The 72089-nt window shown below is 40.3% G+C and overlaps 1 protein-coding gene across 1 annotated transcript; it reads right to left on the bottom strand.

Moving 5' to 3' along the window:
• Positions 1-39633: 39633 nt before the first annotated feature.
• Positions 39634-60392, bottom strand: Olfm4 (olfactomedin 4). The gene is made up of 5 exons (XM_047553597.1): positions 60122-60392; positions 55331-55483; positions 49477-49689; positions 48319-48478; positions 39634-41857 (listed from the first exon to the last, which is right to left on the bottom strand). The coding sequence occupies exons 1-5, from the start codon at positions 60326-60328 to the stop codon at positions 41040-41042; spliced, it is 1551 nt and encodes a 516-aa protein (XP_047409553.1). The 5' UTR covers positions 60329-60392; the 3' UTR covers positions 39634-41039.
• Between the last annotated feature and the right edge of the window lie 11697 nt (positions 60393-72089).

Raw genomic sequence — 72089 nt, 5'->3', positions numbered from 1 at the left:
TGTCTTAACACCATGTGTTTTATGGGATATTTTTCCCCCACTGGTTTTGATGTCACGTCAGTAACAAACCAAGTTCCATGTCTAAGTCAGTTTCTGGGGTCGCCATGCTATTCTACTGATTTATTTATAAATTCCTCTCCCAACTTCATGTTGTTTTCAATATGATAGCATTGTAGTAAATATCTGGAAAGGGGATGCCCCCTGTTGTTCTTCCTTTTCAAAATTATCTTAGCCTACAATGCATCACATTTTATCCATATGAGTTTTGAAATCACATTGCAAGTTATCAAAAACATTCTATAGGAATTTCAACAGGGATTGAGATTGTATTACATTTATAGATAAATTAGAGAGTAATTTTCTTCTTTAACGTCTAATCTTCCCATCCATGGGCATGATATAGCTCTCATTTATTCACTTCTTCTGTAATTATCAGTAATATTTTATGTGCTCCACAAAGATCTTGCATATTTTATCATGTTTTTTCCTCAGGTCTGGGTTTTATTAATTTTATAAATAGCAGTTTTGTATGTTATTTTTACTTTATTATAAAATAAAAAATATTACTTATAAATAAAATGAATTAGTTTTTAAATATAAGATACATATTTTTGATATATAACTATATTAGTTTTCCCACATAACTCTCAGTTTTTGCTTTAATTTGGGTCTCTGTCGTTAGGTTCCTGTTTTCTGTGGACTGTTCCTTTTATTTGTATAACATTTTTCTCTGTGTTTCTCCAAGTTTATTCATCTTACATTCTGTCTGACATTATTATTGTTATGTTAGCTTCCTTGTTGCTTAGTTATTGCCTGGTGTATCTTTGTTTCTTCATTTAATTTTAGTCTTTCCACACTCCTTTATTTTAGACACATTTCTTCCAAGTTACATATTCACACATTAGTGAATAGGTGAATTCCAGAGGGATGGGGGAGTTGTTTGATTTGGCTTTTTTTGTTTTTGTTTTGTTTTGTTTTGTTTCTAACCTTTAAGATCCTGCCTTTTGTTTTGGTTGGCTTTTTGCAGTCCTGGGGATTAAACCCAGGACCTCCTGCATGCTAGGCAAGCAGCTCTGCAATTGAGTCACATCCCCTGTCAAGATCCTACCTTTTAATAAGTGAGCTTGTTCTCTTGGGGTTTTTTTTTTTTTTTTTTTTTTTTTTAATTACTAACTACTTGTGGTAGCAATTAGAACATTGTCAGCTTCAGGTAATAAACTCTCCCCACTGGTCATGACTTTAACAGTAAGGACATTCATATTCTTTCCTAACTACCCGTCCAGAAGGAGGGCAGGTTCCTGGTGCAATATGATCAAAGACCCAGCGATGTCACCAAGGAGCCAAGGGTGCCCACTTCTCTCCTTTGCCTCCCTTGGTTTCATCCAAGGCTAATCCTCCAGGACTTCAGGAAGCTTCCCAGGGTCAGGAGGAGCTACATGCTTCTAACTGGATGCAGAAAAAACTCATCCCCAACCAGAGAGGATAAATCATTCCCTTCAGTTGGAGGCCAATTTAGAACAGGAATATCCCTTATCTTCACACGGCCCAGAATTATCAGGACTGTGACATTGTGCTTGACCTGCACCCATCATCTCTGTTGATATGCAAAGTCTACTTCCGTGTCTCCATTAGTTAACCATATGTTCTTTAGATTTATTTTTCTTCATCCATTTAAAGTTATATAGTCTAATCTAGTTCCTTTGATATTAAAACTCTATTTTTCATATGTGTATGTGTGCGTGGAGGTGTGTGTGGGTATGTGTGTATGATTTGAGATTTAGAAATCTATAATGAGCCAACCTATCATTTAGAAGTGAGAATATTTTATACTTCTTGAATATGAATCATATGTTTATTTTACCTATTCACAAAATAATATTGAAGAGTGAAGGTAAGATAAAGACATTTTAGGTCTGTTAGAATTTAGAAAGTTTAGAGAGAGAAAACTTCAAATTTTCTCTCAAAGCCCTAAGTTAATACATAGATCTGTCTTCCTTGCAAAGCAAATCATGTCTGTGACTTCCATATACTTGACCTCCCTTCAGGATTCCCTCATCCAGCTCTCCTGATATTGTGCTCTTACATTTTTTTTTGTATGATAGTTTGTTTCCATTTGTTTTAAGCTCATATTATGCACGATTTCTTATTATTTTTCTTGGATTTTATGTAAATTTAGACTTCCCACAAGAATTTAGGTGTTCCCTTCACTTTTCCATTTCACTTCTTCCTTTTGAATAGTTTTTAATTCAAACCAAAGTCCAACTTTTAGTAATCTTTTTACTGAGTGGAATCCATTAATGTCACTGGAGATAGAATACTTTCTAGTCCTAGGAGGCCTAAAATGTCTTACCATCTCTCTTCTATTTAATTTTTGAATAGTTAAAATAAGCACATGATTCATATCAAGAAGTACAAAATATCCTCATTCCTAAATGATAGATTGGCTCATTATAGACTTCTAGAGTCCCAGTTTTTTGTCCTCATGACTTAGAAAATATATTTCATTATCTATGACAGTTATGCTGTGGAGAAGTAAGCTGCCACTCTTATTATTTTGAGATTACAATTAATCTTATCCCTCCCCCTCCATTGGCATTTAGGATTTTTCATTATACTTGATATTCTGTGTTTTCTCTATTAAGTATTTAGGTGTGGATTTCATCTATGTATTTCTGCATTTATATATTTTTTTTACCCCTTAGCTTCCCAGTTGGCTAATTTTATGTCACTCTGCATCTGTATGAGCCTGACTTAGGTATAGTCTCAAGTTCTTGCTCCACACAGATAGCATAAACCAGCCCCACACAAGATGCAGCCCTGGAGTCCTGCCCTAGCCTGAGATGACTGTTTCCACCACTTGTCTGAGGCAAGAGCTGGCTTCAAGCTACAACTCCTATCCTGCGAGCAGTGATTTTTTTTTTTTTTCCTTTGAAAGGACGGGAGGGAATTTCTAGCCCAAAGCCTCACACAAAGCATCCATTTTTATTCCCACCCCCACCACAACCCAGGGCTTATGGACTTACAGTGTCCCTAGAGTGATGTGAAAACAGATACTAATGCCTCTGTTGGCTCCACCCCCCTGAAAAGGATGAGTTTTGTCTCCTACCCACTAGCTTGGGCTTTGGTTTTATTTTTATTTTTTGTTTTTTGTTTTTATTTTTTTTAATGTTTTACCCATCATTCCTATGAATTTAGTTTGAAGAGCATATTTTAGTGTGTTGTTCAATTCACTCTCTTATCCTGGAAATTCCTTAGTGTTTAAGGTCACCACTGTTGGAAGCCTGAGAATCAAGCTGGCTCTTGCCCTGTCATCCAGGAAATAACTTACAAATTTCTACTTATTCTGTTCCTAAAGATCCTTCAACTTGACACTCTTTTCCCTCAGTTGCCTTTACTACTGTCAAAGTCAAAACGTTAGTTTAGGCTGCTGGCCTTCCTTCCAGAAATCTCTCTTTCTAATAATAAATCTTGGAAGCTCTGTGGTATATTTCAACAAGGAAAGCAGCATTGCTAATGCCTTAGCACACAGTATTTACATCGTCTCCTTCCTAGCTTGACATCCTGTTCTTCCAACTACTTTCCTACCTTTTTCTTGCTGGTAATCACTCTTTCACCCTTTCTGATCTAACATGACAGTACTTCTGTTGGTGCTTTTCTCTCAAAGTGTGAGTTTCTGTCCTCTGCTCAGCCCCCAGGAGTAGAGAACAGGGATTTCTCAGTGCCTGCCCCTACTCACCTACCTGCCCAGGGACTAGCTCAGTGCTTGCTCAGGGTGGACCAGGCACCAGGTGGGGAATGGATGCACACATGAGCTTGCAGCAGTGAAGAAACCCCACCTGAGTACAGGGATGGCTGAGCAGCAGCAATGGCAGAGAGTCAACTTGAAAAGTACTCCGTTTTACTGTCATGTGCCATGGGGTTTAACTCGGTTCCTTTACTTTCTACTTCAGGAGAGCAAAAATGGAAAAAAAAAAAAAAAAGAGTTAAGAGCGCCAGAGCATTTACCTAAGGATGGAGTGAATAAGGAACAGCTTCACTCGGGAGTGGTGCTGAGCACAGGGTTAGTGATTGATTGCAGGTGAGGGAGCCAGAGCTGGAGCAGAAGTCCTGGGGTTGGGGTCCAGAATGGAGATGATGTAAGTTAAGAGGTTCATTCAAAGACAAAAATTCTAAATCATTCTTTCACAATAAACAGGTGGGTGTTGATACAGGGAAGAAAAGCCTTTCATGGCAAAATGTTTTGGAAACACTAGATTAAATAAAGATAGAGATCATTGTAAATAGCAAGGTTTCTTAGAGACTTGAATTTGGTGAAGTGATTTATGGATCTTCAGAAGCAGGAAGCAGGACCAATTTTAACCAAATGTATTTGACATGGTGTATTAGTTAGCTAGGGCTGCTGTAACAAAGTATCCCAAACACAAGGGCTTAAACAACAGAATATTATTGTCCCATAGTTCTAAAGTTAGAAATCTAAAATCAAGGTGTCAGCAGGTTTGGTTCCATTTGTGTGTTTTTGTTTGTTTGTTTGTTTTCTTTTCTTTTCTTTTTTTCTTGTAGTGCTGGGGACTAAACATGGTGCCTCACATATTCTAGGCAACATTCTACCGGTGAGCTATACTCCAACCCTTTTTATTTTGAGATGGGCTCTCAATGATTTGCCCAGGCTATCCTTGAACTCACAATCCTTGTGCCTCAGCCTCCAAAGTAGCTGGGATTACAAGTGTGCAGCACTATACCTGGTTGGTTTGGTTTTTTTCTGAGGACTGTGAAGGAGAATCTATTCCATGGCTCACCACCAGCTTCTGGTGGTTTGCTGGCAATCTCTGACATTCCGTGGCTTAGAGATCTGCCTGATCTCTGACTTCACATTAATGAGTAATCTCCCTAGTAGATGTCTATCTCCTCCATATGGCTGTTTTCTATAAGAGGACCAGTCTTGTGGATCAGGGGCCCATCCTACTCTAGTAATTGACTAATTACCTTTGCAACAAACCTACTTTCAAATGAAACCTTGTCCTGAGGATACTGGGGGTTAGGACTTCAACATATGAATTTGGGAGAGGAATTAATTTTTCCTGTAACACAAAATAACCATTTGACGTGGAATGTGTAGATCTGTTGTACCACTGAACCCAGTTTTTGTGTAAGATCTGCCCAGAATAAATCATATAGCATGAGGTTCAGCCAACAGAGGGCTAAGGTAGGGACCTCCATCACTGAATGCCTAAAATGCACCAAAAATCCAAGAAAGGTGATACACGGATGGCAATTTTACAGATGAGAAAACAGACTGTGGTCATGGAAGAGACTTGCTCAAAGTGACCATGCTGTGATTCAAACCAAGGTCTGTCTCACTATGAAATCACCTCTCTCTCTCTCTCTCCACTCCAACTTATTGCTTCCCAAAAGAATATGAACCTCATTAAAATGAAATCTTTGCTGTGGAAATAATGGGGTTATTTTTCCACCCCTCACTAATGCCTAATCCATACTGAAAAGTGGATGAGATTTGAAACTAAGCAAAGGCAATGAGGCTTCCTTCTCATCGTTGAAATAAATCTGTTTAATACATATGAAGCACTCCTGGTTAAATGTTTACCTTTTGAACCCTATACTGAAGGAAATGGTTTCCTGAAGCTTTGGCTAATCTTTCAGCAAACTGTCAAACTAAAAACTTGGGTGCTTCTTGATGAGGATTTTAACTGCACTATTGATTATAGTGCAGCTAGAAACCATTTCCAGTCTTATCTTCATATGATTTAATTGACATTGAGAGGTATTTTAATTGAAACGTTAGACTTCCTCAGTAGAACTACCCTTTGTTTCTAGCAAGGCAATCTAGCTTTTATGCTTTTAATCGCCATCTGTTGTTCAATAAATGTCAAATCGTTCCTAATGGTCTCTCTAAGCATAGGGTTGGTTTTTTTTAATTTGCTTTTGTACTCAGTGTTCGTTATGGGCAAATGAGTCCTTGCCGTAAAAGAGTGCCATTTCTCATGGTGCTTCAGTCCCGTTAGAAGGAAAAAGTGATTAGAAATAAAGAGACAAGAGAAATGCTGCTGCTTCTTCTTCTCCTTTTTTTTTTTATTTTAATTCTTCTCAGCAGTAGAGAGATTTAGAAAGTCTATAAAATGTTTCCTCTCAGTCGTGCTGGTAATTTTAGTCCCATTCAAAGCATAAAAGGAACAGAGACCTCCAAATATCTTAAAGTCACTTAAATTGTCTGAAATGGTAGAGGCTAATATGTACAAGAAAGTAAGTGGGGTGGGGAAATCCATGAGACACAGTCAAGTTCAAAATACTTCTAGGGGCTCTTGACTTCACAAGTCAGCAGTGGTAGTTTGTTGCTGTTGTTGTTGTTGAAAACTGTATGATACAGGGATAAAGAAGAAGCAATGCAAGAACTCCATTACCCAGGATCTCCAGTGAATTCCGAACTGACCAGACTCTCCAGAGGTGAAGGAAGAAGATGGCCACACAATTCAAAGGAGGCCTGTTAGTGGGAAGGAGGGAGAGATGCAGAAAAGATTATAAGAGACACAAGAGGTTTTTGCTCTCCTTGTTAGCTTCCCAATACTGAACAACCTCCATGAAAGGTCATCTTCCAAGGTTAAGTAACCAAGCAGCATCTGCTCCGTAGAGCCCTGGAGAGTCCTATAGGTAAGGATTATGCGGCCACTGGGAATGGGGAGGGGGGCGTGCATTGAGACTGGTGTGCATCAGGTCACAATCAGCTTTCTAGCCAAGAAATATGCTTGATTGCCTGGATCAGGGTTTAAAATATTATCCATGAGCTAGAAGTATATTCTAAAAGGTAATTAGAATTGGTTGAAATACAGGGCTATAAATGGGGGACTGGCGCGATTTTACAAGAAACAGATCATAACTCAACATTCTAATGACTTTTTCTTTGGAGAAGGTCAGCAAAGCTATTAACAAGGGAAGTGGGCATGCCGAGTTCTCCATCCCAGACTGTGACTGAACTTTGAACAAAGTACCTCCGTCAGGATTCTGACTGTAATTATCTGGGCCGGCTGCCTTTTCCCAAGAACAAATGCTGAGAGGGTCTGAATGGGCAGTTGGGCCTCTGAATGCCCTTCTGCTCTCCCTAGCTCTCTTCCCCCAAAGGGACAAGAATAAAAATGCTGACAAGTTCATTTTATGGGCACTGTAGAAAAGAATACAGCAAATGATTACAAAAATTAAAATCCCCCAGACCCAGGTAGAATTCCCTACAACAAAAGAGAGAGAGAGAGAGAGAAAGGTTTAATGGCGGTCCATCTATCAACTTGACCCCAAACCTGAGAAAAGGGTAACCATACTAACATGGGCCATAATAAAGGGGACCCCATCCCCAGTGGTCCAACTTAAAATCCTAAGACTGGATAATTTTAAATTACACTCACTTCCCCATGGCTGCCTAGTATCATTGGTATTCACAGCTACTATATTGCTCCTTAGGATTCAAGTAAGGCCAGAGAATGAATTTATTTTTGTTTTCCCATGCCCTGTTCTTCAAACACAAAATAATGTCTTAGAACCACAAAAATACTTGTTAAATTTTAAAAATCTACAAACTCAGAAGTTTTCAGAGGGGCCTCAGAGCAGGCTTAAGATCCTTCCAAATTTTACTCTCCCTCAATTGACCGTGCAATTTGGGGTCTGGAAGGGGCAGAATATCCTTTTGGACTCCTCTCAGCCTTTTTCAGAGATCCAGAATCTGTCCTACTATTTGGTTTCTCTGGGGTCCACTATAGACTCTGGGTGAAATTGACCTTAGGCCCCTTCTGCTGCAAGCCCAGGGCCAAAATAACTACCAGAGTCAGTATCTACAAAACCATATGTATACCTACAGCCCACCACCCCCTGGGTAGATGTCCTCACAAAACTAAATAATTCAGTTCCAGACTCTGGAATCAAAATGCTGTCAAAAATCAAAATTGTGAGGTACAGAAAGGAATGATAGCTCCAAGTCATCATACGTTTCTTCACAGTATCATCATTCCCTCAACTACAATTTTTCCTAAGATGCCTGTATTGGTTTGTCTTAGAACTGCCCTATATGAGATTTGATATGTCCTATGATTTTATAAGCCTGATATTTTCTTTGACTTCAACACTAGATCCTGTTACATTTATGTTGGACTTCACCCTTGTCACTCCCAGCATTTAAAAACATTGGAGGATTAAATGGATAGTGTCCTTTAACCTAGCTCCCAGCCTTACACTCCAGGTTATGGGGCCCAACCCTGTCCCGATTCAGTTCTCCTGATGACCACTTATTTTCTGACCCCCTGACTCTGGACACCATGGGGTCACACTCGGGATGGTTCTGTGTAACCAAGGTAACAATAAGTTGCCTTAATTACTCTTTGAAGATGTTTATAGGGAAAGGACACCAAAATAGCTTTTCCAAGCCTCCTGCTGTTAAGAAATCTAAAGGTTAAGGCCTCCAGTAAACTGTGACTAGAAAAAAATCAACGGAATAACTGCATAATCACCCGCTATATTTAGCAGGCTAGATTTCCAGAGTAACCTGGCATTTCTGCCCTGCAGCCTTCTTCAACACCTCAGGAAGTCTCCTGGCCAGAACATGTGATGCTTTGCCAGCCCAGCACCTGGAGCACAGCTAAGGGCCCAAAATATCTCAGCATCTCGCATAATGAAAGGGAGTCAGACTCCAAAAGAAAAAGAAAGAAAACGACTTACTATAAAATGGCTGGATGAGGTAGTGCTGGCTCATAAAGCAAAACTGTTGTATAAAATTCCAGCCAGTCTTCTTGTTCCCTTGGGTTTATGTAAGATACAGCCCTATTTCTTCCACTGCTCAAACCCCAGTAGCAAGTGGTCTGGAATAATAGGGGGTCATGTCTTCCACAGGCTGTGGGCTCCTCTTTCTGTGGTTTTATTGCCCTCTATGACACCCCTTTCACTCTCTCCAATGCTACTCTGTCCTTCTTCCCCTCAAAGCAAAGGCCATTTACAGGTTCGGGTGCCTTGGAATTCACTTGAGGGAAGAGACAAAAAGACTATTTAAATAGTAATAATACTAACTGAATATTTATCATGTGCCAGGAGCTGTGCTAGATATACCATATTTATTAATTTATTTAGATCTCACAACCATCCAATGAGATAATTTGCTATTTATTTAATTCCCATTTTACAGGTGAAAAGTTGAGGTGCAGAGAGGCTGGGAAAATAACTCAGGGTCACACAGTTAGCTAATAAGCATCTGGGCTTTGAACGCAGGCAACCTGACTCCAAAATTCATGCTTCCAGCTTCTAACCTATTCTACCTTTCAAAACCTCATTTACCCTTACCAAGCCTCCTTTAGAGAAGACTGGAGCAGAATGAAATGTTAAAGCTGCCCCCTTCAATTGCCTCAAGAGTCTGCCTGCACTTAAGCTGTGTCTGTTGCACGCCCAGTATGTCCCAGGCATCCACAAGAGAAGAATGAGACAGAGCAGGGGCAAGTTGGTCTTTGAGTGCTAAAGGGAGACTGTGAGAACTTCTCACTGAGGCTTTAAAACCACTTTCTCTGCTTCCAGGATTTCCCTGTGGGCAAGGGGGCAGTGCCAGGGACCCCCTGACTTCCACCAGAGCAGCTCCACTTTCAGCTGCCTCACACACTGGGTTTCTGTGTGGAATTTTGATTGAATATAGAGATTCACGGCTCCAAACGGTTTGGCAACCACAGAGGATAGAGCAATCCCCAGGTGTCAGGTTCCTTAATTGCCAAGCCATTCTCATGGCTGATTTACACAGTCCTGTATTCACTGGAGAGAAATGCAGGCAGGTGTAGACCCAGGGTGCATTCTAGAGTTGTCTGGCTGCCCATTACCATGCCTGTGACTGTCAGCTGTCTTCACCAAAGCAGAGAGAGAGCTCCTAAGGGAACTAGACCCATTAGGAAGGACTGTAACTTTATCTTCAGCCCAAAGAGAGAAACCAAAAAAATGTTTATGGGTAAATGAAAATAAGATGAATCTGTGAGATCCTTCCAGCAAGCACGAAGTATTTGGATATCCATTTCTTCCCTTGTCTTCAAAATTCCATACTTTAGTTGCAGTGTTTCCTGATGGTCTTTGTGCTGTTTCTCGCTTGCCTGTCCAAGCTCTGTGAAATGTTTCAGAAGATCCACAGACACATGCTTGTGGGTGTGTGATTTAAGCCAGGCCAGTGGAATTGTCCACTCTAGGTCTGTCTCAGCAGGATTTCTATGAAGCAGAGAACCAAAGTCCTGGCCCCTAACATAAGTCATATTCAGAACATCCTCAGATTTATAGGCTTAGGGAAGACAAAGGAGCACCGTGATCAAGGGGAGAAAGCTGGAACCAGACTGGAATGGGGTTGGGCCTGCAGACCTCTCTGTCTGAGGTTTATCACCTGTAAAATGGGAATAGTAATGGTGCCTGTTGGTGGGGTGGGTGTTCTAAGCTTGAAATGCTGATGCGTGGCAAGAGTTCCCTGAGCACAATCTATATATAGCCATAGAAGTGCCTACCAGCCCCCTCCGGCCCTGCTATCTCAGCCCAGTCCTAATTCCACTTCCGCTCCACTAAGAACTCCTGGCTGCTGTCTCTGCAGAGTGCAGATGCCCACAGTTAAACCGGAAGATTAGCAGGCATCCTTGTTGGAGACAATCAGAAGTTACAAGGTTCCCCAGGGAACCTAGCACTTCATTAGGCTTTCTTCCTGGCATAACTTAAAATTGAAAAGGCTGCCCCAAGCATCTAGTGATCAGAACAAATTTTCTTCATTCATTCATCACGTATTTATTGAGCACATTTTAAAAATAATAGCCAACGCTGCATAAACACTCCCTGTATAAATGCTGTGCTAAGTACTTTCCCCTCATTCACAACAACACATGCTTCATGTTTTGCACATGAGGCTCAGAGAAGGTAAGGCAACGTGCCTCTGGTGGTACAATATATGGCAGAGCTAAATTTCCACCAGCACCGTAGCTCTGCTTTTAACTACTCTTTCATTTCCCAGTGCCAAAGAAGTTAGCCCCCAACCCCACAGGGTTGGGCAGGCACCTGGTGGTTTCCTGCTCCACTTCCCCTAACCCCTCCCTGCTTATCTTTGAAGAGGGAGACTGCAAATTGTACCTCCTTTCTCACTGACTCATGGAAAAATCCCCAGGCTTCCGTCTACACACTGAAACCAGAGGGAACAATGCTGGAGTAAGCATTGCTATTTAGCTGCACAAAATCCAAGCTTCAGTTTAAACTTTGCACACAAACGTCTCTAATCTCTCTGCCACCACATTCAGACAGAAGGTATAAAGTGGGGCCTCCCTCTTTTCAAGGTATACAGATGTAATTGTGATAAAAATTATCTTGGGCGTGCCTGTCTTAGACATTTTTTTTTTTTAATTCTGGTAGCATTTTGAGCTGCTTTAAGCAGAGACCTTTTTGTTTCTTTAAGAAAAATGAAATCTTTTGTTTGTTATAATTAGGAGTGAGTATTTTATAAACTGAACAATAACACTAAGCCCAAAATACAGAAAGTGTAATTACAGAGTATTCAATAGGTCTCTCAAAATACTCAGTGACATGGAGTGAAATCTGCACCCCCTCAGCCTCCTCCCCCACCACACACACGCAGAGAACATAAGGAATCCTTGTTTAGAGAGTTAGCTACACAATTCCCATTCAAACTCAGTGAAAGTCACAGCTAACACTCAACGCAGTGCTTTGAAATTTTTATTAATAAACACATTCATAGGGCAAATCTTGTGGTTAAAAGCATTTTTGAGCACACAGGTCCAGACAGGAGGTCCAGAGGGGTCTGCTGAAGCCATTGTCATTCAGGCTCTTAGTCTCCTGCAAGCTCAGCAGTTCTGCTGGTGCTGTGGACACCATGGCTCACAGCAACCCCTCTCAGCAGGGAAACTGCTCCCTTAGGTGGCTCAAAGAGCACAAGAGCATCTTACTCCATCCAGTCTCCCTAGTGGCCCTTCTACACTACAGGGAAGTTCTGCATTCTTGCCCTGCAGAACAATAGCTGCTCAAGTTCAACCTCTGGGTGCCCACCACTCTCAGGAGGCTCCATCAGGGCCACCAACTTGTGTTCTCTGCCAAGGACCCCCATGGCAAAAAAAAAAAGGAGCATGCACACTGCAGGCAGAACTCATGTGGGGGGCCCTCTCCATTGGAGACTTAGAGTCTATTCCTGGGCCTCTCTGAACCTCAGTGTTGTCATCTATTAGATGGTAACAATAGAACCAACCTCATAGGACTATTGTGAGATAAAACACACAGAAAAATTGAAAATACTCAATTTAGGACTTCTTGGTTTGTATTTCCTTTTATATATTTTCTCTTCTTCTCCTAGTAGAATTAAAAATTGCAATGGTTGATTAATAATCTTGACAACTTGCAAAATTGTGAAAAAGCATGAAGTTAAAAGAATGAAATGCTACCTATGGAGAATTAGGTGCCAGCTTACCTATAGCTAACAAGAGAGGAAAAATCCACATGTGAGAAATGGGTAGGTGGGATTACCTCCTCCTTGGATCCTTCAGGGGATGCCCACTGTCAGCACCACAGTCCTCAGGTACCATATTCCCGCTTTATACTATAGTCCACATAAATACCCTCCACCAGTGTTGAGTGACAAAGCAGAGACCTAGCCCAACATTTTTAGATTACACAAATGGCTAAGGGTTCAAAAAGATAAACAGAAAATAACAAGCAACCATATCATCTGGTTGACCCAAAGCAGTTTTTCTGTCTTTAGTAAGTGGTCCCCTATGAGGAGGCCTTCCTGCCTGGATGCCCTCCTGCCTCCAGGTGGCTTGGTCACGTGGCTTGCCATCTACAGGGCTGCCCTGAATCTCCAAACTAGAGATGGTCAAGCCACACCTCATGTGTTGCCAGCCTTCCCTACCCTGCTCATGGCAGACATCACTAATCAATCACACCACTCTTCCTCATCGAATGAGGACTTAGTTGATACTCTGGTATCAACTACAAAGCCACAAGTTAAACCAAATTGTGATTCTTGCTTCAGTTTCCTCAGTCATTATTATGAGAAACCAAAGCTCAAAGAAGGCTAGGGAACTCCTTTGTATGCCTGCCTAAGGCCCATCCTCTGGGTTTTAATGTCCTGTTTGAAGATTACCTAGTCTTCATGTGCACTCTTTATCTTCCTGGAAAGACTTATGTCATGAGAGCCAACACCTACCTACAGAGAAGTCTCTGTTTCCACATGGATTCATGTGAAAGTCAATAAAAGAAAGATCCTCTTGCAGTTTTCTCCTAAACTCCAGGTCCAGAATCCACACCAAGTGATACCACAGTATTGGCTAAAGATGGACATCTGCATCCCAACACTGCCGTAATCCTACTCTTTTGTAATCCTCACTGAGAATAAGGAAAGTGCAAGCCACTAGCTGATTAAAAGAATTACTTTGTGCTCCATACCACACCTCTACAGAGTTTCCCAAGCAAGGAGGAAAAGTTGTCTTCCCCAAAATTAGGTCAACACTCAGCTAGGAATACAAAGAATCTGATTCTTAGAAATCAGAAATGTAAGGACTGCTCCCTCCTTTTCTGGAGCTTTCTGTTTGCCCCCTTACTTCTTCTGGAGAGGAGAGTGCCTAATAAGTGCTTTACTTATGACATTATTTTTCACACCAACTCTGTGAGGTAGGTATTCTTGATGTCCATTATACATACATGACAATTGATATTCAGAGAAGTTAAAAATCTTTTCCCAAAGTCACAGGGTTAATAAGTAGTGAAGGACTTGAAACCACAATTACATAGGTTCTAGTCCCAAGCTCGTCTCTGTATCTTGCTGGCCCTGTGACAAACCCTTCAAAGCCATACTTAAACCCAGATTAGCTAAGGACCAGGGCCCTATTGCTTTTGTACTTGGCCATAGATGGTACCAGAAAAAGTCTGATTTCCAAAGGTGAGCTACCATAATGTTGTTCACATAATAAAGTATCATAGGGAGGTTCATGGACATACCTGCTAAGGACCAAATGTTGGAATTCCTTATTGACTTAAGAATGCTAACTTAATGCCTCTCAGTCATCAACTTGACTGCAAGAGGCAGGCAGAGAAAGCCCATTCCTCCAGCCCAAGAATTCTAACCACAACTAAACCATTAGCAAGTATTGGCAAGCTATCTCTAAAATAAATCTCAAGTCAGTCCACTTTCTTCAACTTCCTCTGGTCCACACTTCCGTCATATCTCTCTTAAAAACACTGCAATAACTCTAAATTCAAGTCCCCTCATCCACTCTATTCCAAACTCTTGTCCATGCAACCATCAAACTCTCTCCTTGAAAGCCACCAATGACTTCTCTTTACTCTTTAGAATAAAATCTGACTCCTGATAATGACTTACAAGTTTCTGCCTGATGTGGTCCCTTCCTGCTCCCCTCATATGTTATTTATGTACTTATTTATCTGTTGTGTGTCTGTTTTCTCAAGTGGAATATTTATTTGGAGAAAGGATATTTTCTGTTTTGTTCACTTCTTTTTTTTTTTATTTATTTTTTTACGTTTACATAGGGTAATGATGTTTCTTTTTTTCCCCTTCCCCCCCACCCCTCCCACCCTTTTCCCTTTATACAGTCCTTCTTTCCTTCATTCTTACCGCTCTCCTTAGCCTAACTCTAAACCTAACCCTAAACCTAATGCTAACCCCTCCCACCCCCATTATATGTCCTCATCCGCTTATCAGCGAGATCATTCGTCCTTTAGTTTTTGAGATTGGCTTATCTCACTTAGCATGATATTCTCCAATTTCGACCATTTGCCTACAAATGCCATAATTTTATCATTCTTCATTGCGGAGTAATATTCCATTGTATAAATATGCCACAGTTTCTTTATCCATTCATCAACTGAAGGGCATCTAGGTTGGTTCCACAATCTGGCTATGGTGAATTGAGCAGCAATGAACATTGATGTGGCTGTATCTCTGTAGTATGCTGATTTTAAGTCCTTTGGGTATAGACCAAGGAGTGGGATAGCTGGGTCAAATGGTGTTTCCATTCCAAGCTTTCTGAAGAATCTCCACACTGCTTTCCAGAGTGGCTGCACTAATTTGCAACCCCACCAGCAATGTATGAGTGTTCCTTTTTCACCACATCCTCGCCAACACCTATTGTTGCTTGTGTTCTTGATAATCGCCATTCTAATTGGGGTGAGATGAAATCTTAGGGTAGTTTTAATTTGCATTTCCTTTAATTACTAGGGATGTTGAACATTTTTTCATATATCTGTTGATTACTTGTACATCTTCTTCTGTGAAGTGTCTGTTCATTTCCTTAGCCCATTTGTTGGTTGGATTATTTGTATTCTTCGTGTAGAGTTTTTTGAGTTCTTTATAGATTCTGGAAATTAGCGCTCTATCTGAGGTATGGTTGGCAAAAATATTCTCCCACTCTGTAGGCTCTCTCTTCACATTTCTGATAGTTTCCTTTGCTGAGAGAAAGGTTTTTAGTTTGAATCTATCCCAGTTGTTGATTCTTGCTTTTATTTCTTGTGCTATGGGAGTCCTGTTAAGGAAGTCTGATCCTAAGCCAACAAGTTGAAGATTTGTACCTACTTTTTCTTCTATAAGATGCAGGGTCTCTGGTCTGATTCCAAGGTCCTTGATCCATTTTGAGTTGAGTTGTGTGTAGGGTGAGAGATAGGGGTTTAATTTCATTCTATTGCATATGGTTTTCCAGTTTTCCCAGGACCATTTGTTGAAGAGGCTATCTTTTCTCCATTGCATATTGTTGGAACCTTTGTCTAGTATGAGAAAATTGTATTTATTTGGGTTTGTGTCCATGTCCTCTATTCTGTACCATTGATCTACCTGTCTATTTTGGTACCAATACCATGCCGTTTTTGTTACTATTGCTTTGTAGTAGAGTTGAAGATCTGGTATTGCAATACCCCCTGCTTCGCTCTTGCTACTGAGGATTGCTTTAGCTATTCTAGGTTTTTTATTCTTCCAGATGAATTTCATAATTGCTTGCTCTATTTCTGCAAGGTACATCATTGGGATTTTAATTGGAATTGCATTGAATCTGTATAGCACTTTAGGTAGTATAGCCATTTTGACGATATTAATTCTGCCTATCCAGGAACATGGGAGATCTTTCCATCTTCTAAGGTTTTCTTGAATTTCTTTCTTTAGTGTTCTGTAGTTCTCATTGTAGAGGTCTTTCACCTCTTTTGTGAGATTGATTCCCAAGTATTTTATTTTTTTCGATGCTATTGTGAATGGGGTAGTTTTCCTAATTTCTCTTTCTGAAGATTCATCACTTATGTATAAAAATGCATTGGATTTATGAGCATTGATCTTATAACCTGCTACTTTACTGAATTCACTTATGAGTTCTAAAAGTTTTCTGGTGGAATTTCCAGGTTCCTCTAAATATATAATCATGTCATCAGCGAACAGGGATAGTTTGAGTTCTTCTTTTCCTATTCGTATCCCTTTAATTTCTTTGGTTTGTCTGATTGCTCTGGCTAGAGTCTCAAGGACGATGTTGAATAGAAGCGGTGAAAGAGGGCATCCCTGCCTTGTTCCAGTTTTTAGGGGGAACACTTTCAGTTTTTCACCATTTAGAATGATATTAGCCATGGGCTTAGCGTAGATTGCCTTTATAATGTTTAGGAATGTTCCCACTACCCCAATTTTTTCTAGTGTTTTGAGCATGAAGGGATGCTGTATTTTATCGAATGCTTTTTCTGCATCTATTGAAATAATCATGTGATTCTTAACTTTAAGTCTGTTGATATGGTGAATGACATTTATTGATTTCCGAATGTTGAACCAACCTTGCATCCCTGGGATAAAACCCACTTGATCGTGGTGCACTATCTTTTTAATATATATTTGTATGCGATTTGCTAAAATTTTGTTGAGAATTTTTGCATCGATGTTCATTAAGGATATTGGTCTGAAATTTTCCTTCCTCGATGTGTCTGTGTCTGGTTTAGGTATCAGGGTGATATTGGCTTCATAGAACGAGTTTGGGAGGGTTCCCTCCTCTTCTATTTCATGGAATAGTTTGAGGAGTATTGGAATGAGCTCTTCTTTAAAGGTTTTGTAGAACTCGGCTGAGAACCCATCTGGTCCTGGACTTTTCTTTGTTGGTAGGCTTTTGATGACCTCTTCTATTTCATTGCTTGAAATTGGTTTATTTAGGTTGTGTATGTCCTCCTCGTTCAGTTTAGGTAATTCATATGTCTCTAGAAATTTGTTGATGTCTTCGAGGTTTTCTGTTTTGTTGGAGTATAGATTTTCGAAATAGTTTCTAATTATGTTTTGTATTTCACTCGTGTCTGTTGTGATGTTTCCTTGTTCATTCCGAATTTTAGTAATTTGAGTTTTCTCCCTCTTTCTCTTTGTTAGTGTGGCTAAGGGTTTATCAATTTTATTTATTTTTTCAAAGAACCAACTATTTATTTTGTTAATTTTTCCAATTGTTTCTTTTGTTTCGATTTCGTTGATTTCGGCTCTGATTTTAACTATTTCCTGTCTTCTACTACTTTTGGTATTGGTCTGCTCTTCTTTTTCTAGCGCTTTGAGCTGTAGTGTTAAGTCGTTTATTTGTTGATTTCTACTTCTTTTTTTGAATGCACCCCATGAAATAAATCTTCCTCTAAGTACTGCTTTCATAGTGTCCCAGAGATTTTGATATGATGTGTCTTTGTTCTCGTTTACTTCTAAGAATTTTTTTATTTCCCTCCTGATGTCTTCTGTTATCCATTCATTGTATAATAGTGTATTATTTAGTTTCCAAGTATTGGAGAAGTTTCTGTTTTTTATTCTGTCATTTATTTCTAATTTCAATCCATTATGATCTGATAGAGTACAAGGTAGTATCTCTATCTTCTTGTATTTGCTAACAGTAGCTTTGTGGCATAAAATATGGTCTATTTTAGAGAAGGATCCATGTGCTGTTGAGAAGAAAGTGTATTCGTTCTTTGTTGGATGGTATATTCTATATATGTCTGTTAAGTCTAAATTGCTGATTGTGTTGTTGAGATCTATAGTTTCTTTATTCAATTTTTGTTTGGACGATCTATCCAGTGGTGAGAGAGGTGTGTTAAAATCGCCTAGTATGATTGTGTTGTGGTCTATTTGAATTCTGTAATTGAGAAGGATTTGTTTGACGTACGTGGATGAGCCAATGTTCGGGGCATAGATATTTATGATTGTTATGTCTTGCTGATTTATGCTTCCCTTAAGCAGCATGTAATGTCCTTCTTTATCCCTTCTGACTAGTTTTGGTTTGAAGTCCACATTATCTGAGATGAGGATGGATACTCCAGCTTTTTTGCTGTGTCCGTGTGCATGGTATGTTTTTCCCCATCCTTTCACCTTTAGTCTATGGGTGTCTCTTTCTATGAGGTGAGTCTCTTGCAGGCAGCATATTGTTGGATTTTTCTTTTTAATCCAATCTGCCAGTCTGTGTCTTTTGATTGATGAATTCAGGCCATTAACATTCAGGGTTATTATTGTGATATGATTTGTATTCCCAGTCAATTGACTCATATTTGTTTTTGACATGATTTGGTTTCTCCTTTATTTGGCTATTCCTTTAGGCTAGCGCCTCCTGTTGCTGATTTGCATCGTTGTTTTTCATCTCTTCCTCATGGAATATTTTGCTGAGAATGTTCTGTAATGCTGGCTTTCTTTTTGTAAATTCCTTTAGCTTTTGTTTATCATGGAAGGATCTTATTTCATCGTCAAATTTGAAGGTAAGTTTTGCTGGGTATAAGATTCTTGGTTGGCATCCGTTTTCTTTCAGGGCTTGGTAAATGTTGTTCCAGGCCCTTCTGGCTTTTAGGGTCTGGATTGAAAAATCTGCTGATATTCTTATTGGTTTCCCTCTGAATGTAATTTGATTCTTTTCTCTTGCTGCCTTTAAAATTCTGTCTTTATTTTGTATGTTAGGTATTTTCATAATGATGTGTCTTGGTGTGGGTCTGTTGTAATTTTGTATGTTTGGAGTTCTATAAGCCTCTTGTATTTGGTTTTCCATTTCATTCTTCAGATTTGGGAAATTTTCTGATATTATTTCATTGAATAGATTGTTCATTCCTTTGGTTTGTTTCTCTAAGCCTTCCTCAATCCCAATAATTCTTAAATTTGGCCTTTTCATGATATCCCATAATTCTTGTAGATTCTGTTCATGATTTCTTACCATCTTTTCTGTTTGGCCAACTTTGCTTTCGAGATTAAATAATTTGTCTTCAATGTCTGAGGTTCTGTCTTCCAGGTGCTCCATTCTATTGGTTATGCTTTCTATGGAGTTTTTAACTTGGTTTATTGTTTCCTTCATTTCAAGGATTTCAGTTTGGTTTTTTTTCAGTATCTCTAACTCTTTATTGAAATGATCTCTTGCTTCCCGTATTTGGTCTTTTAACTGTTGATTGGTGCGATCATTTAATGCCTGCATTTGCTCTTTCATCTCCTCCTTCAATGCCTGCATTTGCTCTTTCATCTCCTCATTTGCTTCCCTGATCGTTTTAATTACATACATTCTGAACTCCCTTTCTGACATTTCTTCTGCTGTGCTGTCATTGGGTTTTATTGATGTAGTATCTAGGTTTGTTTGGGACATTTTCTTCCCTTTTTTTCTCATATTGGTCAGTTGTCAGTGGGACCCTGAGATATTGCAGTTTTCCACTATTGGCTTATAGTGTCCCGGTAGATTTCCAGTGTATCACCTCCCAGCCTTCTGTAGCCTGATGTCTTGGAGGAATCTGATAAAGCAGCGTATCCGAAGAAAACTGCCCCTAGCCCCCTACTGGTTCCACGATTCGGAACTGGCTCTGTGCTGAAATGCTCTCACTGTGGGCCTGCACCGTGCAGCTGGCCGTGTGGAAGGAGCTCACTGCCGGAGTGTGGAAGGCTACCTTGGGAAGACTCTAGCTGCCCTGCCCGGCTCCAATAAGCCACCTCTATCTGGGCCTGCCCCCCGGGCCGAGCTTTACCCAGTGGGCAGACTCACCCGTGGCTCTATTTCAGTCCGAGTCTCTCAATGCCTCCCCTTCTTAACTCCTGGGTTCTGGAGCGACAGGGGGTGCAGTCTCCCTCTAGGCCGCCATCTTGGATCTCCCCGAGAAGAGAGCCTGCAGCCGGAGTGGGCAGAGCCGCCTGAAGAGGTGTCTGGCTGCCCTGCCCTGATCCCAGAGGCTGTTTGCGGATCGAGGCTCTCCGTTGGTTCGGGGGCTTGTGGCTGGTTCTATGTAGAAATTCTCTCACTGGGCGGTCAGCTCCGTGAGGCTAGCCTTGAACGGCACCTCCCACCGCAGGGGTCCAGACTACTTGGGGAAGTCTCTGGCTGCCCTGTCTGGACCCTGAATCTGCTTGCGTGCCAGAGTACGCTGAGCTGCACTGGCTCCGGGACTCGGAGCTTGTTCTGGTCAGAAAGGCTCTCACCAGCGGGCCAGTTCCGTTCCGAGAACCTCTGTTTTGTTCACTTCTATTACTCCATTATCTAGAACACCCCTTGCCTTATTCTCAATATTCCAAAATATTGGTTAACTGCATAAATGAATGTTATCTATGACAATTAGATGAATATAAACTCTTTTTAAAGCAGCTTCCAAGATTTCTTAGTTGGAGGTGTCAAAGGAGTGTAATGGCCTATAAACCAAAGACTTGGGTTTTGGTGGTTACATTGGTACTTTCACAGCATGGGTCTAGGAAAATCCTCAACCTCAGTTTCCCCATATGTTAATATTGCCTTTCCTGTGGGCAGATGTGATGATCCTGCTCTCTCAGCAAACCATGTTGAATGACTATTATCTGCAAGGCACTGTCTTTGGTACTGGCCAAGATGAATAAGACACAGCACTTGTCTAGGAGACACATAAACTATATGCAATATTACTGAAACCTTCCTTTGGAGAGTAGTAGTAAATATGATGGTCTTCCTATGTGATCTAACAGAAAAACCAATGGAAATACAACATAACACAAAAGAGCAAGAAGTTGGATCCATCCAATGTTTGGAGTGGAGATGACTGAAACTGGGGTTTGGTGATGTGTAGGGTTATATGCAGAGGTGTAACACATCACATTTGGGGAACGGAAAGGGGCTCGTGATGGCTGGTTACACAGCATGAATGGGAACCAGTGGAAAATGAGGTTGGACAGGTAGAATTGGGCATGGAGCATGGAGCTTTTATGCTAGGCTTAAGAGATTGTCTTATCCTGTAAGAGTCGGGTTTTAACCACAGACAAACCTAAGTTTGTCCCTTAGAAAACATATTCTGACAGCAGCCTGGAGGGTGAATTAGGAGGCAAATACAGTAAAAACAAGGGCTATGGAGTGGAAGCAGTGGGAGTTATCCAGGTAAGCAGGGTTCCCTGAAGTGTCAGAGATAGGGAAGAGATAGAACAACCATGACAATTGAGAGAGAGGTTAAGTCTCTACTTTCTGGGACAGTTGGATGTTTGGGGCTTGGGTTATAGGTTGATATGATTTTTCCAAACACAGCATACAAAAGGAGGAGCCAGTTTAGGAAGAGATGCAGAGTTCCTTTTGAACTTGTGTGGCTACTCCTGTGAAAATAGACAAGAGCAGATGTTGTGGCTGGTGTTCTTGTTTTAGGGTGGCTGCAGCAGCTGGGACTCCTTAAGCAAGTCACCAGTCATTGCTTCATCTCCTCTCAGACACAGGAAAAGCAAGTTATGATCACTTCCTTCCTCATGGGGGTGTAGTGAGGCTTTGTTTAGCTATTTAAAGATCTGTGCCACATTCAGATGAAAGGAGCTCTGTTGGTGGAGAGCATAAGGAGACCAAGCACAAAGAAACGTTTAAATGGCTGCCTGAAGGGTAGGAGACAGGCTTGCAGGGGGGTTCATTCTGGCTTCATAATTAGATTTAAAGATTCAGAGATGAAAAACAAAAGATACAGGCAACAGAAGATACGGATTAGTTCTCTCTCCAGATGGATTAACATTTGGATTGTTTCTCCCAGATGTGACTTGCCAGGATTAAAAACCCACCATATTTCTCCTGCAAAGGGACATTCACATGGGAGAAAGAGGAGACACCGGGGGGCCCTACAGACACAGCTGTCAGCTCATCAGTTCACCATGGGGACCTCACTCTGCAGAGGTGCAGAAGCTGAGACCAGGCAGCTTCAGGCATGAGATGAAACCCTTCACCAGCCCAGGGAGTCAGTACCTGTCCCCCACCCTCACAAAGCCCACGGGGAATGTACATCAGACATCCAAGCTTAGAAGCCTAGAAAAAATAGAAGTTTGCTTGGTCCTAAGCACCAGATGGCTCCCTTTCAGACAAGACTTGAAGAGTCCGAAGCATCCTTTCTTCTCAGCTAACCTTGGAGGCAACCCTTTCTCCAACTGCACCTGGCTCCCACCAGCTGCTCATCCCCAAGGGGCTCTGTAAAAATAAGTCAGATTTTATAAATTCTGGAGGAACAACTTCTCCACGTTACAGTCTCTGAATGATGACAGCTTCTTCTGCCTGTGCGACATGGCTCCTCCACACTCACTCTCTCCCTCCATTCCCTCTGCACCATCTCTAGCACTTGAGAGCTCTTAGTGATCCTTCAAGGCCCTGACAAATGACATTCCCTGCAAATGTCTTCCCACAGCCTGATTCTCTCTCCTTCTCCTAGTTCTCCCATTGCATTTTATTGGTTATAACCCCAAGTTACGTCTGTTTGTATTATAGTTGTTGGGGCTCTGAGTTTCTCTCCCACTCTTAATTTTCAGTCGTTGCAGAGCAGAGATATGTTGGACTCACCCTGCTAGCCTCCAGGGTCTGCCACATTGAGGTTGTTTGGTCATTTTGTCGAATTCATCAGAATAGGTGAGAAAAAGCAGCACGTTGCACTGCTGCAGTGAGAAGAGGCAGGTGTTCTAGAAATGAGTCTATTTCTACTAGCTGCCTGGATTTCATAACCCATTGTTATTGCAGGGGGACTTAGGGATATCTGGTAAGAGCCATGGTTATAGGTCTGAGAGTATCCACTGGCCAGACCAGGGAGCTCCGCGTTTCAAGAAAGGTTCTGGCTCAGACATAGCTTGGCACAGTGCTGGCTTTTGAGCCTTGATATAACAGGCAAGTATTGGGCCCTCTCAGATTCTCAATTCCTTCAACTAAAGTGATGATTCTGATGATAATCATTCCTATCCTTGCAAATAATTGTACAAATAGTATGTAATATGTGTGAAATCTGTGGTACAAGTAGGCATTTTACACAGTGTCTGGCACCAAAGAGGTGTGCAATCAATTCGTTGAATAATTCATTTGTTGATGGAGAATATTAACTAAGAGAAGGCACAGCCTGCATATGAGGGAAGCACAGCCTATTAGAAGCCTAGTTCTTTGGATGCTTAGGTGCTGATGCATCTATAATTCATGATAAAGAGACTTCAGTTCTGACCTAGCTTCTCTGGAACCCAAGAATATGCTATATAACTTCTCCAAGCTCTGACTACACAGGGTCAAAGTCATGGCTCCCACCATCTCCACAGGATTATTTTGAATAATAAACTACACAAAACTGTTGACTCTTAATGAAATGCAAACATATTGCACAGCCTTGCACTCAGTCCCCAGTAAGCAAGTCATGAATAAGGGTTGCTTTTATTTTTACAATTATCTTTTTTCCTCTCTAGACTCTAAGCACCTTAGGGTCAGGAAATGTGCTAGTTTTGCTTCTAACTCTGTATTCACATCTTTAATACAGTGCCTGACAGATGGGGGAGTCCCAGTGAATGAAGAATGGAATTAATGACTTGTTCAGTGTATTGTAAACTCGGGTGTGTAGAGGCTGTGATGATCAGTAATGTTTATTCCATTCTATTGGCATTCAATGATTTCTAGTGAGATGTGGTGACCAGTTTAAGGCAGGACATATTTCAGCTATTGAATCTGTGATTGCATTGTATTATGAATGAAAATAAATCATCTTTCTTTTCTCAGCCTAGTTATTATCTCTGTGCAATAATTGGGGATTGGGAGAACTTCTGTGTTCCTTCTTTTTTCATGTTGACCAACAAACTTATGATCTTGAATGCATAGCAATAATTAGTATAGATTAACTTGATTTACCAACTTGGCTACATAGCTCTATGTTGGGAATTTTGTGGATTTTCTTGACCACAGGCAAAAACAGACAGATAATAATCTGAATCCATGATCACCACGAATTTCCTCTGAACCAAAGACCCACATTTCTGATGCTGCCCAAACTCATGGCTCTAGAAAAAGAAAGGAAAAGGGAAGTGACTACTTTTAATGCTCCTGCCCCAGGTAGGGACTTTGTGTTCCTTAGCAGTCATTTGTTTTGTCCACCAAGCTAACATTTCAAGCTCTTTTTGAAACTTCCCTTCTCCTTTGAAGTTAAGTATAGTCACATGACTTGCTTTGGACAATGAAATGTGAGCAGAAGTGATGTGTGTGACTTCTGAGATGAAGTTTGAATAGCTGCTGCTATTTTGCATGATAACTTTCCCTCTACCATGGCAATGTGCCACATGATGGAACTTCTTTTGTCCTGAATTCCAGAGTGAGGATGATCTGAAACAGAGTCCTCAGATGATTCCCCATGAATAGGTGCTATTATCGGTAATTAAATATTTGATAGTCTAAGGCACTGAGTCTTGAGCAGGTCACTTGTTGCTGCAGCATAGCATGGTTTATCTTAATTGACAAAATGTATTACTTCATTGAATTCTCACTTAAAAAAATAATCTATGAGATGGGTATTGGGAGACAATTCTGTTTTTCCACATTTTTATTGGTGCATTATAGTTGTATATAGTGATGGAATTTGTTGTTACTTATTTGTATATGCACACAATATAACAATATAATTCTGTCAGTATCACTCCCCAGCACTTCCCCTCTACCCCCGCAACTCCTATCCCCTAGTCCTTTTCCTCTACTGATCACCCTTTGATTTTCATGAGACTCCCCACTCCACAGCCCCCCAACACACACACCTTTCTTTACCTTTTTTCTCTCTAACTTCCACATATGAGGGAAAGCGCATGACTCTTGACCTGAGTTTGGTTTATTTTGCTTAACATAACGATCTCAAGTTCCATTCATTTCCCTGTAAACGACATAATTTCATTCTTCTTGATGGCCAAGTAAAAGTTCCTTGTGTATATATACATTTTCTTTATCCATTCATTCATTCATGGATACCTGGACAGGTTCCCCAGTTTGGCTCTTGTGATTGTGCTGCTATAAACATGGGTATGCATGTATCACGATGATTTAAATTCTTTAGGATAAATACTAAGGAGTGGTATAGCTGGGTCATGTGGTGTTTCCATACCTAGTCTTTTTAGGAACCTCCACACTGATTTCCATAGTGATCGTACTAATTTACAGTCCCACCAACAGTGTAAAAGTGGGGAGACAATTATTGATGTGTCTCACACATCCTATATTTTTCAAGTAAGGAACTAATTACCTTTGTTTCAGAATATTGTCCCAAGGATATTTGTAGAACTAACCTCATGGAAGAATAGAAGAAATTTCTGCTTCCAGAAGAAAAAACAAACATACTTCCTGGACATTCTAAACTCAGAATAGTCTAAGCTGGAGGTCCCTTTCCTTTAGCACAGCTTACTGCGTGCACAGGCATCCATCTGAGCCAACTGCAAGGGGAACTTATACAAATACAGTGATATTCATGTTCTGTTGTTCCATGAGCAATAAAGTCCATGTATCTGATCCAAAGGTCCCATGACTTCTGCCAGCATCTTTGAAATGGTGGTACACTAGTATATTTGCTGGGTGTTAGGTAAAACCTCAGACTTTCACTGTTCTTCACAGTGGGTGTGAGCATTACCATTTTACACAGGATGAAATTAAGCTTCAAAAAGAATATTACCCAAGGTGAACCACTAATAGTTGGCGGATCTCATTTTTCCATTATTTTCCATTGCTTGCCAAGTGGCAGAAAAATCCTTCAAGTATCACTTATTTATTCATACATTCCTCAATTCATGCATTCATTTATTCAGTTAATGTCTATTAAGCAACTATTTCAAGCACGATGGTAGGGTGCTTTTTCTAGCATTCTTTAAAAATTAGCATTTGAGTGCTCAACACAACCAGTTTCAATGTTTAAAGTAAGACATGAGATTATTTTAAGCTTGACACATACTATACCCATTTTCATTTGCCTTTACCCAGCAAGCAGATGATCTGGATAGTGTAACAATAAGTCAGACTAGCTACAATTTAACATCAAGTATATTTTCCTCTTGGGACAGGTAGTCTAAGAACTTTGGTGATCTATGAAAGAAACAGAATATGTGAATATGGTCGGAGATGTTCGGGGTCCTGTACTGGCTGCTCACTGACAGCACTCAGACTCAAGCATGGGCTTAACTCAATTTCCCTGTCTTCTCCAGCTCACAGCACAGATGAAGAGGAGCCAGGGGTTTAGCATCACTAGGCTGCAATAGAGGTGTGCACTTCCCCCACACTGCAAAACCTCAGGGTCTTAGGTTCCAGGAAAACTGAGCCCACAGCCTCATATCCATTACACCCTTAAGTCCTCCTTTCTATAGAGGTGTGCTGGAATGACAGGCTGAGAAAGCTGAGTTCAGCTCTTGACTCCAGTTCTCACCCACTGCTTCAATGATTTTAGTGCCCTTCTTTAAACCACTCTGAGCTTTCATTTTTTTCTCCCAATAAAGTAGTATAGTAAAATCTAATTTATAAAATTCCTATGAAGATTAATAAATACATAAAGCACAGTGCCTCACACATAGTAGGATTTCAATAAACAGCAGCAAGCTATATTCATCATCTTTTTGCTTTGGCTGATAGAATGAACAACCCTTTAAACAAAAAGAAAATTAGAGATTAGGTACAGAGTCACTGGCTAAAATCCAAAAGGGGAAGATAAAGTTTTATAATTGCCTCTCCTGGGAAAAGTAATAAATGTAGGCAGCTGTGCTGCTCCCACACTTTGGCAGCCAGAGGAGGGCTGTGTCCAAAGACTTCTCTCTCAGAACATACAAGGGTCCACCATGCACAAAGCACCAGTGTGTGACATGGTGGAACCAGAGATGGAGCAGGCTCAGTCCTGCCTTCTAGGAGTTTATCATCTGTAGAGATTGGGACAAAGAGAGGATTAGGCAACCCAGAAATCATTGTGATATGAGGCAAGCTGAGTAAAGGGAAGAATAGGCAGTAGGTGTTCATGAAGGGTGAGCTTTCATTCTGGTGAAGCATTTCATTCATAGAGAGGCATGGGAGAAGGGAAGTTAAGATGAAAAGAAGGTAATGAGTCTGACAAGGTTTGGAGAAGAGCGAGTAATGCAGTTTGGCTGGAGACTGTGATGAAGTAGCCAGGAAACAGTCCACACAATGGGTGGTCTTAAGCATGGGTTTAATGTGGCTGTCAATGAAGAGAGGCAGGCTCTGGACTATACTGCAGGATGATTAATCTGGTGACTGTGTGCAGAGTAGGTCATAGGAAGAAGTTGGCAGCAGAGAGACCAAGGAAGTATCCAGCATTCAAGGCATGAAGAATAGAAGCCCTGAATTCAGGGTAGTAGCATTAGAATAGAAAGAATGATTCCTAAAAGGTAAAGATCCTGAATCCAAGGGAGAGAAACTTGAGAATCTTGACAGTATCCACACTGTGTAGCAAGTATTCCCTGTACTGGTCCCAGAGAGGATATCAACAAAGCACCCCTGGGGCTGAGTCACTGCCCACTCCCTGTGGAAAGAAGACATACCTGAGAGCTTTGCTCACCAGGGTCAAATTGGTCAAGGATTTGAAGGTCAATTTAAGTAGTAACTTTCTAGCAAAGGAGGGGTATTAGCCATACAACAGACTAAGCAAAGAATTCACAGCAGGACTGCTATGAAAGATTTTAAAGATGGACAGGATGAAGGATGCCATTGCACTATACCCAAAGATTTCGGATTCCAACAGCTGAGATCAAGCTGGGGCTTCAGTAACTCTCTGAACCACATATCCAGGGCCTCCTTAGGAGATTCCAAATCGTCCTTAAATCAGGGACATTCCCAACTGTGTCATATGCAGCCCTACAGCAGAAGAAGGAGGAAAGTGAACAAGGAGATTAATTAGGAATTTGACTACTCTTTTCACAAAAACATCCTAGTGGGAAACCTTGTTGCATGCAGCTTCAGAGAATGAGTTTTCCAAAATAAAGAGATGCTGTTTTTTGCAAAGCAACTTGGCAGTGTGACTCAAGATCCTGATGCACGTGCATGGCCCAATAATTTACTTCTAAGAATCTATCCTAAGAAAATGATCAAAAGTGCAGGCAAGAGGTGGGGCAGGGAGGGAGAAGAAGGGAAGAGAGGGTATCAGGGAGGATAGATTCAAACAAAACAGGATGTATGCCTGAATGGAAATGTCACAAAAAAACAATTTATCTGTACAATTAATATGAGTTAATAATGATAATCTTTAAAAAGTGCACACAAAGACTTAAATGCCAGAGAAATAAAAAAAGAAAGACAAGAAGAAAAAGGGAAACAAACTAAACCACAACAATACATAAATTATGATATGTCTGTGGAGTACTTTGTAGATATGAAAAATCATCTTTTGGTAGGGGGGGGTACTGGGGATTTAACCCAAGAGTGCTTTACCACTGACCTACATCCTCAGTCCTATTTATTTATTTATATTTTGAGACAGGTTCTCACTAAGTTGCTGAGGCTGGCCTCTAACTTGCCAACCTCCTGTCTCAGCCACACAAGTCTCTGGGGTTACAGGCAGGCACCACTGCACCCAGCTAAAAATCATCTTTTTTTTTTTTTTCAGTGAGTTGAGACCTAAACATAGGGTGCTGTATTCATTAGCTACCTCCGCAACAAAGTTGTACAACAGCCCCTCAAGATCATGTTCTTGAAAAATAAGTTTAGATGACCACAAAACAAAGTTAAGTGGGACAAAAAGCAATCTACTAAATTATACCTACATCAGGATACCATGATAGAATACGTGTATGTGGTTTTATCTTCCATCAGTCTGTCCACTATAGGAAGAGTAGTGCTATCAGAGGGGTGGAACTGAGGCAGATTTTATTTCCTTCTTTGGTTTTTCCCTGGTAAGAATTATTAAAAATAATTATAGTAATAAACATTTATTAAAGACTTACTATATTCCAGGTAAGATACTACAAACCTCATAGTCTTATCACCCCACTCAAAAAAATAGGAACAATGATCACACCCATTTTACAGATGAGGAAACAGAGGCTTAGAGAGGTTATTTGCTCAAAGTCATCTTTAGATAAGAAAGGCTAGAAGTCAGACTGGAAGTCAAATCCAATGACCCCAGTCTTTCTACACATATTACATTAAGTCTCCCTGATAATAAGCACAAATGTGTCTAGTGCTTTTAATTCAAAAGTGAACTTATTTTCTCTACATTATATTTTTAAGGAATTATAGGATGTTCAGTAGAGGAAAGTATGACCTGCAAGAACTAGACTCTGGTTTTCTGCCAAGTAATTCACCTTTGATGACAGTGCCACCACAACATCAATGATAGAAACTTCTTTGCAGAGGGAGGAATACAGATTATAAAAGGTCAAGAAAAACTACTTTCCATAGTTAACGATTTAGCTCATTAAGTAAATTAAGTAGTTAACATAGGACTCATCATTAGAGTTTACAAATAGATTAAGAACAAATAAGAATGTGTTTTTCACTTCAGAAAAAAAAGGAAATAAGAAAGATCTGCCCATTTTCTCCCTGGAAACCTCAAGTCTTTGATAGGCGGGACCCAAAGGGGAAGCGTACCTGGTCTCCTGCCTCTGGATTCAGCCTAGTCATTTGTCAGCCATGTGAGGATCCTGGGGAGTCGCTTACCCCTCCCTGGTCTCAATTTCCTTATCGATAGAACAAAGGGGTCTGGATGGTGTTTCTAGCTCTGATGACCTCTGTTTGAATGATAAAATCAGCATAGAAGATAAACCTATATCTGAAAAAGCCAAGGCACTCCCAGGAATAGAAATCCAACATTTTGCATGACCTTTGTTCTCTAGAAAGCAGGAAATCAGACCAGAAGACCCAAATGAGATCACAGCCTGTGATGAGATCACAACAAAGCATCCAAAATGGGGGGGTGATGATAGGGGAACAAGTGAGGTGAAGAAAGGTGGAGAACAGGGTTCCCTAAGGCTTGCCCATCTACCCATGTTTCCCTTTCAGAGCTGGTATAAGCACTGTATTCTGAACCCCATCCCCACTCCTTTTGAGCACCTTCTATGGGACTAAGGGTTCATAATCCCAAGGACCACTAAACTAATTTATAAAATGAGAAAAGAAAGCTATTTTCTGTGTGTGTAGCATGATTTCCCCCTTGACAGTGCACGCACAGGGCTGGCAGCGCCTGGCTTGCTCCTCCTGAACACCAATTGATATTCTGCTCACAGCGCAGCACACAGGAGAGTCGAGGCCAAACAGAGATGACGCACTAGAAATGGGCCAAGAGCAGGCCATGTTTTGGGGGGATGGGTCCTGTGATTTATTGCCTTTCTGTTTGGGGATAGCGAAAAACAGAAAAAGGAGCAAGTCCTCGATAGTGTCATTTGAAGGACAAACACCCATGCCTGGAGGAATTTCAAAGAACCAAAACCTCCCTGAGTGGTACAGACCCTGGGAAACCACACACCCTTCATTCCTTCATTCAATAGCACTACAAGCAAATAACACGTTTAGTGAGCCGGAGACCAGCACCTGTTGGTATACGAGGTCGGATGCGTTGGGTCAGGACTGGATGCTGCCCCTAAGGAATATGGAAATTGAAACTAAATAAAAGATTGACTATAAGCATGCTCCCTTAGCCACAAGAGAGTACATTTGACTTTCCTCAACCTCCCCCTGCTTCAATAACAGGGTCTTAACATCACAACAGGAAGACAGGATGAGAAAAAAAAAAAAACAGTGTCTAATTTTATGGGTCAGACATGGTGCCAAAAATAGGAATATATTTTACCTGTTAGTCCTCACAACTACTATATTTCATATTAAGAAAACTGAGACCCAGAGAGTTTAAGAAACCTGAACAAGTAAGCACAGCTAATAAATTATGGAACTTCAAGTATTTGCATTCAACTTGCCCCCAACTGCCCCCAAACCTGCTCTGTTTGCATTAAGCCATACTGTTACCTCACATTCATACACTGAGTGTCTGTTGCATTGTGAGGGTCTCTATATCTCCAAATGCCCTGGGGTTTGAGCACAGGTCAGTCCAGCAGTGCAAATTACCCAAGCCCATGATCTGTTCACATTTTCCTACTTCTAAGAGACCCTCTCCTAGAGAAGGAGCCAAGACAAATTTATCAGCCTTCATTTGACAGCTGGAGCTAGGAGCAGATGTGACTGCACCCTCCCCCACTTTGACCTCTTTCACATAATGCCCCAACCACATAGCTGCAACTTCAGCATATTGTCCCAAAATGGTTCCATTCAGGCCACTGGGCCATAAATATACAAGCTCACTATGCCATTTTCCCAAAACTTTCTTCCTGTTGCCACAGGGCAGGAGCTTCAGTGCTGAGCAGGAATCTTAGCCAGCATCAAGTGCCCATGAAATGGAACCAGGTGTTCCATTTCAATCTGAATTTTTTGCATAGCCTGATATCTCTTAGGTCTGCCTTGTTTTGTTTTGTTTTGTTTTTTTCTAATTGACTCATGTTATTGCATGTCACTAAGTTGCTGTGTAAAAGTAGAAGCCATCGGTTCCCTTGCAGTTTCCCCAAAATGAGACCCCAAAAAAAGTGAAGAGATAATCAAAGAGACAAAACAAATGACCTTCTCCTATGCAGTGTCCATGGCTAGGATGACTGTATGATTTATTATTCAATATATACATCAGGACAATGAGTTTAAACCAGAGGTCCCAGACAGGCCAATACATCACCTCTTTAGGCAGAAAGTAAGTTTCAGAGAGCAGGGTCCATGTCACTGCTTTTTAAAATAATATCTATGAAAAACAAGAAGAAAAAACTCAAGAGTTCCTCCCACCAAGGAAGCGGGTGGAGACGGGAACCCCAAAAAAGTAGGAAAAGTGTGTCATTCCTGCCTGTATCTCTCCTTTCCTATTCCTTAAACTATCTAGATGTGGCTCATCCCCATGGCTGACCATTCTCAAAATCCTTGGCTCCCCATCATTCAAAGTTTTCAAGCAAGGTTTAAAAAAACCAAACCATTCTGAATAAATTCTCTGCCAAAGATATTTGCATTTTAACTGTGAACAAATCCCTAAAGCAAGAATGACTCTCAGCAGCACTCAGATCTACACCAGGTAGGCAGAAGCCTACTCCATTCTCTTGTGAGGACCCTTCCTAATGAAAAAGCCCCTCCTTCTTCTTAAGTTTGCTGGAGGGGTTTAAAGGGAATAACCTAGCCTGCATGCATTTTGAATCCCTAGGATTAACTGATTCGAGGCTTTGTCAATACAAGGTTAATGAGAGACAGACGCTGGGGATGCACGCCTCGCCTCTGTGATGCCCTGAGGATGCAGGAGCCTGCTCTAGAATCCCCTATCTCCTGTTGACAAAAATGAAGTTTCTCTCCCTCCCGGGAATGACAGACACGCAGACCAGAGGTCTACTGCTGGCCCAGTCTGCAACCAAATGACAGCAGAGTAACACCAAGAGAGAGTTTCCAGGGTATTTCTTAATTGGGTGCACGGAATCCAGAGTCTAATGGCCATTTAAATACCAGCACCATTAGCTGCTTCGCTGTAGAACTACCTACCAGATGTGTAACAACCATATTTACTGGTCTGTTTGCAGCTGGTCGTACCTTCTCTGGGCTCATGCCCCATTCATTCAAATAGCTATTTTCCCATCAGCTTAAATGAGAGAAGTGTGACACAGCCTGGGGACATGTCCTCTCACAGGCGCACACAGAATGCCCAGTACAGGACCAGGAGGGAGAGTACTGCCAAGGTCAGATGACTGCCACCGTCTGATTTTTATTAAAAACAACATTTAAAAAGAACAAACATCCCATTGCCACCAGAGCACTGTACTTTATTTTTCTGCTGGGAGAAGAAAAGCTCTCGGAATGTTTTATTCAGCAGGAACTAGAACACTGTTATTACAAACTTTCTTTCCCAAACTAATTCCCTGAGCTTCTGCTGCCAGAATTCCTCCTCTCCGGGGCAGTTCTGCCTTCACTCATTGGCTTCTCAGATCCTGCTAGGAAATCTGCCACCCAGGCACAGCATGCGGTTGATGGTCTCAGTGGGGCTTCAGGGTTCATCATGGTGCAGTCCTGCCTGGGGTGGATCTGAAAAAGCCATACAGGGTCATCTGAAAAGACACCATGCTTTCAGGACTTACCTGGATTCTCTTCAGTTAGAGATAGAGCCTGTCAAAGGCCTAGGATGGTCCCCAATTGCAATGTCACCTTGGGATTCTGGGCAAAACCTCCTGAGAGCAGCAGCTTGTCAGCCCAATGATGCCATAGGTCAGCCAGGCTCAGAAATGATTAACAGAGGAAATATAAGAGAGGTGGGGTACCCCAAATGCTGAAAGTTTCTGGTTGGTTCTAAAAATAGAAGAGATTCCCATCCACAAGCAAAAAACAACAGAATTGAGATGCCTGAACATCTCCTGGTGGGTCACCTGAGAGTGATTCACCATGTGGCAATATTTGTCTCTGATGGGATCTGACAGAGGGGCTATAAAGTTGTAAAAGTCAACTCCCCTTCGAAAGCTCATTCAGAGTCATCAGTGTTGGAGGGGAAACTCTCTCCCACTATGTTGGCAGCAGGCAAAGTTTCCACTGAGGTGTGAGCGTTAAATCTGTGCATGTGTGTATACACACATACACACACACACACACTTACACACACATATATATGTATATGTAAACTCATGCACAGATGGCCCCAAGTTGAGACAGTCTGATGTTCAATTTTTTGACGGTAGTGCAAAAGCAATTCAAATTCAGTAGAAATCATACTTCGAATTGTGAATTTGGATCTTTTCCCAGGCTAGTGATATTTAGTACAATACTCTCTCAAGATACTGGGCGATGGCAGCATGCTGCAGCTCCCAGCCAGCCATGTGATCATGAGAGGAAACAACTGTGTTGCTAAGCTGTGATGTTTGGTAGGTTAAATGTATTCAATGATATTTCCACTTGAGATTTTAAACATAACAATAGGCTCATCCATATCTAGCCCTATGATAATAAGTTGAGGAGCAGCTAAAGTGATGAATGACCAGGGAATAAAGCATGTGCTAAAAGAAGCAATCATCAAAAACAAAATGTGAGCATCAGTAATAGTGATTGTTGTGTTAGACATTTTCTATTAATGCTGTCACCAATTTCAGCCTCTCCTATCATCTCCCCTATATACACTGGAAGGAAGATTAAAATTCAATTTCCAAGTCTTCTTTACAGATACAGTTCTGGATGTATTTTAGATTCAGTGAATGAGATCCAATTATGTTAGATTTGGAAGGTGGAAGGCTTGCTTTCTGAAGGTACCAGGAGAGAAGTAGAAACAAGCAGAGGTGAGTGTTTGTGGCTGATGGACTGACTCCATGTTCCATCATCTGGTACCAGCTTGAGGATGTGAGGATGACTCCAACGGTAGAGGCAGATGCAGGTTCTTGGTTTCTGGATTGTAGATAGTGGTGTGACCTTAAGGCTAATATTAGCCGGTAGCCTGTGGTTGCTGCAACTCAAACCTTTCCAATGATTTTGTAAGTACCTAATTCTCCATGTCAAATCTTTTCTTGTAATACCTAGAATGTTGAAGCAGGCTGGTGGGCTGCTCACCAACCCATTTTCTGTTCTGCCAGATACCCACTAGAGTGTATATTTCTCAGTCTCCCTTGCAGTTAGCTGCAGCCCTATGATAATGGATTGTGAGCAGAAATGCTAGGCACCTCTTTCAGACCAACCTCCCACATAAGATCCCCTATTCTTTTCCCTTCTAGCTGCTTCATGCAGACAAGCATAGTGACCTGTAAATCACAGGTGGAGATGGTGGAGACACAAGATGGAATGAGTCTGGGTTTCTGAATCACCGCTTGGAAGAGAGTCACCTTTGAAGAGAAGCATTCTCCTACACAGTGACACCATACAAAACCAAGACAGAATGTGAAGGAGTAAATAAAGGTGTGGGAGATGTAGGAAATGTTAGAGGCAACAACAAAGACAAAATGGTAAAGTCAGTGGTCACTGAAGTGAGGGAGAAAAAAACATGGGCTGTGCTAAGTCACTGAAATAATTAAGTGTGTTTAATAGAGCAGTTAGTAGCACCCCAATTAAAAGTGTTTCTGCTTTTACCTCTTACATTGACCCCTGACTTTTAACAACCACCAAGGTGAAATTCAGAGTAAGTCACCAATAATATTGATATAAAGAACATTTCAGGAGACTGGGGTATAGCTCAGTGGTAAAGCACTTGCCTAGGAAGTGCAAGGCCCTGGGTTTGATCCCAGCACTGCAAAAAATAAGTAAGTAAAAATTAGAAATTTAAAAAATATTACTGGCCACAACCAAAAAGAATGCATGAGTTGGCAGAATCCAGTCAAAAGAGATTTGGCATCTCTACGGGGCAATTGATGTGTCAATTAGTTTACTAGTGTTCATCATTTCACAACATATAGTTAATCAAAGTTGTATACTTTGAATAGATATAATTTTTACTTATTGTCTTCAATAAAGCTAAAAAAAATGGAGATTTGAAATTCTTGGAGTCATGACACATTTCCTGAATGGGCGTATAGGAATCAAATTCCTTAGGTGGTGTTTTAGTCAGCTTTTGCATTTCTGTGACCAAAATACCAGACAAGAACAACTTAGAGGAGGAGAAGTTTATTTGGGACTCATGACTTTCAGAGATCTCAGTCCACAGTAGCCAATTTCACTGCTCGGGGCCCAAGGTGAAGGAGCATATCATGGTGGAAGTGCCCAGTAGAGAAAAGCTACTCAAGAGAGGAAAGGGGAAGGGGCTGCAGGAAAGATGCACCCTTCTAGGACATACTTCCAGTGATCTGCCTTCTCCAACCATGCCCCACCTGCCTATGGTTACACCTAGGCAGTCCATTCAAATTAGGATGAACAGATTAGGTTACAGCTCTCATGATTGTCAGGGACCAAGAAGAAGTTCTCATTCTGAGGACGTTCTGACCTTTACAATAAGCAGCAGCCCAGGGAGCATTTTGTGGTTGCCTCCCCTGCACAAACACCCTGCAGCTGACTCAGGCACCCTGCAGCTGAAGGCTGATGGATTCCCGGAACGCTCCCCCTCCCAACTCCCGGCTGATAGTTCTGCCTATGGCCCACCGGCTGAACTTGCACCTTATCAGGAGCCCAAAAGAAAAACACAGCCAACCAGCCTGTGTCTCATCATACCCCTCATTCGCTCAGCATAAATACCCTTGAGAACAATAAAAATTTGCAGCTTGATCAGAATTCCTGTCTTGCTGTCACTCCCTGTGTCTCTTGTCCCTTCATTCCTTCTCTCTTAGGTTTGCCGTCCTGCGTTGATGTCCCGCGGGTCGGGACACATGATGCTATAATTTCACCTCTGAACATTCCTGTAATAACACAGGAGCTTTTGGAAGACACTTCATATTTAAACCATAACAATTGGCATATAACCCCTGGCCATTATTGCACCCTCAATCTCTGCCACCTTCCACATCCACTGAGCTCTTGTTGAGCCACTTGGAAGTTCCCAAATGCACCACAGGTCTTCATTAGACGAGCTGAGGTCTGGGAAACTTCATGGTGGAACTCCTTACTCTAGGAGTTCCAGGGTGGCACCCAAGAAAAAGCTTTGGATTGAAGGCCATCTTCATCACTATGGACCTTGATTCCAAGGGCTTTTTCCTGGAATGAGTTCCAGGAACAGATGCAGACCTCAGAGACAAGTGGGTGCATCCCAAGCTACAGATGTGGGGCCTGGCAACTGAACTGACAACTCAAATAGCATCCCTCACAGATGAGCCAGGCCAGCTGGTCTGTTCCACTGGTTGGGATTGTGCCTTAGAAACATGCCTGCCTTTTATTTTCTGATGTGTCACAATTTACCCTTTCGTTGTTCCGGAACATTCTGGAGCACAGAAGGCTAATTACCTTTCATGGTGTGACATCTATTTGAGATGAGTGAAGGCTCAGGCCCAGAACTTGCCCCTGTCATCCCGAAGGTGGCCCCAGAGCCACCTCAGTCCCGCCTTTGCCAGGGCTTTCCTTTTCAGTGATTCACAAATCAAGGAGAAAAGTGCACTATAGAGGTTAGTGATATAAACAAACCCTAAAAAATAAATATATTTTACTGAAAGTGGGGTACAAAATAAGTAATGCTAGTCTGGAGATGGATACTAGACTAGAGAAAAGCAGGAAAATTTACGCACCTGTTTGAACCATAGAGCTTGCTGAAAGCCTTCTCTTAGGCTGAAAGGAAACAGACAACAGACTCAGCTGCTCATCTCCGTCTTTTGGAGTCAGAGTGTAGAAAGCATCAGTTCTGCAGACCAATCTGAAGGTGAGAACAAAGAGAGGAGGTTTCTTTGGAATTATTTCAGGCTTCTTTGAAGAGTCTCTAGTGCAACAACTCTTACGGGATAAATGTAAACTATAATTGCAGTTTTCTTTATTTCTTGTCAACCCGATAACCACTCTGAACCTAAAATTTGAAATGAAAATCAAAGGTAATTCTGAGGGATGAGCATGTGCCAAAAACTTTGCTAGATGCTGTATACTTAGTATTATTTAATTCACCCAACAGGACTCTAAGTGAGGTGGTTTTGTTCCATCTTACAGAGAAAAAAAAAAAAAAAACACTGGGTCTCAGAAAAGTTAAGTGTGCCTGCTTAAAACTACACCACTTGTGAGCAATAGAAGTCAAATCTGGTTGTTCGTGACTCTGAATCCTGCACTCACAACCACTCCTTGTATCATTAATTAGTATCAGGACTCACCTGGATAGGGATGAGGTAAAGCATTGGAGAACAAACCTTGAACATAGCTGGTAGCAAGGAAGCATTCATGCTTTGGGAGTGCTGCCAGGTAAGTTTGATTGATGCCAAGAGCCAGATCCCTCCCCTGCGTGGCAACTCCAAGCCACTGGAGAACACCTGTAGATTACCACAGGGACTCCACAATCTCCTATCCAACCCAAGGAAAAATAATAAAAATTCAGGGAGCCTCAAGGACCTCTGATAATGCCCAGTTACCCTCTGGGGTAATATGAATCCACTGATTTTCTTCAAAATGAAAACTGAAGAAGCCAGACTCAAAAAGCTACACACTGTTATTCCGTATGTGTGACAGTATGGAAAAAGCAAAACTGCTGTGTATGTATAGAACATATCCGGGGTTACCAGAGGCTGGAGGGCCAGGGTTAGGAGTTGGCTGCAAAAGGGCAGAAGGAAACTTTTTAGGTATGATGGAAATATCTTTTTCCCTAATTGTGGTAGACTTTACATGACCAAACATTTGTCAAAACTCATTGAATTGTAGACCTAAAATTGGCAAATTTTACCACATGTAAATTACACCTCAATAAAGATTATATAAATATATGTGCAGTTTTTATTTTTATATACCCACACATACTTATAAACATATTTCAAACAGGCACTAGCTGATAAATCTGGAGCTAAAATTTCCATTGTACAATTGCATTGCAGTCAACCGGTGTCTGAATCCCTGAGTGGGTCCACCTTCCCAGCAGAGAGATTTCCTGCAGGCAGCCACTGCAGGCTGATTCACCAGGCCCAGGGGGAAGGAGGATCTGAAGTGAATTTTCAGGCAAACGCCTCTGTAGCAGTTCAAATAAGAAGCTGATTGCTAGGGTTACCTTGGCTTCCTGCCTCCTCTCCCAAATCTTCAGAGGTCATACTGTGTACTTGCTAGGAAACACTCATCTGGAAAATTGCCCTAAGCCAGATTAAATATAACATCACGGTTTTTAACCTATATCTCACATGGCATACATGTCTTTATCTTCATATCTTGCTGCATTTTGAAGGCCATACCTGTCTCTACGCTCAGCCCTGAAAAGATAGAAGAAAAATCTTGCTAAAAATACTAAGCATTGTAGCTTTCACCTGTTTCAGAAAGCTTTGGTATGGATTTAAAATGAGCATTTCAGTAAGAATAACCACATTAGCCTAGTCTATCTGTCCTTCCAGTTCTAGGTCACTTTCCCCCTCCACGTTTTCTTTGGTAATTCTCATTCTCAACCTTATACAGCCAGTTTGAGCCTCTGCTTTCCGTTCAAGACCTTCTTTTTAAGGAATATCCAGAGGCTTCCGACCCATGTTAATAACTCAATTGGAAAAGGAACATAAGCCACACAAATATAGTATAGCATTGGTAATAATCAGATCAGTCATGCAAATTAATAAGTACATAAGGTCACATCCCAAAAGATAATAGGGCAGTCTGTACAATAAAAGCTGCCAGAAAGAATGGGCTTTAAAGGGAAATGAAAACTAAAGAGCCAGCACCACTTTGAACTCTTAAAAATTATTATTGATATTTTCTGTTGCTAGGTATGTAACCTCCTGGTCACAGGTATTTGGGAGGTACCCCTAGTAAGATGTGTACTACCTTGTTAAGAGTTTGATTTTTTTTTTAATTAAAAAAAGTAAGCAAACAAAAGATGAATTTTTCAAAGCACACTTTAATCATTTACTTTAAAAGGAGAAGTACAGCATTTAATCCAATTCTATAGACAAGGACTTGAACATGAATGGGAAATAACCACAATTAGATGATAAAGCCATCCAAAATCATGGAAGCACCCACCCTACAAAGCTTTAAACCACTTCACTGATTTACTAGCTACTCTAAATGGATTTTCTACATCTCTTCCTAGAAAAAAAATTAAAATTTTGTTTTCTTACAAGTTCCACACAAAATCACATGAAACAATTGAAGTCAATGAATTCAAACCTCACATATGCTCCTAGGTCTCTATTATAGAAGCAGAAATGCTATAATTTTATCTTTGTCTTCTGATTTTCTTACCATTTTGGGTGGGGGGACTCAGGGGCCCTCAACCACTGAGCCACATCCCCAGTCCTATTTTGTGTTTTATTTAGAGACAGGGTCTCACTAAGTTGCTTAGCACCTCACTATTGCTGAGGCTGGCTTTGAACTCAAGATCCTCCTGTCTCAGCCTCTCGAGTCACTGGGATTACAGGTGTGCACCAATGTACCCAACGTTTTTCTTGCCATTTTAGAGACTCGTAAATAAAAGTTCATAATGAGACAAAAGAAAATTAATTTTTTATCTTATATCTATCCCATGGAAAACTGGTTAATTTTTTTAAATAAAAAATTTTTATTTAAAAAATTGTTAAGATTGGTTCTAAACTTCTGCACTGCCTTTGGAATTAAATAATGAGATAGAGAGTTCCACTGACTCTTATGTAGGAAGACAATGAAAGAAAAGTCAAGAACTTCATCTGAAGATCCTCCTGGGATTAATTTGGGGTATACAATTTAGTGCATATAAGGTCCTTTCTCCAGAAAACTCAGAGCACCTTACACATATAATATAGCATGCTAAATTTACCTGACTGGTATGTACAAAGCATTTTTCCAGGAGCTAGTGGGAAAAACAAAGCTGGATATTTGGTCCCTTGAGCACCTTCAGAAGTTAATCTGCCTAATTAAGCCCCAGGTTGCTTTCAGGCATGCATCAGTTAGGCTATATGAATAAGATAGCCATTCAGCAAATTTTCCTGTACAAAGAATTACCAGAATCCATACTGAGTTCTCTGTAATTTCCAGATGTTGCCTCACTATAGGTTTTATTAGATCCATGGTACCCCAGACCTCTTACAATCCCACCCCAGAAGGATCTTATTTCAATTGGGAAGTGTATCCCAAAAGGCAGATGACTCTCAAGAGAATTCATCAAATCAGAGCAAATATCCTAAGTTTCTAGAGTATTAGAACAATGCACCTAAATATCACTACTAAAAAACACACCTCTAGTCCTCTGCAGATATCTAAAAAGTGGAGAAGATAATTTCCAACTAACATTTTATTTCTATTTCTGCCCTAATGCCTAGCAGTTTCCTGGGGTTTTGGTAGGAAGATAAGATTATAATCCAGAAGGTAGCCATCATTATAGACATAGAGTTTTTGGTCAAAGGGGTGGTAATTGATGCTCTGAACTACTTCCTTCACCTTATTCATTGTAATGCTCAGATGGCCTTCTTTCCCTGTGTTTGTGTCATAGTAGTAAAAAATCTCTTCTACTCTGGTGTTCAAAGTGCGGGTGGCATAGAGGACTCCACAAACCATGAAGGCATTAGAAACAGATGGTTTGTACTGCTTCGTAAACCAAGTGTCCAGTACCTTCAGGGTAGTGTCATTGAGTTTACTTATCACTATGTTGCCAGTACTGGCTTCCGTGGCATAAATCACCCACAGTCCTTGCTCATCCACAGCAAAGTCAATATCTTGCCAAGCAACATTAGCATATGAAAAACGGTTATTATAGGCAGCACTAGGTAGGGTTTGAGTCACTTCAACCCTGTTATTGGTCAGGTTAACTCTGGCAATATTCCCAGTGTTGTGCCAGTTGACATACATGTTGTTGTTGTAAACTGCTGTACCACTGCCTTGGCCATACTTAATCTGAGCGTCTAGAGCATTTGTGTACAACAGCAAATCATCCAGTGTGTTGTGAAGTCTATAATACTGCAGTGTCCTCCCATCTGTATTCAAAGGTGTCACCCAGTACCGCTCTCTCTCTGGATTCTGGGGAGAGTAATCCCGACCCCAGGCACCATATCTATAGGAAAACCCTCTCCAGTTGAGTTGAACCACAGACGGCTTGCTGATGTTCATCACGCCACCGTGACTACAGCTTCCTATATGAACGAGAAAATGAAAAAGGCTTTCTTAGAGACAATGAATGACAGGAAACAAACCATTTAATATTCTAAGAACCAAAGACATCCATCAATATTTTTCCTGTCAAGGTTCAGTGACAACAGTGGCTCTGATGTAGAAGAAACAAACTTCTCTTTAGTTTTAAAGTGAATCCACTGTCATAGCTATAGAGAACTTCTTTCTGTTTCCCTGAATGGACTTTCAGTCTGGGAAATGGAGATAATGAAACTGCCAAGAGCCATATTTAAAAGTTTGGAGGGTTCAGAGAGAGAAAAGGAGAGAATTGATGAATTTCATATATTGTCTTCTACAAAAAAATTTGCAAATATTATATTTTTTTCATTTTCTTATAGCAAAATCAAGAAGGTACAGTCATCTCAGAAGTTTGCCCTGTTTTCATAAAGCCGAAAGGTGCTAATTTCCAGGGTCAGTCCCAGGGAGAATTGTAATGAAGGAGAAGATGATCTTTGGCTAGTTTCCATGTCCCTCCCCATTCTACCTTTCCTGGGACCTCAAGTACATATCCACACCGGTATCAGTCCTGCTCCAAGCCAAGCTCAGATGAGGAAGATTTTAACATAGCATCTTATAGATCCAAAAAGATGGTCCTAGAATGGTGGAGTTTCAGCCTAGAGAAACCATGAAGCTATTTTAGGGCAGCATTGCCTGCTCTGTGCCCACTGCATAGCCCATCACATAAATCGCTTGGTGACCATCTTGCTGCAGAGTTATGAGGCGAGTCCTGCTGTTCCTAACCCATATGCTGCTGTGCCATAGAATGACAGGCAAGTATTTCATCCTTCCCATTCTGACACGGTCATTGTCACAATGTGTACAATCAAGTGGGACCAGATGCACTGGTCCATTGAATCTGCATTCCCTGAAACACTTGTGTAAATGACTCAGCCTGGGCAACTAGCCCCTTACATTGAACTCCCTCTGAAATGCCTGCCAACCCGAAGTGCTTATGAGCTATAAAAAATGAAATTAAGTTCCTCCCAGGTTTTAATAACTATCCAAAAAGTCGAAAGCATATTTTCTGGGGTCTTAACAAATAACTCTTTAAAAAAAAAATTGGTGAGATAGTTTACAGGATAACAAAGAAAATCCAACTTTAAGTACATTTAAGGACATTTTCCCTCTGCTCAGAGCAGAGCAGGTGAGAGAAGGAAGGAACAGAACCTGAGTCACTGGGTCTGGCTTTAAATGCTTGGAAGGAATTAGGGAGCTATGGAGGACACATGAGTGAGCTGGAACCAAAAGCAGAGCTCCAAAGAATTGCCTGAGATTAGCACTGTGGGGGTTAGGGGAGCCAGGCGTTTGTCTCTGAGCCTCTGTCTCTGCCCAATATGGAGAGACTCAACCTTTCCTTGCTGAATGCTTCCCTCTTTACACTCCTCACTCAAGGACTGCTCAGAGGGGAAACCATTACTAGAAATCCTGCTTTCATTTTTCCAATCTGCTGGGACATTTTGGTCCCAGAATTAAAAACGTGCTCTTTAAATGCTCTCATAAATACACAGTTGGTGGAAAAGCCAGCCAACCATACAACAGGTAGAAAAATGAAACCACTCTGAACCCAACCTCAAATAATTTTGCATATCATTAAACAGAACACAGTCACAGGTTTATTTTAATAATGCATGCACCATTTCATAAATAAAAAAGCAACGTGTGTTCAGCCAAGAGACTGTTCTCCACTAAAGAAATAATAAATAAAATTATAAATTATTATTTCTTCTCCTCAAAGTGATCTCTCAGATGAATGCTTGTTTGCTTTTGTTTATGAAACAATGCATGAATTATTAAAATAAAGTTAGTGGTGTGTTCAGTTTAATGATAACAAAAACTGTTCCAGTTTCCATATGCTACAAACTGGATTTTCTAGTGAAAGTATCTTCCTAAAAACTTATTTATTCAACTACATTTCACTATGAGGCAATGAAAGAAAGTCACTTATTTTCTTTCAGGTTGGGAGACTTAAGAATGATTTGCTTCATTGAATCTTACCTTGCTGGAAAGAAAATACCCCACCAGCAGCAACAAAATATTTGAGGAAAATTTATGAGGCATATAACTTATTCAAGCATTATCATGGGGTTAAAGATAAACCATCTGTCTCCAGATGTAGAAACCTTTAGATATGAAAGAAGCAGCATAAACCTGTGAAAAATCACTGTTATTACTTTTACTATTACACTGGTAGTCCTATTAGTAGTAGTATAATAGTATGAAATACTGACAATAGTATTAATACTATAGCTAATGATAATAATAAATGACTCATGGTTTTATAAGAAAATTAAAATTGTATAAAACTTCCATTTCTTTTCTTCACCTTCCCAATCATTCCTAAACACTCTCCTGTCCATTGTTTTACCACCCCCCACCCTTTATCCTCTGACCCCTTTGGGCTAATTTTAGGGCTCTTGGTTATGGCCAAAAGGAAGTGGCAATAGGGACTAGAACTAAGCATTTCTGTCAATACTGTACTTGTGGGTGTAAGAGGGACAGACCAGTGAAAAGGCTATGGTGGGCTTCCCCAGTTCCTGGCAGCAAACCAACATGGAGACAATTATGAAGTTGACAGTCGTCATCGTGCCTGCTGCTCATCCTCCCCAACCCATCTACCCTGGGCTTCTCACCACTCTTCCTTGTATCACACCCCTCTTAGCCCATTCCTTCAGGTCAAGGTCTAAAAGATACTACATTTCCTTCTTACTCATTTCCTATCCCAGTCATGATCCAAGGACTTCGAAGAACCAGTGGATCATTTTGCACTTTCTGGTGGAAGAGAGCATACCACAGAACTTCCAGGAGCAAAAAAAGTACTCTGTTAACCACTCCAAAGGCAAGGAAGCAAAGAAAATTTGGTGTTCATCAGTTGGGTGAGCTGTTGGAACAGTGTGTGATTCCAGAAGTCACAGGTGCAGCCTATGTTGGAGCACCCATGGAAGGCAACCCGTACAGGGACAATATTATCGGCCAGGTTCCAACACAAAATCTGACTCCAATACTCAGAGCTGTGCATCCCTAAGCAAGCTACTTAACCTTCTGAATTCCGATTTCCTTATGATAAAAGAAAAATAATAATATTCTGCAAGAACGTTGGAAAGCATAGAGTGAATGCTTATAAATGTAAATAAATGGTAACTATCATTATAATCATATCATGTTACAGGAGAGGTTCACATGACCTTCTCCCTTCCTCACTAATGGCTTCTGGAAGTTGCTTTACCCATCCTGGTAACCACAGTACTCAGAACAGCATCAGCCTCACAGAGGACCAAATTACTTTTGTAGGATAAAGGAACAAAAAACTAAAGTGAATCACTTAAACTTATCCAAAAGCACTCACCCTCCATCCTGTTACATATCTAACTTTTCAAAGAGCCTAGCATTTATTCCACAGAACATGGTACAAGGGCCCCCCTGCACAAGTGAATCTTTGGTTCGCAGTATCTTCATAATGCAATTTGTTAGACTTCTGAAAATACCCAGGAAAGACACAGTCATGAAACTTTAAAATATTCTCATTTGACTTTTTAAAATTATCATAATTAGTAGCATTTTCTAAAATGTGAAACATTTTTGCCTGAAGAGAAACTTAAGCTTGGATCTATCAATGCATTTTCAACTGGGCAACTAAATTTTATTTGAATTGAAAGGAGGAAAATATCATTGACTTGTAAGAATTAGGCAATTAAAATGTTCATAATCCTAAAATAATTGAGACTGAGTTGATTCTGAATTATTGCATATTGCTGCTCAACATTGCCCTTTTCTGAGCTTAGGATTTAAGCAGGTCACCCTGTTTCTTTCATACCCTGTTCAATCACCAACCATTTACTGAGCACCTATTATATACCAGCGGATCCTGGCATCCCCAGGCAAAATGGTCATTGATCCTTGAGCATTTCCATCACATTTTGCCAGTACAGAGTCATTTAGATTCAGAGGCAAAACAGAGGGAGAGCAAAGTCAGTTGTTTTAAGGAAAAATGTTAATGAGTAGAAGGTCAATTACTTTAAATTAGAAAGATATATGAAATGAAGCAGAAAAGGATGTTATTTGCAGCAAAAGCAAATACAAAGTGCATTTTATTTAACCCAAAATACATGTAGTGGTTCTAAGTTCAAGCTGACCACAGGGTTAGCAAACTGCAGCCGCAAGGGAGGAGCCCCGAGAGCGCAGAATTACTTTATAGCTGAGACTTGCATACAGTCTTTTTTGTTCTGTGCAACTCTGCAGTGAAAAAAGCAGACAGGCCAGATTTTAAAGTCCCATAATAGTGAGTAACTTTAATTAAAGTCTCCACAGGCTCACAACTTTGTGGTGCCTGGGGATTTTCCAATTCTGCATTATCAACCAATCCGAACAGAAAGAGAGCAAGTGAAAGAAATTGATTTAAAAACACGACAAAAAGTCAGTTTAATATAAACATCATAAATATAATATGAACAAAGCTGGAGGAGGGCCAAGTGGCTTGGCAGGGATCCAGGTACAGACAAGGTTGTGGGAAAGTGAGTGGAAATCTGGGTTCAATTTGCTTAAACAACACAGCTGGGCTGAGATGGTTCTCAAAAGTCTAAGTGTGAGGGCCTAGGGGAAAGTTCTGGAAAAAAATCCAACAAAAATAGTCCAAAAGATCCCCTTGTTTTCTTCCCCTAGATACAGAGTCATGTATTTCCTCCTCCACCACCATCTTTGGGTTACTGACACCTGACACTCTGAGTTGACCAGGGAGTGAATTTCACCTTGCATTTCACCTTCTCTTCTGTCACTATCTACTGTATAACCTCAGGGAAAGCAGCATCCTTGCCACTGAAGTCCCCTCCTCTGAGACATGAAGGGGCTGAGTTAGATGTTCCTGAATGTTCCATCTTGCTCTAAAATGTCCTCATTCTAACGGATGCATAGGAAACTGTGCCAGGAAAAAAAAAAATGGATTGTTTGCAAGGAGAGGGGGCACTCATTCGGTTACCATCAGAGGTTGTCACATTGCTTCCGCTCCTGCCTCAGTGAGCCTTCATGGTCCACTGGAACCCGCTTTCATTTCCAACACATGTTTACATGTTGGTCCCAGACCAAATTTAGCCTTAGTTTGTTACAGAAGACAGGACGCCTTCTTTGCCTTAAACATCCTCTGTATGTCAGACTAGGACAGATTCCCCACTACAAGGGAAAAGTGTCCCCTGATTAAAACCAAAAGACTTGTAACCATGGTCATATCTAATCGAGGCCTTAAAGAAATCAGTTACATTGACAAAGATCCAAACACTCACAGTCCAAAAGGAAACAGGTTGCAAGGATTGGAATTAATACAAATAACAAAGCCCATATGATTTGATGAAAAGAGACAGTTCCCATTTGAGCTGAGAATCTTTCAGCTTGCTTAAAGGAGCTCCCTGTGACATGGTGTCCCTAAAGGACAGGGCTGAACACTGCAGCCGAGAGGCTACCGTTAGTTCACCTGGAGGGAGGCACTTCATTGCACAAAGATCTAGCCCTGCTGCTGTTCGCAGCAAGGTTTTCATTCCAATTATCATTATTACTAATAATATCCATTGCCAGTGTGTGAGTGCTGATTACAGAGCCCTAAGCTTTCCAGGTGTTGGCTCATTAATCCCCATGGCAACCTTACAAGGTTTGTACTATTATTCTCCCATTTTACAAATGAGGACACGAAGGATCTCCCCCCGGCCCCAGTCACATAGCTGGGAAGCTCAGGTTTTTGGGATGCCAAAACTATGCTCTTGAGGCCTTCTCTTTACTACCTCCATTCACAGATGTATTTACAGAGCTTCCTGCTCTGTGCCCTATTTAATCCCAAAGAGGACTGGTGAGAGAATGAGATGCCACACTACCCTCCAGAGCTCACAGTCTCGGAGGGACGGCACAATATAGCTCCAAGTACCACAGCCTGTGAGCCCATCCCTTTAATTCTCACTAAATCCCAGGACACAGAATGTAGCAGGTGTTCAACATGCACTTAAGGGGAGAATAAAGGGAAAAGTGAAAAAGAGGAAGAAGAGAGGAAAGAAGAAAGGGATGGCAGTAGAATCCAGGGCATATACTAGTTCACCAGATAAATGAGCCAATCAGCGCTCACAATCCGCAGGAAAGCAGATGCCACACATAATTCTCCCCTAGGACCCTGATAGTTCCTCTATCACCACAGAGATAGTTTTCCTATCAGTAAATACAGAGGGAACACATGTAACTCGTGGGATTTTGTTTTCAATCAGCTCATTGTGCTCTTCCTCCATGAACCCCAGAATATGATAGTAGATCTACTTGGGGTAAGGGCATTTAAAATATGGAAGAGTAAGCTCAGAACTGCAAAAATACTGTCCTTGCACTATGACAATCCCTTCCCCACCCCACTCAAGGCTCTTTATAGGACCTGGTTCCTGTAGCAAAAATGTGGCCTGCTTACCCGGAGCAGGAGGAGGCATGGTGACGGGAAAGTATTCCCCTTTAGAGGCCTCACATTCCTTCAGCTTGTTCTTCAGGGCCACAATTTCTCGGCGGATGGCAAGGACATTGTTTTTGTCTAGCGTCTCCAGCTTCTCTACCAGGAGAGACATATTCCTTATCTAAGGAAATAAAAATTCAGAGTGACTTTATGTTATTGTGCAATTTCTTTCATAAACATTCCAGGGCTGAATTTGTCATTTAGTGAGACATTGCTACAGAATACACCAGAGATTCTTCTGAATGGTTTCATTTGGAAGAATACATTTTATGGTTTAGTGTGAATGCCTGTCAGATCTCAGGCAGATGTGTGTGACAAGAAGAAAATGGCAAAGATTTTAACAGCTTTAATAATAGAGCACAGACTCATTCTAGGCATCTACAAATGTCCATTAAAGTTCATTTCTAATAACCTTCCCCTATAAACTCGTGTTTACTCATGTTGTATTATAATTAAGTTTCTAATGAATGATGAGGGCCAGAGAAAACTTAAATTCAAAATATGTAACTAGAATTGTCAATTATAGCCCATGTCATGACTGTGCTAGTAAATTCTCGTTGATATAAATTACCCAACCAGAACATTAATGTGATGGTCTTTATCCACATATCTTAAAAGCCTTCACTAAAGCATACTCACAAAAAAAAAAAAAATTCTTAAAGGAGGTTGCCAGCATGTGAGAAGAATTTCAAGAAGGACCAAGGATTAGATAGTTGTACAAAGGAAGGAACAGACCTAATGTTTCTACAATCAGGTAGATTGTGGATTTCTACTCCCATGAAGATAAATCCAGAGCAGAAAACACACTTGATCTAGCCAGTCCATGGACAGTGGTCAGATTTGTCACCTCCTTTCTAAAGAACTCAAAGATCATTTGGTTCTGGAGCAGGGTTCTGACCATTAGATGATCTGCTTCTCAGTCCACATGTTCCCAGTGTACTTAACTTACTGTACAAAAATAGGCATTTATCTCAAACATGGGATGTGGGCTGTAGGATGTGGTCATGACAGAGTAGCAGACTTAGGATTGGGGAGAGGTTGGCATCCAATTCCTAGCATTTATTCATAGTCACTGAAGAGAATTTATTATTGACACACTGAGAGGTGGTCACGCCTTACCTCCACTTCCAGCTGGTCAACAATTACTGTGCTTCCAACAAAACTCTCCTTCAGCTGTATGATCAGTTTCTCCATCTCCTTCACTTCTATCTTGATCAGCTCAAAGTCCAGTTCTGTGTAAGAAATGCTATCCTTTTCCAAGATCTCTACTCGGACAGTTAGGTTTAAGAGTTTTTTTTCATACACATTGATTAATTGAACATATTTCTTCACCTGAAGAGAAATCAAAAGCCTGATGTCAGTTCCCAAAGTAATGTAAAATAGTCTTCCTCCACTAGCAGACCCTAGAAGACTATTTGATTCCTGTCAATAATTGTAGGTTTGCGGATTTGTTTGTTTGTTTGTTTGTTTTTGGTTTTTGGTAAGTAAATGAATCAAAAATGTATTTAACTAGATTTTTTTCATCAATCCAAATGCAAACTAAAAAAAATTATTACTATAATTGCAGGCAATTTTGCACTTATACTAAAAATAATTTGCCTCAGAATCATCATTCACATATATATTTTTAATCTCCATTTTAATGTTTGAAGATATTAACTCCTTAAACTGAATCATAGTCTCTTGCCATCCCTCCTCCTCTCAATTCATTTGCTCTCATCAGGGTTCTGAACCTGAGCACTATTCACCTGTTAGGTAGATTTATTTCTTGGGAGGGGGCGTGCTGTGCTGGTTGTGGGATGCTCAGCTGCTACACATGCCAGTAGTGCCCTCCCAACCCTCCCTGTGATATCCGGAAATATCTCTGGACATGGCTAACTGTTCTCCGGAGACCAAATTACCACCACCACCACCCTCCCTTGTTTAGAACCATTGCTCTAAATGTAGGTATTTTCTAGAAGAGGAAGAAATGCACTAAGTAACATTCCTTCTTTGATGACCACATACAATGAACTTGGGTCCCTCTGCCCTTTACAAAGTCGCATAAAGGCCCAACTTACTATGTGAGTGCATGTGCAACAGTAAAGTGCACGTTTCATTAAGTGCACTCACATTTATTCCAAGAACTGATTATTGCAATCAGACCTTTAAATTACACATTTGTTGAATATATTTGAATGTCTGATCATTAAGTTAAAACACTTCCAAAAATTCCCTTGATGGTTTATTATATAATTGGAATCTCCAAATGGATATTTCAATAACTGTTGGTGGCACTTTCTACATCTGATCTCTAAAAGAAATGTCATGGCTTTTTAAAGGACCTGCTCATTAAAAGTTGCTGGGTTTACTTTCTTTTTAAAAATTTGAACATAAGTGATACTTCTGCCCAAACTGCACTAATGTCAAATGGTTGAACCACAGTGCCTAGATGACTTCAGAGCCAGATGTTGACCTCTAATCCTTCTAATACCAAAGGCAGCCTTAACTTCTGTCATTTTAGCCTTTCCACTTAACCCCCTGTGCAAATTAGAGTAGACTCAGAGGCCACAGACCTAAAGGGCCAGGGCTTCGGGCAAAGAGGATTTTAATGAAAGTTAAAGATGCAACCCTTGGCACTGCTAGTGTATCTCCTCAGGCAACTGAGGCTCACTGCCATCAGATGTGCCATCAGTAGAGGGCTGAAAAGCTGGTGACATTTTGGTTGATAAGAAGGTTTTAAAAAATTGTATGTGTGTATGCATATATAGGGGTAAGACTAAACAAGTCCCCCTCAAAAATACACCCACAGATATAAAGTGGCCAGGTTTCAGTTTCCACAAAAATTGAGCATAAAATCTTGCCTGTGATACAAAAATAATAATAAAGCACCAAGCCATGGCAGAATGGAAGTTTGAGAAATGAATATGCTTGTTGGCATTTGGTCTTGCCAGCTCTTGGAACAAATGAAACACCCCTAGCTTTCCTGGAACATTTTGGTGGCACGTCGCAGCTGTTGTTCTGCAAAAAATGAGTGATTCAACTGTCATCGCTGCAAGATAAAATGTGGCTCTCCCTGATTCTCACAGAAAACCAGGCATAGCTTAGAGTTTGTGACCCGTGAGAATGCAGGTTGTGCCTGCCCTAGCTTGGCTACAAAACGTAAGGTCTCTCAAAATCTGAGGGGAATTTTTTTTTTTTTAGGTTCCTTAAGCTGTTGTATAGAGGAAAGCTCAGTGGTGCTCAAGAAAATTGGAATTATCCTGAGACTTACAGAAGGCAGGAGAAAATTTGAAAATGGGTCAGAAAGATGTCAAGTGTGAACTTTACTAATTTAAAGAGATTATTAGCATAGACCTTCCACATATGTGGATTTGTAGTTTGAGAGAGCATGGACAATTCTGAGAACATCCAAGCTCTCTACCTGGGAGATGTAGGCTCAGTAAAAGCATTCCAGCTGTGAGTAACATACATTCTGGTCCTTGATGCATTTAGTGCATTTATCCCTCTTTTAGAAAATGCTTATATTGAAAGCAGTGTTTCTAAACAGAGAGAATGTGGTGTGGTGCTGGTGATGGTGGTGACTTTGTCTCCAAGAAACATTTATCAATGTCTGGAGACACTTTTGTTTGACACACTGGGGGTAGATGGATGTTACTGGCATCTAGAGGCCAGGGGTTCTATAACATTCTAACAAGAATATGGGTCTAATCTGAAAAGGACACATAGCTGTGTCAACATCTTTACCTTGAATATAATTACTGCAAATTTGATTATTGGAAGACTCGTGTATGCTTGCCTTCAAACCACAAGCCCACTTCAGAGCTTCTGTTTTATTTTGTTTGTTAGGCACTTACTATGTCATCAATGAAGAATCAAAGTTTGGAAGTTATTTTGTAGTGGTTGCTATTGTATCTTATAATCTTGTAATTAAGAATGTAGAGAAGCTAGCTATTAAGTAGTTTGGTTCGTATTTGTAACAATTCCTTAAAATCTGTGATCATCACTTGAAATAAGTAAATGTTCTCTGCAACATACTGTTATTTCCAACAAGTCCTTAAAAATGAATACAAGTGGATTAATTGAAGCTGATGTAACCATCAGACATGGAGCACTTTGGTGCTACACCCGCCTGAGTTCAAATCTGACTTCAGTATTTAGTGGGGAAATCACTTAGTTTCTCTGAGCTTTAGTTTCCTCCTAAAACTAAAGGTAATGTTATCAAGCTTACAAGATTATTGTGAAGATTTGAAATCATGTACATTAAGTGCCTAGCTAATGGATGCCCCATACATTATAGAAATTAGTAGAGAAACAGTGATCTCAGTGTTTCTCAATCTGACCTTTTAATTTATTATATTTCACTGCACAAAACATTGCTCAATCAATGTTTTTTGTTTATGGGTTGCCTAAATGTCTCCCGGGCTGCCTCAACCTTCTCATGCATGAGGATCTATTAGCAAATGTGTCATATTAAATAACTTGCCCCAAAGACCATAAGCCTCCAGAGAAAGAAAAATCCTGAGCTGCCTTTTATGCTGTCCCCTTCCTAAGTACAGTCACAAAAGGACATGTCATAAACAACAGAAAAGTATAAAATGCTTTCAGCATCTTATGCAGAGGCAGCTCCCTGTCTTCTCTGTGTACTGGCAGATAATGAATCAATGTAAGGCAGTCAAAACCCTTTTCTACTGGCCTGCCCCAAGCGGGCATTCCCCCAGGCTCCTAGATAAATGGTGATTTCCAAGGCAACCCAGGGACAGCTATAATAATTCACCTGGAAATTCAAAAGCCCTCCGCTGAAGAGATAACTTTGAATTTGAAGGTATTACTGACCTACTGTATCTCATCTTGAGTCTGCACTGGAGGGTAACAGCCTGACCAGGAGGAAGGAGAGCTGGGATGATGGAAAGACTCAAATTTCTGATCGGGCTTCACCAGCCAAGAGAGAGATGACCTTGGGCAAGTTCCTTTACCTCTATAAACCTCAGTGTTTCTATCCCTAAAGTGGGAGGGAGGGCACCTGGTCAGTCTCCTTAAAGGACTTGCTAGAGAGGAACGCAGAACTGGAAGCATTTGGAAAAACACGAATGAAAACTGCTACTATTATCATTATTATTATCACCTGTCACATCAAATTGATTATGTAAATTCCAGCTGGCAGGTAAATTCCTTCCTTGAGTCTCAATCACATTTTTTTTTTTTTTTTTTGGACCAGCTACTAATACTTTGGGGACCAAAAGTTTCCCTACCTACTCTGCCTTTCTTTCCTGCCAATTATTAGCAAAGCAGATGCCACCTGCGCCCCCCCCCATACCTGCCTAACAGGATTGAAATGAAATGTCCCATATTCACAAACCTGGCAAGCCACCTACTCTCCCTGGAGCAGCGAGAGGTTTCAAACTGCCCTTCACACTCCTGGCAGCAAAGACAACATGCAAATCAGTGGCTTCCACTATTTCAAAGCAAATGACTCTAACTGAAAAGATCTTTACCTAGGATTTTCCTCTACTTGTTATGTTTTTATGCATAACTTCTTATCTGTACTTGATTATGCTGGAATAAGGCTATGAATATTAATGGTTGGAATTTATAATTTAGTGCTGTGCCTTTTCTGCTGATTAATTCAAGGACATTTTATTTCTTAAGAAGCTAGGTTCCTGGAGTAGTCAAACACATTTTCCTGGACACTCATTTAAACTTAGAATATTTATCTACCAATTCAGGTTGAAAGCAGGGTCTCAGACTCACCATAATTTTTGTCTTAAAGGATAACTATGTTGTATGTTAAGGTTGTTAAGCTTACATTTCTCAAGAAAACTTATTTTGAGTCTTGCAGTAAAGCCAGAGCTCCTTGTAAATTAATGGAGTTGTATTAAATAATGCATAATATGATTATGCTCTAGCTTGGACTTTACCTGTGCAGAAAATAGGAGTCTTTCTAATTGATTTGTAACTTGAATGAAAATCTGGAAGGGGTCAAAAGTGGAATGCTAAGTCACATTGCTCCAGCCAGCCCTGAGAAATGCAAAGTGTTAAGGATAACTTCCTCTGGCCAGAGAAAAGCAGAAATCAGAGGCTTCAAGTTTTCACCAAGGCTGAGAGACCTGGTAGTGTAGATTCAAATTCCCAAAGAAGCCTTCAATTTGGGTCTAAAGTTGAACATGCTGAATGAAATGCTTCTGTGGAGACAATAGAAGATAACTACCAAGAAAGAGAGGAAAGGAGCAAACTGTAAAGATTTAAATGTGTCTGTATGTGCATGTATATGTACATGTGCACATAGGCATGATTGTGCATGGGTGCATGTGCAAGAGAAAGGAAGAGGGAAGGAAGAAGAATGAGAGGGAGAAGATTTGGAGGAGGGAGAGGGGAGGAAGAAGGAGAAGAATCATCCAAAAGAAAGAGAAGACCAAAAAGAGTCAAAGAGGAAGAAGAGGAGGAGGAGGAGAAAAGGGGGGAATAGGAGGGGGAGGAGGAGAAAGAAGAAGATAATAGAAAGATTAGAAGAAATAGACAGAATTGAGGCCAAGGCAACAAGAAACAAAAGCAGGGAGGAAATAGGAATAGATGGAAAGGTGAAGGAAACAGAAGATAGACTAGAACTGAAGAAGACGGTGGAGAGCAAGGAGAAGGCAAAGCTGGATGAAAGATCTAGAAGAACACCAGAGAAAAGAAAGAAACAACAAAACACAACAAAAACTGCAGGGCTGGCATTTGCAGGGAGAACTCGCTGCCCCTTAATGACTTCATGAGGACAAGGGCCCTGAAGGGAGCCTGCTCCTGCTGTGGATACCCTCCCGCCTGCCTTCTCACCCTGCCATGGAGGATCTCCAGAAGTGTACTGTAAATAAACACTAGGATGCCATAGGATATAAATGTGTTATCTTTGGTACAGTGAAGAATGACTGCTTCTAATAAACAGCAAAGTGCTTGGTTCCTCTTCTTTGCTGTTTGTTCTTAACAAGATAATGTTTTCAAAGAAACTGCTTACTTTAGAAAGCTCTTTCTCAAACTTCTCAGAGAGGATGTGAGCTGTGAGCTCCAAGCGTTCCACTCGGACCACAGGAAAGGTGGTATCTGGCAGAGAAACGGAGCACTGGCATGTCCCGCGGTCATCCACAGAGCCGGTGAAATTGGAAAATGGCTGTAGGTAATAATAAGGTAGACATCAATAATAAGCTGGAAAATAAGGGGGTTTTGGCAACAGGAGTGACAGAAATTGGCTTATCAAAAGAGTACTTGGAGGCAGGCAAGTGGAGTCCAATATATCAAGAAATAGGAAGCAATTTAAACTAAAATGTTTTCATGAGATGGGGACCTCACAGAGCATTTAACCACATCTCTAGCTGTGTCCCCAGCCTTTTCCCAAAGAAGACTCTTCATTCTTGAGAAGTCTTAGAGGAAATCATTACCATCTATACACAACCTGTGCAAAGAAAGGGAAAGAAAGAAGTGATGAGAGTCCTTCAATTTAAATATCAATTCTACCACTTCCTGATGTGACTTCTCCTTAAGTCTGTTTCCTCCTCTCTAAAACAGAGATGAGGTAGTCTCAGGATTTGTCCTCAGGATTAACCAAGTAATGTGAGCCAGGTCCCTGGCACATAGTAGGTGATTTACTTATTGTCATTTTCTCTTTCCTCTGTTACTCACTGTCTTTCCCTCACCTTTTATTCCAACCCCAATCCAATTCATCCCAAGTGGAATGAGGAAGCCGCCAAGGATGTGGGCTGTGGGGGAAATATACAATGCAAATTCATCTTCTCTCTTCAGCTGGGAAATTGTATAATCAACATTCTTCAAAATGGAAACAAACCCACCATTGGTTAAAAACTGAGCAGTGTATGAGTTTGGAGATTTTGTGCAAATGTTTTAAATAAAAGTTCTCTAGCTTACCACTTGCAGAAAAGTCATTTTAAAATATTTGATGTTTCTTTAAGATATTCAGGCTCACACTTTGGTGCTGCTGCATATTTTAAAATGACAGGTTTGAAAGATCCTGTTTTTCTTTTGTCCCCTTTGAACTACCCCAAGGGGATTCTGGCACAATTAACATTTTTTTTTATTACTACTATTGCCTTACAGAGTGGGACTCTTGGCAGCCAACTGTCTGTGCCTTTTAATGATCTCATCTGAAGGCCAGCCCAAAGCTCACCTGTGGAGCATCAGCCTGAAGGGACTTTTCATAAAACTATGAAGGAGAGAGCAATGATTTTCAAAGTCTAAAGACTCAGGCCATATCTCTAAATGTGTAAGTCAACCAGCTACAGCCAAGGTTGTGTTCTGGATGCATTGAATGCCTACCCACCAATAAGACTCCGAGCAAGCCTGACCTAGATACGTCTACCGTCAGCCTAACCCAGCTGTGACCTCTGGACTAATTAAACTTTTGCAACTAAGGAATTTTTGTTGTTGGCATTATATTTTTACTATTTTTTTTTATTTAGCCTAAGCTTCTTTAAGATAAGCAGACAGGAAAACAATAAAAATAAAAAACAAAAAGTATGTGTCCAATTTGGAATGCCAAATTGACATTGGCCTCAATTTCCTTCTCCAATCACATCCCCACACCTGCAGGAATCAGAGTAAAGAAGAGGGACAGGAGGTTTATGCTGAAGATGGGAGAGGAGTGGGGTGGGTAGGGGAAGAGTCCTTTGCCAGGGATGAATTAGGACTGGACAAGGTATACCGGCTTGTCAGAGAGGCCAGCTTCTCTCGAACCCAGCACTATTATTTCATCTAAAAATAGAAAGACTCCAATTCAAACATGCCATGTCTTTTACAGGAAGGACCAGCAAATCATGGGCTTTTGAAGAAATAGCTTATTATAATAACTGTCTAGCAAAAGAAAAAAGAAAAAAATCTTGCATTGCAATTGACAAGAGGAGGTTAATTAGCTGCCCAAGACAGGATTGGACCATTCTTAGAGTTCTCTGAAAAGCTCTGTCAACTCAGGAGACAGCAGATATCATCAAGCAGTCTCTAGACATTCAACTAGGAACCACTAGCTAACAACTTTTCGTCTTGAAGTTCACCTGAAAGACAGACAAATAATTACGAGTCTTGCTGACAGCCATTCCACTGGTTTGTATTGAACATCTCTGTCCCAACGCTGTGGATTCCCGGCTTCTGTCCCGCTTATCATCAGCCCAGCATGCTCAGCTGACATCAAAATGGTCCATAAGTTTGATCAGTGTCTCCCATTAGAGATATTTCTGCTCCTTGAATTCAAAGACAATGAAGCTAATGGTGATGAGTCTCTCTCTGTGGTGAATGCTTAAACTCTACGTGAGTGTAACGTGAGGACTGGGAGACGAAGACAGGTGCTTGTCCCTTTGGCCTTTGGAAAGATGTATGATTCCCCAAGCAGAGGGCAAATAGGGCCCTGTGTGCCCCACAAAACACCCAGTACTGCTAGGTTCCCACTCAGCATGTGTTCAATTAACTTTTACCAATGTCTACAATATGCCAGACTCTGGCATTAGATGATTAAGACCAGTTCCAAACAGGAATCAGGCCCACCATCTTTATGAAAGTCTTAATGTTTGTTTGTTTGTTTTCCAACTAGCCCAGTAGCCTGATGACAAAAGCATATGACTCATTGTGGTTCCAACTCTGCTAGTTACTGCACAGAGCGAAGCATCAAGCCCTTTCCTTGTCTGTGAAATGAGGCCCTGAAGCAATCCCTTCTTTGGAGGTGTGCAGAGTGCTCTGAGCCCTACAGCAGAAGGTGCGACTCACATTTGTGATTTAAGGTTGCAATTGGCTCTAATTAGCAGCCAAGTCTAAGTGCCCACAAAGATTCAAGGCATAAAATAATGGTACTCAACATTTTCAGCGTACAGAAAATGATACGTTTGGAACTTGCTCAATGACAGTTATAAAAGGGTTTTCCACCACTTTCCAAAGCACTCATCAAGCTGACAGCCAGCCCCAGAAAATTAGGTTGATAGTGGAATTGACACCCAGTCCCCTATAAAAAAGAGATTGGAGTTGTAACACTGAATCACCAGAGGGAGATAAGTAAACTAGGAAGGTAATTAAAACCTCAAGATACAATTTACCCACCATTTCTTATCTCCTTTTAAATATTTGTCTTCTTACCAGATAATAGGTATTTTAATTTCTCTGTTTCTTGACCTATATTTTATTTTATATTAGCTGATGATCTTACCCAAATGCTGGTTTTTGATTAGTGGTGAAACTTCATAACAAATTATTGTTTGTTAACTTCACTTCGAAAAATATGCTAACCAATTCTAATTGTCCCCAGAAATTGTACAGTATCATGGGATAAAATTATGCATCTGATTTCTGGCTACAAAGAATCCTTGTGCATATTCATGATTCTGAAAACTTTCTCTCCTTTAAAATAAGGAATTTTCATCTATTCTCCCTAGAGATAGAGAAAGCTGTGTATAGAGAGATGGTATTCATTATAGGCACCCTGAAAATTAGTTAAAACCAAGGATAAATAACTGATTTTGAGCTATATAACGTGCCAGTTTAGTGACTTTAAGCCAATGACTTACTAAGCCTCAGCTTTAATATCTCTAAAATGGGATCATTTATTTCACCTACCTCTTAGGGTTAAATAAGATATGTTCAAATACTGCTATTGTCTTCTTCTAGGATCTGTCCAAACCATTTGCTAGTCATCACATTTTCATTGTCTACATAGTCTTGATGGTACCAAGAAAACAAATAAACAGTATTCCCTTCAACCCTTCTCCTGTTCACCCTTCATTCAGAAATGTTCATGTAAGTAACAACTTAGTTTGTGGTTAAAGATCCTAGAAGGGCAGAGGGAGGAACTTTGATGGAATCCAGCCTTCAACTCCAAGTTTTACTGAAGCAAGTTTAGCCTAGGAGGTTTGGTAGAGTAGGCCTCTTGCAGAAAGGCTCAGAGGAAACATAGAAAACTGTTTTTTTACCCCCAAATCTCTCACCCCTACTTGCCCATTCTCTTTTCTTTAATGGAAATCTAAAGAAGACTCATCCCCCAAGGGACTGGGCTCACCATGTGTCCTACATAGGTAGCCCAGCTGGACCAATCATGTTGTAGCATATGGGGGTTTCATTGGTTTATTTTATTACTGTAGTTGTTTGGCACTGGAAATAGTCCTAAGAATTCCCTATAAAGAAGATCACAAAGAGTTAACATTCCTGAGGAAGTGTCCACATGTAGAGGCACTTGCCGAAGTCCAGTAACTCCTCCCTTTATTTCTGTCTTCTTTACAAAGTAAGGGCAGAGGAAACTGCCAGGGTTCCCACTGGAGCATCAAGTTTCTCACTCCCTTGAGGGTTACTTTTTACCATCCTGGGGTCCCTTCTTGACAGCCAATTTACCAAACTTTCCTGGATCTGCTACTTGCAGGGTCCCTTCCCTAACAATTCCCACCCCAGACTGCATATAAGAATCACCGGGGAATTTTTTTTAGCCTCTGATATTTAAACATCTGAGCAGGATAGAACCCAGACATTTAGGCCTTGGGAGCCTCATGGCCTCTGGTCCTAAAGTGCAGGCTGGTTTAAGAATCTCTTTAAAACATAGGTTCTTTCCCCAAAGCCTCCATCTAGAGAACTAGGACGTTCTCTCTTGCTAACAATTTAATTATTTCACCAGGTTTTAATTCATTTCCAGGGCACCTATAGTGAACAGAAAGAGTCATAAATCTTTTAGAGTACCCAGGCCTAGCCATCCATGAAATTGTATTTAGGTCCCCAAAAAGCTAAAGGAAGGGAATAAACACAGCTCATTCAGGCTCTGGGGTCCGCTTACCTGGGACACAGCATGGCCCTCTGCCCAAGGTGTGGTCACCGGTGCTACCCAAGGAACCATAGTCAGATTTTCAGCTGGAGCTGCATTTGGAGCTGAAGTCAAAACCTTGGAAAAGGCAGAGGTCCAGGGTGTCCAATTCTCTAATCCTCCAATAGCAGAGCTGAGGGTGAACAGATGGGCTAGCAGGAAAGCAAGGCCCCACCTCATCTTGTTCTCTTGGAGGGAGTCACTGGCTTCTGCACAGAGCTCAGGAACTTCTTATAGAGCGCCCAGTGGGGATTTCCCCATAGCAAGTATGTGGAGAAAGAGGAAGCAACCAGGGAACACATGACCCAGGAAGGTCAGGATGCCCGGTAACCTGAGTCACATCCATACCTTCTCACTGAGCCCTGCTCTATGACCTGCCCTTAGATCCAAATTATCCCCTGCCAAATATTAATTCAAGTATGCTTTTTCAAGCCCCATATCTGCTTACCAATTCAACATATCCTTTAAAGATATGGAGTCAAAATAATCTCTGTGAGTAAGACAGAATATACAAGCTCCAGGAAGGAAAAGCAAATCTGGACCCTTTGTCTAGAAACCACTTCAAGGTGTGATCTCACATTTCACTGAAGGTTGCTTTCCAGACAAAGTGCGGGTGCTCATGTTAGAGACCTTAAGTCTCTCCCAGGATGTCTGAAGCTTCCCTCTTCAGTTTCCTCTGTCCCTGTTGTCTCTGACCATTGCAGGGTCTGCTTCTTTTCTAAGTTCTCTCAACAACCCCACACTGAAGAAGGGTCAGAAAGGCTTTGTCCCTGGAAATCCAGACAGGTCTCTGCCTGGTGCAGTATGCAGTTGTGAGGTTGGTGTAAGGTAGAGAAGATCCCAAGCAAGCTCACCTGCTCTCCTGGTCCAGCATACTGTCCCAGACCAGTCAAAGAGGCAGTGAGCAGTTGCTCCCTCTAGGAGTCTGTCTGACTTCTTGTCCCTGACCTTTTGAGCTGGGCAGGCAGCATTCGAGAATACTTCTCTTTCTAAAAGTGAGAAATAAGATGCCATCTCTGTCGGCCCCACCCTTGGCCTTGGCCTCCATTTGCATCTCTCCAACATTGCACACACCTTGTGAACTCTGCCTTTCTCCCTACAGAGTGAAAAAGGTATTGTCCTGAATATTAAAACCCAGTTCTGTCATTCACAAGTTGATGGCCTTGGTATGTCACTGAGCCCCTCTATGGTTATGACAATTCTTAAAATGTTAGAATTAAATGAAATATTATGTGGAAAGTTGCTCATAAGCTTTGACGTGTTACACAAATGTCAGGGATTTTTTGTTTTGGGGTTTGTTTGTTTGTTTGTTTGTTTTGGTTTTGTGTTTAATTTCCTAAAACTTAGATCAATATGTAAAACCATTGGGTTTGAAGCAAAGGAAAGCTGACCCATGCCCCTTTCTATCCCCACTCCATCTCAGGAACACTTTGGAAGACTTGGTTTGCAGGGTTCTTTCAAAGTTTAACCTCATAGGCTCCACCAACACTCAGAATAAACACAGTGCTAATGTGAGAAACGGTCTTAAACCCTTGGTACACTGTTCAGATACTCAAGGGTTGAGGACAGCAGGAAAAATACAAGTGTATGAATAGATAGTAGAAGAAGAGATGGGGAAATAGGAGAAAGAAAGACAGCTCTCTTTTTAAGTACACTCCAGGCCTCCTGAGCTGCATCCCTCATCCAGCACCCTACACTGCCCCCTGAATCAGAAGACTGAGTGGACACTCCAGCCAGACACACCTCCCAACTTCAGGGTCCACATTACCCCAATTGTCTGTCCACCCTCCATCCCTCAGTCCCCCCTCCATCCCTCCATCCACCCTCCACATTGAGGAACACTTGTCAAGCCACCCAAGAGTGTCTTAATTCATGTGGGTATGGGGATTCGAGGCAAGAATAGGAGCATTTTCCCAGAAACTTCCTGGAAACAGTAGGGTTTACCTATATTATCTGCTCCAAAGTCAATCCATGGTGAAGATCAAGGTCAGCAACAGGTGACTATGGTCAGCTTTTGGGGGGAAATAAATGCATTTTTAAGCAAACACCTCTCATATTCTGCCCTATGTAAGATTGTCAGATTTAGCAAATAAAAATACAGATACCTAGTTTCAATTTGAGTTCCCAATAAATTACAAATAAGTTTTAATATTAGTATGTCCCATGCAATATTTGGGACATACTTTTATTTAAATACATGTTGTCTATTTAACATTCAAATTAAACTAGGTATTCTATATTTTATCTGGGAACATGAATATGAGCAGAATATTGACTATGAGATTCATTGTTCTCTATTGGAAGCAATTCGGGTTTGGCCTCTTTAGGCAAAAGTTCTAGCATCATCCATGCCCAGTCTAAGACAGAGGAAGCACAGGGAATGTATGAGAATGAAAATCAGCCTACTGAATCCATTATTCTGAGGTTGAATGCTATGAATATGGAGAAGAGCATGTCTCTACCTTCCATCTCGATTTCCCTCTTTCTCCTGATTCCTACCAAAGCAAAGGGCAAAATGTGTTCTCATTTGCTAGTAGCCTCTGCCTGAGACTATAATGAGCCTTCCTTGTCCCTTTTTTCAAAGAGCACTTTGGTGCCCTTGTCAGGGGGGAAAAAAAATCTCATTAACAATGGCCGCCCGTCGTCATGACTACCTTTGAGGGTGTCTGTGGCCAATTCTTTAGAAGACCCCTTACCAGAGGGGTTATATTCCTGCAGAAACAGGGCAGCGGTTCTCCCACACACAAAGGTGTCTTAGCCAGGAAAACCACCACCCCACTGTGCTCATAAACTGCTTTATTCCTGTATGCTTCCATAGTTTTCAGAAGAAAACTTTAATCTATTTGGTAACCTCAAATGCACAAAAGCAATGGTGATGCCTCCGTAATGAGATTATTAATAATAATTATTTGATCAGTTCCTTTGCAAATACCTTTGTCCTAAGAAACAACAAGCCTCCTGTTATTTTTCAGCCTCAAAGACAGGAGAAAATTATCAGGGTTGCAAAGCAAACACTGTTTTATTTATAAAAACGTATTCTAAACCTGGTCTCCCTCTAGAGTATGGGGTCAATGAAATTCACTTGAGTAACAGATTCCTCACTGACAGCTTGGAAGAAAGTTACTATTTATGTCCTTTGTTAGGGGAACTCCCCAAAGCCCTACTTCCTGTACAATTGAACAGGGAGAATACCCACATACACATCACTTAAACTTAATCCTCCTGTCATTAAAAATCAATGCCAAACATATTGTGTTACTTTCAGAAGAGTGGGCCTGTAGTGTCCTGGTGTATACAGGACAATAGAGGCCACATTTAGTCTATAAATTGACAATTGAAGCTGTGTTGTGGTGACTTTTTCATGCCAGTTAACTACAACTGACATGAAACAAACTTCAACTCTCTGTTAGCAATACTAGTAAAAATAATACCCAATTGATACCATTCATTCACTATGAAAAGTAGTCCTTCTGTTAACACTGTGTATGAGAGCCTACTCCATGAAAATATCAGACCCTACAACAAGTTACAAAGAAAAAAGAAAGCATAAATTTGTTGAAGAAAATGTCTAGTCATTTAGGGGTGACAGGCCACTTTAGAGAACATCTTAGGATAAAGACAGCAAATTGAACACAATACCAATTGCTTGAATACTGATAAATGACTGGATAGACCATGGTGAACTCACCCAGGTAGGTTAACTTGTGAAGAATTTGCCAGTTGGAGAACTTCCTGAGGCTGGAGGCTATGGCCCCATGAGTATCTAATCTCTGGCACTTGAGGCCCAATAAATATTTGCACACTGAGGAATATATTTAATAAGTGAATAAATGTATTCCTGCATGAATGAATGACTTAATAAGAAATGTGAAGGAAATTCTTAAATAACTAATGGAGAATATTACTGTTTAAATTCGTGTTGGAGAAAAGTGAATGCCAAGTCAAAAAAATAGGTAAGAGAACTCAAGGAAACTGAATTCTTTCCAGGGTCATGATCATACCCATTCCCTTGCCATCTCATGTAGCCAACCCAAGCAACTCATCCTCAGATCAGAGCTCCCAGGGTTGTTCCTCTGCCAGACTCGAATCCCCAAATTAACATTCTAATTCTCTAAGCAGTACCTAAATCAGGAACTACCTAAATTCAGCCATCCCATCAAGCTTTAGAATATTCAAACCTCAAATTATAGAATTTTCAGCCAAATACTTGTGTTTTCAATCTGCAGAAAAATCACCAATGTGGATAAAATGAGAACTAAACTAGTTAACAAGGGAAACTAATGGAAAAAGTGCAAACTTCTGTGCAAATACTGAAAGGCAACAAAAACAGAAATGCTGAAAGGTGGCGAACTAATTTTGTAGGAGAAAGTTCACATTTAGACTAATGAGCTGCAGTGGTGCTCAGAAGTATTTCCTTCAATCAAGAAACACCCCACACACCACTACCACCAGTGGTGGATGGACTTGGGAACCATCGTTCCTCAGGTTCATCTCTGTACCACAGCAGATGAAATATGCCAAGCGATCAGGAACCTACGACTGCCCCTAAATCCTCCTCACTACTGCATTGAGACACTCCTTCATTTCACTCCCACGATAGAGTTTTCCATACTTCTTTTTATTCTGGCATTATAATTATACACAATGGTGGGATTCATTGTTACATACTGATGGATGCACATGATATAACAATATGATTTGGTCAATATCACTTCCCCACCACCACCACCTTTCTTTTCCTTTTTCCTCTCTAGCTGCCATAGATGAGAGAAAACATACAACTCTAGACTTTGAGTTTGGCTGATTTTGCTTAACATAACGCTATCTCAGGTTCCACCCATTTTCCTGCAAATGACATAATTTTGTTCTTGATGGCTAAATGAAACCCCATTAAGTATATATACCATATTTTCTTTATCCATCTATCTATTGATGGGCACCCAGGATGGATCGATAGTTTGGTTATTGTGAATTGTTCTACTATAAACATGGATATGCATGTATTGCTATAGTATGATGACTTTAATTCTCTAGGATAAATTCTGAGGAGTGGCATAACTGGGTCATATGGTGTTTCCATTCCTAATCTTTTGAAAAACCTCCATATTGATCTCCATAGTGGTTGTACTCATTTACAACCCCACCAACAGTGTAAAACTGTTCCCTTTCCCCGACAATCCTCTCCGGCATTTATTTGCCTTCTTGATGGCTACCATTCTAACTGGAGTGAAATGAAATCTCAGTGCAGTTTTAATTTTCACTTTCTTGATTATTCAATATTCAAAAACATTAAACATTTTTTCATATATTTGATAGCTATCGGTATTTCTTCTTTTGAGACGTGTCTGTTTAGTTCTTTAGCTCATTTATTGATGGGCTATTTGGTGTTTTGGTCATAAGTTTTTTGAGTTCTTTATATAATCTAGATATTAATCCTCTGTCAGAAGAGTAGCTAGGAAAGATTTTTTTTTCCAATTCTGTAGGTTCTCCTTTGAATTCTTAACTGTTTCTTTTGCTATGCAGAAACATTTTAATTTGTTGTAACCATATTTATTAACAAGTGGCATGACTTCCTGAGCTTTAGGGATCCTATTAAGAAAGTCATTGCCTATGACTATATGCTAGAGTGTTGACCCTACATTTTCTTCTCGCAGTTGCAGAGCTTCTGGTCTAATTCCTAAAGCTTTGATCTATTTGGAGTTGACTTTGTGCAGGGTGAGAGAAGAGGATCTTCTACATATGGATAAATAGCTTTCCCAGCACCATTTGTTAAAGAGGCTTTCTTTTCTCCAATATATGTTTTTGGCCCCTTAGTCAAGGATCAGACAATTGTATCCAAGTGGGTTTGTCTCTGTGTCCTCTATTCTGTATTATTGGTCTATGGGTCCTTTATTATGCCAGTATCGTGCAGTTTTGTTACTATAGCTCTATAGTATAGTTTGAAATCAGATATTATGATGCCTCTAGCATTGCTTTTTTGACTTAGAATTTCTTTGGGTATTCTGACTTTTATTTTTCCAAATGAATTTTAGGACTGTTTATTTCTGGTTCTATGAAGATTGTCTATTTTGATGGTGATTACACAGAATTTGTAGATCATCAATATAACCCTTTTAACAAAATTAATTCTGCCACACCATGAACATGGAAAGTTCTTTTCTTTCAATCTTCTTGTGTTTTCTTCAATTTTTTTCTTCGGTTTTTGGTAGTTTTCATTACAGAGGACTTTTACCTCTTTTCTTAAAATTAATTCCTAGGGTTTTTTTTTTTTTTTTTTTTTGAGGCTATTGGAAAATGGGATTGTTTTCTTAATCTCTTTATCAGCAGATTCATTTTTGGTGTATTGGAAAGCTCTTGATTTTTGTATGTCGATTTTGTAACTTACTACTTTGCTGAATTTGTTTATTAGCTCTAGCAGTCTTCTGGTGAAGCTTTTGAATCTTCTAAATACATGATCATATTATCTGCAAACAGTGATAATTTGACTTCTTCCTTCTTGTTTTTATCCCATTTTTTTCCTTCTCTTGCCTAATTGCTCTGGCTAGAAGTTCTAGTACTATATTGAATAAGAGTGATGAGAATGGACATCCTTGTCTTATTCCAGATTTTGTAAGGAAATGCTTTAAATTTTTCACCACACACTATGATGATGACTTCAGGTTTATTATATACCACCTTTTTGATGTTGAAGTTAAGTTCCTTCTGAGTTTCTTCAGTGTTTTTATCATAAATGAGTGCTGAATTTTGTCAAAGGCTTTCTCTGCATCTATTGTGTTGACTATATGATTTTTATTCTTAATTCTACTTATGCGGTGAATTACATTTCTTGATTTGCATATGTTAAAACATTTTTGCAACCCTGGAATAAAACCAACTTGGTCATGATGTGCAATCTTCTTAATATGTTACTGAATACAATTTGCTAATATTTTATTAATTATTTTTCCATCTAAGTTCATCAGGGATATTGGTCTGTAGTTTTTCTTTCTTTGATGTGTCCTTAACTGGTTTTGGTATGAGGGTGATACTGTCTTCATAGAATGAATTTGAAAGGGTTAAATCCCTTTCAATTTAATGGGATAAGTTGAGGATTATTGACATTATTTCTTCTTTAAAGTTCTGATGAAATTCACCTAAGAGTCCATCTGGTCTTCTTCTTTGTTGGAAGATTATTATTATTATTATTACTGTTTTTATATCAGTCATAGTTATTAGTCTGTTTAGGTTTTCTTTGTCCTGTTGACTTAATTTTGGCATGTCATGTGTCTAGAAATGTATCCATTTCTTATAGGTTTTCCAATTTATTTGAGTGTAAGTTTTCAAAGTAGTACCTAATGATCCTCTGGATTTCTGTAATGTCTATTGTGATTTCTCCTTTTTATTTATAATTTTATTAATTTTGGTCTTCTCTCTTTTTCTTTTGGTTAGTTTGGCTAATAGTTTATCAATCTTGCTTATCTTTTCAAATAAAAATTCTTTGTTTCATCGATCCTTTGTACTGTTTTTTTTTTTTCTTTAATTCTCTCATTGATTTTGACTCCAATCTTCATTATTTCCTCTCTTCTGCTGTTTTTGGAATTGTTTTTTCTTGTTTTTCAAGGACATTGATATACATCATTAAGTTGTTTATTTGAGATCTTTCTGAATTTCTTACGTAGGCACTCAAAGCTATGAACTTTTTACTTAGAACCACCTTTCCAGGGTTTTAGAGGTTCTGGTATGTTGTATCATTATTCTTGTTTGATTCTAAGAATTTTCAGATTTCTCCCTTGATTTCTTGTATCAGTCATTCATCATTCAGAAGCATGTTGTCCAATCTCCATGTGTTTGTATAGTTTCTATATGCTTGGGTGTGTGTGTGTGTGTGTGTGTGTGTGTGTGTGTGTGTTGTTTTCTAATTTTATTTCATTAAGATAAGATACAAGAAATTATATTTACTTTTTGTATTTGCTAAGAGCTCTTTTTTGGTTTAAAATATGTTCTCTTTTGAAGAGGATTTCATGAGAAGTTGAGAACAAAGTGAATTTGACTGTTGTTGGATAAAATATTCTACAGATGTTTGTTAAATCCATTTAACTTATGATATTTTTTACATACATCTTAAATATTGTAAATCATCCAGTTGTCCCTCAAAGGCCTAGTGAGTTGGTTTCTCTAACCAGAGGTAAATGTTTTCTCTTACTGCTTAATTGTTCTATTGCCAGAGCCTCTGCTTGCCACACATCCAAAACACCTTAGTTATGATATCCAAGTTCCTAGCAAGATGTGTTTTCTCCATTGTTAGGTGCACATGTCTAACCCCATGTACCTCTCACTATGAGAAAGAGGAAAACCTCTTGCTGCATCTATGAGACATTATCACCTAGAAATTTCTGAACGTAACCACTGCAATTCCTGCAGCATTTTTGGCCTTAGTGATGTGTTAATCAGTTTTCCACTACTATAACAAACTCTCTGAAATAATCAACTTAAAAAGAGGAAAAGTTCATTTTTGGCTATTGTTTCAGAGGTTTTGTTTCATGGTTGACTGGTCCCATTGTTCCAGGGCCTGTGATGAGGCAGCACTTCATGACAGGGAGCATGTGGTAAAGCAATCTGCTCACCCCAGGCAGCTGGGAATCATGATAATGCAGAAAAGACCAGCATCCTGCTATTCCCTTTGAAAGCACACCTTCAGTGACCTAGCACTTCCCACTCAGCTCCATCTCTTAAAATTTCGCCATCTTCCAATAGTGCCAAGCTAAGGACCAAGAATTTAGCACATGGGCCTTGGGAGGCATTCAAGATCCAAATTATAGCACATGCCTGTTACTTTTCTACATCCCCATCCAAATCTTCTCAAATCTTATGTTATTGACTGAATATTTGTACCCTCAAAATTCATATACCCAAAGACCCCACCTCCTAATGCCCCCAATAGGATAGCATTAAGGGATGGGGTCTTTGGGAGATAATTGTGTCATAAGGACAGAGCCTTCATCGGTACCCCTACAGAAAGGACCCCAGAGAGCTCTTATGCCCTCTTTTCACCATGTAAAGACAAAATGCAAAGTTGGCAGAAACCAGAAGAGGTCCTTACCAGACATATGACCAGACTAACACCTTGATTTTGAACTATCAGCATCTAGAAGTACAAAAAGTAAATTTCTGTTGTTATTAAGCCACTGACTCTATGGTATTGGGTATAGCAATTCTAGCTAAGATGGTCTACAAATACTAAGCCAAGGCATGATATCAAGATGCAATACTTAATACTTAGAAGCAGGTCAATGTAGTGAATGGGGTAAAAAGTCTAAAATACTGAGCAAAACTGTTGGATCTACCAACTTCTAAGCTAAGTGACTTTGAACACAAAAATACAGCATACCATGTCAGACCTGAGCTTTCCAGTGTGGCAACTACTGGACAGATACAGCTATTGAATACTTGAAATATAACTAGCCCAAACTGAGGTATGTTTTAAGTAAAAAATATGTATTGGATTTCAAAGATTTAGTATAAAAGAAAAATTTTAAATATCTCATTAATGGCTTTTAAATTGATCAGCTATTATTATTTTTTCTTTTTTGGCAATGCTGAGAATCAAACCCAAGCAAGCACTCTACCACTGAGCTTCATCCCCAGCCTGAAATTATAATATTTTAGTTATATTGTGTTAAATAAAATATTTTACTAAATTTAATTTTTATTTTTTCCATGGTCACTTAAACTTTTTTATTACATTTGTGGCTTACATTGTATTTTTATTGCATGGTGATACACTAGAGCAAGCAGCATAATTAGCTATGATGGAGAAACTTCTGGAGATTACCAGAACACAGGAAATGTACCAAATGTCTCTTTACACTCACTGGAAGTTAGCTAACCAGGTGTGTTACTGTCACTAGATTTTAAATTTAACATTACTTCATGAGTGGTAAATATTACAGAAATTCTCTCTAAAGAACCACAAGATGAAATTAGAGAATTTTTCTTTATCTTAAAAGGTTTATCATATGAGAAATGAAAAGTGTACCAATGCTATATGGGACAGAGTGAAAGTCACGTCAAAATTACCTCTCCAAGGGCAGACACATGGTGATTTATGTGAGCCCACATTTTTTTAAAAAATGAGAGATTTCACAAACTTGGGGATCCTTTGGCAGAGGAAAGAAAGATCTCATAACACCAAGCCCCCACTCTCCAAAATCAACACCAGCTGGAGCTGAGAAGCATCAGCCCCACTAGACAGCACGCTGCCCAGATTGGCAGTCTCCACCACCCACACCTGGTTTCTTTCCTTTAGGTAGTGGCCTACCTAGCCTATATAAGCCTTTGATATGCAATTATCATTTTAAATTTTCAAATTTGATGAACCTGCTTTTCAGAAGCAAAGAAATTTTTCTTTAAGGAAAATAAAATAATATAGCAATTTAGGTATTGAATTTCCCCCTCTTTCATCAGGAGAGCAGCATAATGTTAAAGTGTATTACTAAGGATAACATCCTATATCACTAAACTTAGATTTATGACTTCTAGAAAACAATCAGGAACACAATGAAACAAATTTTGAATCTGCTATTTAAATGGAACAAAAGTTAATGAATCATTAAATGAAGCAATGGCCAAACATGTGCAGGAAATTTATGCAAATAAATTTCACAAAATTACCAAATAACTCAACCTCATCTACGATCATAGGAACATAATTGAAGTGGGCTCTTGGCTTGTCCTTCCAGGTCCTCATTTAATGCTCTTCACCTTGCTGAGCTATGACTTATTGGTATGACTTGGCCCCTGTGGGACAGAGAGCAAAATGAAAATGTGGAGCTCTTGTTCAAAAATGATTTAAGTATTTTAAGACAGTGATAGCAAACCATTAAACCAAGCGTGAGATCCTTCTGGATATGGAGCTCTGTGTAACTCAGAGGTTACGTGCCCATGAAGCCAGCCTTAACTACAGTTAAGGGCATCTAATCAATTCCAGGGTGAGGGTTGGTTAAGAAAGTCTTCCTGCAAGAGGAAAAATCCAAAAATAAGATCTGATACATTATTTCCTGATCTAAATCATCTTTTTTAAAACTGGATCTGGCAGCATCAGGGTGGAAGAGGTATTCTTGGAGCTGTCACCTGGGCCCATCAAGCAACAATTGGCAACCAACTGCTAGAACCCCAAGGACTCAGAAATATTGCAATGAGAGGACCTGAGGCTTCTCTAATTTAATTGCACTTTTAAGAATTTTGCACTTCAGTTGCTATGTAATGATATTATACAGTTTCAGATTTCCTTAGTGTATGCAAATCCTGCTACTGCACTTAGAGTTAGAATGACTATTGCTTTGATGTCATCATGAAAATTAATATTTAATGAAAAGTTTACAAGATTATTTTAAAATAAGTACATTTGTAAAACATTAACCTGAATTTTTAAAGTTTATTGCTTAGTTACAACCCTCTGGTGATCAGACCAACCATTACCAAATACAAATAGTCTAAACCCCATCTTGACCCAGTAGCCCTCCCTCCCTGGGACAAACATCTTACTTTTGCTATGTCTGTGTTTGGCTATGCTTTGTATTGTATGTGTATGTGTATGTGAGTATGTGTAAAGGTTTGAGTTTGGTTTTGGTCTTATTGAGTTTCCAATACCCTCATTTATAGAATAGAGAAAAGGATAATAGGCTCATTTGATAGAACTGTTCCTTCATTTATTTACAAATATTTAATAAGTGTGTCCTATATGTCAGGCACTGTTCTAGGTGCTTGGGGATATAGCAATGGAGCTAAGACTCTCTACCCCCATGGATCTGAAAGTTTCATCGAGACAGATAATAGACAAAGTGACTGAGTAAAAAGCACAGAATTCTAGGTGGTGTTAAGCACCATAGGAAATAAAGTAGAAAAGGAAGTAAGGAAATGCAAGGGGCAGGGGCTGCATGTTGAAGCAGGGTGGTTAGAGAAG

This window comes from Sciurus carolinensis, chromosome 5 (genome assembly GCF_902686445.1).
Source record: "Sciurus carolinensis chromosome 5, mSciCar1.2, whole genome shotgun sequence".
NCBI lineage: Eukaryota > Metazoa > Chordata > Mammalia > Rodentia > Sciuridae > Sciurus > Sciurus carolinensis.
The sequence above is the reverse complement of the archived record's forward strand: the minus strand, read 5'-3'. Positions and strand labels throughout refer to the sequence as shown.

What these genes read in the sequence shown, in the direction of transcription:
- Olfm4 (XM_047553597.1), bottom strand. Translation starts at nt 60,328, where the DNA reads ATGAGGTGGGGCCTTGCTTTCCTGCTAGCCCATCTGTTCACCCTCAGC. An exon ending in TTGACCAGCTGGAAGTGGAG is followed by an intron (nt 48,479 to 49,476) that starts GTAAGGCGTGAC and finishes TTATTTCCTTAG; the next exon opens with ATAAGGAATATGTCTCTCCT. An exon ending in CATGCCTCCTCCTGCTCCGG is followed by an intron (nt 41,858 to 48,318) that starts GTAAGCAGGCCA and finishes TCGTTCATATAG; the next exon opens with GAAGCTGTAGTCACGGTGGC.